Genomic DNA, 72089 nt, shown 5'->3' with positions numbered 1-72089 from the left:
GAGACCTACAGCAACTCTGAAGAAGCTGCAGGAATTTCTGCAAGTACTGGTTGTGTACTGCATGTGACAACAATCTCCTATATTCTCCATATGTCTGGGCTATAGTGTAGGGTTGCAAGACAGAAGCCTTTTCTTGCACAGAAAAACATCCAGGCTCAGCTAAAATTTGCAAAACAATACATCAAGTCTCCCAAAAGCATGTGGGAAATGTGTTATGGTCTAATGAGACCAAGGTTGAACTTTTTGGCCACAATTGCAAAAGGTAAGTTTGGCACAAAAACAACACTTTGCATCACCAAAAGAATACCACCCCCACGGTGAAGCATGGTGGTGGCAGTATCATGCTTTGGGGTTGCTTTTCTTCAGCTGGAACTGGGGCTTTAGTCAAGGTGGAGGGAATTATGAACAGTTTCAAATACCAGTCACTTTTGGCCCAAAACCTTCAGGCATCTGCTAGAAAGATTAAGATGAAGAAGAATTTTACCTTTCAACATGACAATGACCCAAAGCATACATCTAAATCAACAAAAGAATGGCTTCACCAAAAAAAAATAAAGTTTTGAAATGGCCTAGTCAGAGCCCAGACCTAAATCCAAAAAAAATGTGTGGGGTGACCTGAAGAGGGCTGTGCACATGAGATGCCCTCGCAATCTGACAGATTTGGAGTGGGCAAATATTGCCAAGTCAAGATGTGCCATGCTGATAGACTCCTACCCAAGAAGACTGAATGTTGTAATTAAATAAAAAGATGCTTCAACAAAGTATTAGTTTAAGGGTGTGCACACTTATGCAACCAGCTTATTGTACGGGACTAATATAATACCTAACAGGCACTCTAAGAAGTCCCACTGTAGGAAGCACAAGTAAATCTAGCTCTCCTAGCACACCATTCTGGAGTGCCACATTTCACAGTGCCCGAAGGAGCCATGGCCACTCAGTCAGGTCCACACAAGAAGCAAAATAATAGTCTCTTTTGCAATGACACATTTGCATATCATATGACCTATAACATAGCACTACAACAAGGAGCTAACAAAGGCTTGTAGCACAGTGTTGTTGTTACTATAAGTCTACACAGTCTGCATGAATAAGGAGATTGTTCACACACCTCCATAGAGTCCTGCCCACCGTGGATAACAGCAGCTACTCTGGGTAGCCCATTGTATTTCAATGCAGTTCAGAGACACTGGAGAAAAACTGCCTCATCAACCACCATGTGAAGAGGACCTTATAATAGCAATATTAAAAGTGGATATCATTTTCTGCAGAAAGACGTACAGATGTAAAACTGAGGAATAAAAAGTTTACTTAGTAACTCTGTGGACTTGGATATATATATATATATATATATATATATATATATATATATATATATATATGTATATATATTAAAGGAAGAAAACTTGCCTGGAATTCTACCCCAACATTGTAATTAATACTGTGGTAAATTGCATTAACAGTGAGACAAATGCCATGGGATATGTGTGAGTGGGAACATAGCACAATAACTTGCTGCTGTCATGTCCATATATGGTGGTGGACTCACCATGTGCATTGGGCACTTAGAAAAAGATAGGGCATAAGGGGCATGATGACCTTGTACATAGGGGTAGGTATGTCAGTGTACTGTAAGTGAGGTGTAACAGGGCGTGCATATCAATATATGGGACTGAGGCAGATGCTGAAAGGAGTGTAGGGATCCCATGTCTATTACCACAATGTATACATGAGTGGATGTGCAGAACAGTACAGGGGCCTGTAAACCAGTGCAGAAAGGGGGGCAGTGGTAATAAGTAGATGACCTCTACAGTATGCCTGATATACCCGCTCTCTATAAATCCAGGGGTGTAAAGGCTTGCCACTGCCCCCCAAGGGAAAGGCAATGACTGGAAAAGATCACCTCCCAGGAGATAGTAGTGCTGCACACATAGCATGTGCATCCTGAGCAAAGATGCCATGGATAAGATGTACTTGCAGCAAGTGTGTTAAGGAGTGGTGCAGAACATTAATGTTTTCATGGCCACAACAAGTCTATGCAGTAAGTGCTGCAAAGAGTAACTGATATGATTGTCAGTGCAAAACTCCAAGCCATAGGATATTACCAATGACATGTCTACCACAGGGACTGGTTCATCAATATAGAAAAGGCTTTTTAGTTTCTGGCTTTCTTGTCTGTGTATGAGAAGTAGACTCTCCTACCTTGGTTTGGCTTGCATGGTAAGATAGACTGGCAGTTGCCAGTGAAGTGTTAAAAGAGAATGTACCAGGTCAGTACTACCTGCTGCCTGTCTGTATGGTGCAGCAGAGACTGCATGAGTGATGGAACTAATTCACCAGGGATACAGTCCAAATAGTGGCCAAAGCTGTGGATTGTCTCCAAATGCACAAGCAATGGAGTAGAAATCATAAGACAAATCCAGAAAAGAAGGCAATGTGTTGCTCAAACAGTTTTAATAAAGAGTCAGAGGCCAGGACAAAAACATGCAATATACTCAAATTTCAGTTCACGTGACTCAAATGCTTTTGTTTTCAGGAATGACCACACTAGCCCGGTCAATGATTTACACCACAGATTTCAACATACGGTTATAAAAAAACATATTTTAATCATACCCAAGCACAAGTGTCTAACATACCAAGGGATACTTTGGTTTCATATTAGGATCAGAAAAATGGAAGATATAACCAGGAGACACCAGGGTTCATTTTTAGTTATAGTTCCAACATTAACAAAATTAGATCCATCATCCAAGATTGTTGATGTTAAATTCTGTTTTACATGTCAATTGTGCTTTCACATTTAAACAGAGGAAAATTTATCTCAGATTCTTGGAATATGCAGACATGCTGCTACTTCATTTGATACCTTGGTTAGTCTGTCTGTCTTAACTGGCAGTTCCCCATATGGCCAATGTTCTGTTTGAATCCATATACATAAAACCACTATTTTTCTACTAAAATAAATTCTAAATTTTATGATATCAGACATATTATTACTTATAGAACTGATTGTGTGATACACGTAGCTAATTGCATATGCGGTTCATTCTACATAGGCCACACATTAAGTTAATTCAGGCATTGTATAAGTGAACAGCTGAGTGAAATCAGCTGTGGAAAAAAAAATAAAAAAAAAATATTTTGACAAACTGGAAAGGATCTCATTGCAATGGACTGGCATATACATACTACAGCAATGCTCAGAAGACAGGGAACATTTCTAGACTGCCAATACAGGGGCATTATTTACCCCTGTTTTAAATGAAATCTTTTAATCACAGAGGTATTGTATAATGCAAGTATACAGTAATACTGTATCCTGTTCAGTGCTGGAATGTCTTTTTTGATGTAATAAATATATCTCTACAATTTGGTTGATTGATATTTTATACAGGATCATAGAATCATAGGAGATTACTAGGCTATCAACCTGGAGGTCATTTTAAGCCTAGCTGTTTTATCCCAATGTAATTCCATAGAGATGCAAGTCAATACCCACGACTGCATTTACTGATGACTGCCCATGTCCAGGAGGAGTGTAGGTGCTATCCCCAGTAAGAATTTATGGTGCCCCATCCACTCGTCCAGGTTCCTCTTGAACAGTGTCATAGAACTGCTCTGTTTCACAGTTTCTGTCCTATTTAAGTCGCAGGGCATATTTAGGTCCCTGGAATGGGTAGCCCTACTGCTGTTTGATTTATGGATATGCATCAAGCTCGTTATGTTTGGGTCAGTTAATTTTATCCAGTATTTTAATGTGAAGGAAGATTTGTTTATAAGTGTAATCACATTATACACATTCAACATGAACTATTTGTTGACTGGGTGAACTAGTATACTGTATTCCTGCATTCCATTGTTCTGTTTAAAGCTTAGGCTGCCCTACTAGATTTTAGCCACTAGGGGGAAGCATTCAATAACAGTGTATCATATCCACAGCTTCTTAGTCTCCCTTTAATAAAGTAACTGAACATGATTTTAGTGTATCTGACCAAGGATGTAACCTAGACACAAGTCTAATTGTGTTTCCCTTCTAGCATGTGGATGCCAAGTTGCTCTTCACTGTGAATTTGATTGTTATTATCATTCTTATAAAGGTTTAGTGCAGCCATGGCTGACAACATTTACTCACTGTGCCAGTATTATTTTAAATATCAAGGTATAAACATTTCTTCTATTATGCTCCGACCATGCATACTACTGTTATTTTTATTTGGTGTGACTCACCATTCATTATACAAAGGATGATGTTATTTTGAAGTTGGTTAGACTAATGTTCCATTGTTCACTTTTCATAATTGATGAGTAATGTCATGTGATGAGTTATCTTTTATTATTTAAACAATGGGGTCAGGAATTGTTTTAGATTTCTGATGAAGTCTCTGTTTTAGAAGCAAAAACATTTTTTTTCTGTGGTCTCTGAATCTTTATTAAAACAATTTGAGCTACAGACATCTATTTTCCTGTATTTGTTTTGTGATTTCTGCTGATTCTCCAAGGACTTATGCATATCTTTTCTTTCATGTATCTCTAGGCTGCAACTGTAGCAACCCACATGTCGCGGTGTGTATGTCTCTTTATACTATGCACATATCCTGTTGTGTATCACCATATACTGTATGTCATAGTGTGGAGTAAATGGTTATTGATTACTGCCAAAGCTATGTGTTCATGTTTTCTTGGCTTCTACTTGTGGAGGGACCAGAACATTGAGATGGCACATGATTGATGTTGACAAGTTACCTTAGAATAATGATGATGATGCCAATGTGTGCATTGCAGTTTGGTGACAAAGTGGCACTGTTTGCAACACTGCTATGGGAGGGCACACCCATTCCCATATGCTAGAGGCACTTGTAGAGGTACAGACTGACATTACAACCGTATCACTGCATAATGAAAATCCTTAACCCAAACTCCCCATAATTCTCCAGTCCACATAGCACCTGAAATGTTCACTGTCTCTGATATGTGGATATCCATGAAAGAGGTGAGTTTTTTTTTTTTGCCACCCCTAATCTGGGTGCAGCATGTGGCATAAATCAGGCATAAATCAGCAGATGTGCTTATTAGTGATCAAGGCACAGACAGATGCTACCAACACCATTGCAGAGAACATGAGTGTGCTTCATTGTTTGTATAGCAATGGGCAGCACTAGCACAGTGACATGGAGTATGGCTACAAGGAGAAGAAATTACTACTCCAACATGAAGCCAAGCAACTGGTGTAGGATACATGAGGCTGACAGCTATGATATCCCTAATATGTGTTTGATAGCTCACTGGAAGGTCCCTTTAACTAACATGGTTAATGCTACACATACCTTTGTGTCCACTGTGGTGGGCAAACCTTGCAACCCCTTGATTCTGCTTGTGGGTGGCACAGCTCATGTAGGCCATGTAATATCTCCTTGTCCATATGGTAGATGACTACTATCTGCCGGATGGTAAGGTGATGGGTAAGTAAGACACTGATGGTACCTTCTGTGATAGCATGGATTATTGTGTCATGTAGTATCATGGGCATTAGCACCTTAGTGACCACTAACATGTATTGCTTTGCAGTACCTGTTGCTGCTCTTCATGTCTCCATTTTCCTGTAGGCCAAACATTCCCGATGTGTAGAATATGTTTACAACATGGCATTCTGTGCCTATTTTAAGTGTCCTGAATCATTCCACTGTGTGTGAAGTATTCATTTACACATTCCTTATACCTTATTTGTACAGAATTTTCATATTACTATGTAGTCATCTATTATCACATTATTTTCCTCATACAACTATACTGTCTATTTGAATTGCCCACAGCCTGCTTGCTGCTGCTGCTTAAGGTAATTTGCACTGTTACTTTTGATAAATGTCTATAAATCTCACCTATAGTCTAGCTAGCATCTAACAACTATCGACATTTACCTTTTCTCAAATTACTGTTTTTGAAATCAAGCCAGCAACTCACAGATATATTCACTGCAATTATTAAAATAAGCAGATTTTATTTAAATAAGGATATTTTAGTTGGAGCTTTTCAAGTTTAATTGTTTCGTACTTCAGGTGTTCATGAAAAGACTGAGAATTGCTCTGTATTTATTATTTAATAATAATTAGCGGTAGTTATTTCTCATATTATTTTACGTTATTATTACTGAAATTCAAATTTTGCAGATTAATTGTTTTGACCTATTTAGGTATTGGTGGTTTTCAAGGCCTTTACTCTATGGAATATTAATTTAATAATATTACTGTTACATAAACAGCATTCAAATTTTTAAAAAAGTTAAACATTTATGGCTGTTCAGAATGTGATAAATTATCTATCTTTCTGTATATCACCTAGGTATAAGTTAACCACTTCCAACGAAAGATATTTTGCTCACACAATAGGATGCACTCAGTTTAGGCACTGTTTTCCCTTTTATAAGTTTTTCTAGTCATTATATAATATTTTGCAATAGGGCGGCCATGGTGGTGCAGTGGTTAGCATTGCCACCTCACAGCAAGAGGTTCTCCGGTTCGATCCTCGGCTGGGGTGCCTTCTGTGCGGAGTCTGCATGTCCTCCCTGTGGTCGCGTGGGTTTCCTCCGGGTGCTCCGGTTTCCTCCCACATCCCAAAGACATGCTGCAGGTGGATTGGACACTCTAAATTGGCCCTAGGTGTGCGTGTGAGTGTGCCTTCTGTGGAAGGTTGGGCTGGAAACTCGACACCGTAAAACTCCACTGCCATTCAATGTGCAGACAAGGTGATCCGCTGTGGTGACCCCTAACCGGGAAAAAGCCGAACGAAGATATAATATTTTGCAATCTTGTAACATTAGTGCCATCTTTCCAAAATTCACATAGACTTTTGCAGAGAAAGAGGATGAAAAGTCAGAACAATGGAGTAAATATCCTAAAACTATCAGGAGGTAATACTACCAACAATCTTCCTACAACAAGGAGTTGGCAGGCAGATAAGCTTCAGTGAGACAAGTTTGTTGGGTTCTCTAATGTTAAAAATGCAGATTTTGTGGCACATAATTTTCATATGCAATCTCTTGAATACATTTCAAGAAATGCATCTATAGCATCATTTTCAGGAATGGTTATAATACAACCCCAAAGAATGACAACTTTGAAATGCTAGCTTTCCAAACATGGTGCAATGTGTACTAGTAGTCTTAATTTGCTACTATGTGTCTACTGCCTAGAAATGATTTCACCTTTACTTTGTAACCATCTGCTTGTTATAACTGAAAATAACATGACTCTTTCCTTGTGGGCACTTGTAAGGGGTAGATGTAGCTTGGGCAAAACAGTGTATACTGCCTACATTGACTGGCTAAATTATTTGACACAGTACTCCACTCAAGGATTGTATACTGACTCACAAAATTAGGAATAAACCCCTATATTACCAATTAGATAGCCAGCTGACTCAAATATAGCACCCTTGAAGTTAGGAGAGGAAAGTCCACCTCTACAAAAAGGACAGTTAGCAAGGAGGCATTTACTTCTTTGAAGTGAAGGCTAACATCAAGGGCCTCTGGGTGATCAGGTTTGCAGATGATGCCAAACTAAGTGCAGTCACAGAATCCCCCAAAGACACAAATATCCTCCAAGAAGGCCTGATACAGACCAATAACTCATGCCAAACCGTGGTCTAAAACCCAATGCCAAGAAATGCATAATAATATCCTTCGAGAAGATGGCTACCCCAGGAAATGACCACATTGATTATACACCCATAAGAGTGGACTCAATGGTCAGGAATTTGGGAAAACATGTAGACAGTAACCTGGTCTTTGACCATCATGTATCTATAGCAGTAAGGAAATCATTCTGTGTTGCACAACCTATAAGCAAGGGTATGGTATGTAGTTCCAAAGATGTCATTGTTTTGCTGTACTCAACCCCCATCAGACCAGTCATTGAGTACAACGCCCCCTTCAGTATGTATCTGACCAGGTGTATGTAACTACTGGAGTATTCACAGAGGTTCCTTAGAAAAAAAATACATGGTATAAACATGTCCAAAAGACCAAGCCCTATCCATGTATTCAGTCTCCTACAACTGCTGAAAAGCTAATTATGCCTGGCCTACAAAGCATTCTCTGATTCCACTCTGATGGACCTGTTGCACAATCGCAAAACAAATAGCATTAGTATTACCAGATCTAGGGACTTAAACCTCATCTGCTACATAAATAGAAAATGTTGGAGGGACAGGTATGTCTTAATGACTAGCCCTTCACTGGAACAGGCATCCAATCCATGTGAAGCAGAGCTCTTCTTTAACCCAATTCAAGTGTAAATTGGACCAGTGGCTAGAGAAATGGATATGTACCCCATTGTCTGGCACCTATGTTTCTATTAGACAGACTCAACCTGTAAATGCATGACCACTCATGCCCAAGCCTACTTATACCCCTTAAAATAATCATAGGATATCAAAACTTGTCAGATACATTTGGGAAACATGGGTAGGATAAATAAGCCCCCACCCCTGGGTTGTTAGCCTAATAATTATCTATGAACCTATATGGACACAGTGGCATTTATTATAAATCAGTGGTAGAAAATGCTGTAGTAGAACCTCACTGAGACAACACATTTCTTTATTTGAAGCCCAACATCTTAGCCTAAATGTTACAAAGAGGTTTGTAAATGTTATTGACAGTAACTGGCTTTGTTCAAAAATCCTTACTAAAATCAGACACGTTTTGGGTCTGTACAATGAAAAATGTTCTGATAACAGAATTGTTCATGAAATTTTTGCCCTGTCGTGTAGAATGTATCCTCTTTCAAAAACCATGGGTTATTTACTGACAAAGTTAATCATTCTCATCTCATGTTCCATGGCTTACACCAGTTTTCTGGTTTATTGTTTTGTTTGTTATCCGGGTGATCCCATTTGGCACAAACACCTGTTTTTATTGCTGATCCAAGAGCACTGTAATTTTCTCAGAGTTGCACAGTTTACATGTAGAGACTAACAAATTCAAACTCAGGAATACGGGGTGATGCAAAGTGCAACCTTAACCCACTGTGCTAAACTGCCAGGCATGGATCACCCATCAGAGTTCATGTTTAACCTTTAAAATGTTACATAAATGCAATGACATCTTGTGTGTTGAACATGGGGAAAATGCCTTTAAATGTGTCTTGGATATTTAAATTCTTACAAGCATCAGTTAAGTTTCAGATAGAATAATTATACACTAATTTCCCAATTGCAATATATGAAGAGCTGTGGCCCAGAAACAACATATGAACAAGCTGGTTCCTCAACTGGGAGGATTAACATGGATTAGACCAAAGGCTCTGCCCAAAGGTTCATTGTTCCTGGAGTTTGATGGTCCATTGGGGACCTTTTGTTGATGTGGCCTGAAGGAAGAAGATGGGAAGAGCTTTCATAGAGCTGGAATAAAGACCTAGCTCAGGCCTACATCACTTACCTCCAATAAACAGCCTGGTTGCTTGAAGGGCTGTGAGAGACTGAGCCTGACTGTGGAATTACTTCTAAGGACTGTGAATCTTCCAGTATTAGAGACTGTAGTTAGGTTACCTTTTCGTTTCATCCATTCAAAGTTCTGCCTCCAGTGTGTTTTAAAAAGTTGATTCCTTGTGGTGTTTGTACTAAGCATTCTCTTTAATTCTGTTATCACTGCTTCTAACCATGATAAGCAAACAAAGCAGCCAAAGTATGCACAATTGCTCTATATGCATTCTGTCACATCTCCTCCAACATTCAGATTAACATTCTGGATTTGGTCTGTTCTCCTTGTAATACTTACTGTCCAGTGACAATATATGATTATGAACACTAGATCATGAAAGATGCCACTTGCAAGCCCCTATCAATTTAATAATCACTTACCTATTATACAGACATGGCTTATTCCATTAAGGATGTTTTGACATATCAAAATGATCCTTCTTCATTTCTATGTGTTGATTTCATTTGTGGGAACTGTCAGTGTTTCTCCAGATACTCTTCTTTAAGGTAAGCTTCTCTAAAACTGATACGGGACATATTCCATCATTAATGAATGATACCTCTCTAGACTTGTAAGACAGCCTTCTCCGAAGTGTGAAATGTGGTGGTGCCAGAGAAGGAATATATCTTAAAATAAAATTGGAGCACTGAAAAAGAGGTACTTTTAGGGTATACAGTGTGTTGTATTGAAATAACTAGATTTTCATATTCAAAAATCATAATTGAGGTGTATGTTGTGAGCATTCCTAAAAGTAATAATTTTTGAACCCAAATTTTCAACAGAACCGTTCATTTATTTATTTTTTAATGAAACAAAACACACCAGTTATGTGGTATGCTTACATTTTTTCAGTTGTGATCAGAAGATTTCAATTGTGAAAACAAGACTTAAAGATCAGCTAGTGCACTCTACTCCAAAATGATGCCATATTATACAGACATCTAACTCTCAAGAAATGATACATCACAAAGACCCTAATATTAGGATGTTCAGCCACCTGCAGGATTTCAAGCATTCTAATGTTATACCTCTTGGATCTATTCTCAGGATTATACATTTCCCTCTTAAAATGCTGCACATAAAGAAAGTGACTTTGCTGCTTGTCTGTCCAAGCTATAGATCCTGATATGAAAGCTAGAAGTGTGAGTATAATGACCATTACCACGTTTATTTTCAACTTTTAAGGGTTTTTCTCACAACAGAGTTATTGTTCACAAAAAGACTGTCAGAGGCAAATAACCATTCAAAAATATGATTCAATTTCTGTGGATTCAGCTCCTCCTGAATAAGGGCCTTCTTCAGTGGTGGACTGTGATTATAACCATTATGACCTTTATCCACAAACAGTGACTTTTGCCCATTTCAGAAGTCCATGATTTGAATAAACTTAATTGTGAAATAGATGCTAAGTCAACCATTTCTATCAAAAACGCTCAAAAAATGGCATCAAGAACAATTAGTGATTTGATATGTTTTCTTCTCTTCCAGTAAACCAGTTCTTATATCTTAACTTCTTTTTTTATCTAGCTTTTTGGGATCTCTTTCTGTCACATGTCTTAGGCAGTATTCCAAACACAGCTCTGTCAACTCAAAGATGTTGCTTCTGCTATTGTACATTAAGGCAGGAGTCAGAGGTTACTGAAGCTAGCAAAGGCCCCAATAGCTTTTTTCAGCATTTCATATTCAGCCATTTGGAGTATGATGAAGGACATTACTGAGTTAATTGTCTGGGCATTCTTTGTACTTCTAAGGCGTGGCTTTAGCTACATCTGACTATCATATCTTAGAGGATGATGATCTCCTTGCCTTGTCTCTTTCCAAATAAAACTGTCTTATCCCAGTTTTCACATTAGCAGAATACTGTGTTCATGTTATGTATGTGATCCAAGCAAAGATATGCTTACCCCCTATAGCTTTTGCTAATGTTGCAGGGTGAGAGAGACCAATTAAAGTTAACACTGTTTTGTAACCATACCAAGTTGTAACCAAGTAATTCAAGCCAGAAACAACAGCATCAGTAGCTTTTTTCTCATCATGGGGGGAAGGGTATCTAGATCAGATTCAGGTGTAAGATTACCCCAGCAAACAGGGCTCTTAAATCAGCACTGCCATACTCCAATGTATAACAATAAGCAGAAGGACTGCTACCATAATGTTTGGAGACTGTTTTACAAGCTTATGGCCAGTTTGTTGTTTTACAGCTCAGCACAGTAGAACATACACTAGAGCATCAGCGTCCACAAACACAGCAAGTTTAAAGTAGACCACAAGTGCACACAGGCAATTTTTAAAGGTAATACTACTATATAAACATAAGTGATTTAAGCCACAAACAACAGCAGCAGCAGTAGACCTTTTTCTTACCAGGAGAGAACCTCTTACACTAGTTTCAGATGCAACATTACTACAGCAAAAAAGGTGACTCTTAAATTAGCACTAGCACATTTTAATGTATGAAATAAGTAAAAAGTATAAATCCAAAAGGAGTGCAGTCCCAGGAATGAAGATCTCCGAACAATTAAAACCAGCTTTATTGTCACAAATAAGTAAAAAGGTTATTTTTCAGATGCCATGGGACTTTTTTGAATCATTTTCAGTGGCAGAGTTCAAGGCAGCTTGCTGTATTGTAGCTTGCCACAAGAGATTGGCAACATCTTCAAATGCACCAAGTTTAAAACAGATCACAGTGGCACACAGGCTAGTTAACACTGCTATATAACCACTAGTAATTCAATCTAATAAAAAAAAAAAAAAAACAGCACCAGTAACTCCATTGTTCACTGGGTGTAACAATTTAGACCAGTTTCTGATGCAAAATTGTCAAAGCAAAAACCAGGACACTTAACTCAGAACTAGCATTCCCATATGTGCAAAAAAGTAAAATGTCTGCTTCCTACGTGTTATGAGAGGGTTCATAGGTTCATAGGTAGGTACTAGGCTATCAGCCCTAGGGCCCATACAAGCCTAGCCAAAAAATGTACCCTGGCTTTCGCCACCCAAGAAAATTATTTTCCTGTGCCCCTGTAGAACAGAGCCACAGAAGTGATCCCCGGGGTGAATTTCCCATTTCCCATCCAATCATCAAGATTTTTCTTGAAGAGTGCTAATGAGGAGCTCTGTTTGACATAGATAGGTAGTCTGTTCCAGAGTATGGGAAGTCCTTGGGACAGGAATCTATCCTTCCAGCATGCTCTGTTTATTGTGGTGACAAGGTTTAGGTCCCTAGTGCGTGTAGCTCTGAGGGATTGGGATTTCTTTAAGTGGAGCATGTCCAACAGCTCTGGGTTTGACATAGCTTTGTATGTTAGGCAGAGATCGCCCCTGAGTAGGTGATATGTGATGGAGTAAAGCTGTAGTTTTTTGAGACAGTCTGCGTAGGGCATCTGTTTGAGGCCAGTAATCCTCTTTGTGAGGTATTTCTAAGGGCTTTCCAGTTGTTGTAGATGTCTTGTGAGGTACATACCAAAAGGGGCGTTGTACTCTATAATGGGTCTAATGAGTGATGAGTAGAGGGGAACAATGACCTCTTTTTTTCTGGATGAGAATCCTTTTGTGATGAGATGAGCCACGTAGAAGGATTTCCTGACCACTGTGGCGATGTGATTATCAAAGGAGAGACTACTGTCCACCTGTGTCCCAAGGTCTCTTATCACATTTTCGGCATTAAGTAGACTACCAGCTATGTGGTAGTTCATGGGTACAGAGTTTTTACCAAAGGGGATGACAATACACTTTTTGGCATTGAGCTTCAGGCCATGGCTTTGACACCAGGTATCTGTCTCAGTGAGGCCCTTTTGTAGTTTGTCCACATTGTTAGGAGTTTTGATTATGGCTCCTAGTTTGCAATCATCTGCAAACTTTGTTAGCCAAAGACCTTCTGTGTTGACCTGCACTTCAGAGAAGTAGATACCAAACAGGAGAGGACCCAGGACTGAACCCTGTGGTACTCCACTTGTCACTGGTCTGATGTCGGATTTGGAATCCGCTACTTTCACAGTGTGGATTCTGTCCGTGAGCCAGTTGGCAACCCATCTTGTGACATAGGGATTTATACCTAGTTTAGTGAGCTTATCTATAATTCCAGACTGGGGGGTGGTATCGAAAGCCTTGGCGAGATCTAGATAAGCTGTGTGAACCATTTTACCCTCATCTATGGCTTTGGTGACTGCTTCAAAGAAGTCAATCAGGTTTAGGAGACATGATCTGCCTTTTACAAATCCAAACTGGGTAGGATCCAGAGTTTGGAGATTACCAATGTCTTTGTTTATGAGTTCCATGATGATACGTTCCATGGCATTGCAGACCAGGCTTGTCAGGCTAATGGGGCGGTAGTTCCCGGGGGTCCGTCGTGGCTCCCCCTTTGTGGAGTGGGATAACCGTCGCGGTGTGCCATTCAGTGGGTACAAAGCCTGAGGTGAGGCTATGATTGAACATGGTACTTAGGTAGGGTGCCAGGTCATTCTGTAGTTCATGTAGAATGTAGTCTGGGATATTGTCAGGTCCCATTAATGCTGTATTCTTGGCTTTGGAGAGTGTGTTTTTTACCTGTGCAGCCGTGATTATAGGAACTTTGCATTCTTCCAGTGTAGAGATGGGCCCTCTAGGGGGTGAGAGGGGGGTAAAGTTAGCACTGAACCTATCTGCTAGGATGTTGGCAATATCAGTTGGTTCTGTATATTTAGTACCATTGTGCTGCAACTCAGAGCAGATCTGAGTGTTCCCATTTAGATTCTTGACATAGCTATAGAATGCTTTGTGGTTGTCTTTAGAGTCAGTGGCAATTTTGTTTTCGTAACTAGCTTTGGAGGATTTTATGAGGGATCTCAGCTTCTTACTGAGGTTGACCAGGGAGTTCCTGCAGTCATGGAATTTTACTCTTTTTTGCAACAGTTTATTTCTTCTGTTGTAGAGTTTGTTTATGGCAGAGGACCACCAGATTGGCTTCCTTTTTTTGAGGATAACATCTTGGTTGTATTAGGGATAGCATGATCCATGCACTCGTGTAAGTGCTTATAAAGTACATTTGTGTAGGATTCGGCAGTCATATCTCTATTGTCCGTCTGCATGGGTGTCACGAAGTTTGCCACTTCTGTCTTAAGAAGTGTGAAGTTGGCTTTGGAGAAGTTTTTTACGATGGTTTCCCTAACTGGAGGTGGGGGTGGGATGTGGATGTCTAGGCTGATTAGCTTGTGTTCGGATCTGACCAACGAGGAATTGACCTCTGGTGTGGAACACCGGTTTCCCATGTTGGTAATGACCAGGTCTAGGATATTGCTGCCCCTGGTGGGGGTGTGAATAAGTTGATCCAAGGCGTTGGAATTTATGAATTCTAGAAAACGTTGAGCAAAAGAGTTGGTACATGAGTAGTTTTCCCAGTTAATGGTGGAGTAGTTGAAATCGCCCATTATTAGGGTGTTGGGTTGTACCCTAATACTTTCCAGTGTATCAAGAAATGAGGAGTGTGAATCCTGGGGCATGGTGGGGGGTCTGTAGCAAGCTACAATTTGGATTTCAGTCTTGCTCAGAGTTAGTTGCACTTGGATAACCTCGGATGCATTATGCTGTGCAACTAGCCTGGAGGTGTGGATATCCTTAATGAATATGGACACGCCTCCGCTTTTAGTGCTTCATTCTGGGTTAGGTGGCTGAAAGGTGTGGTATGAATTGTAGCCTGGTAATGCAGGGGTGCTCTCTGGAGCTTTGAACCAGGTCTCTGTCACTGCACAGATGTCAATGTTCTCAGGGCCGGCCTTAGCTGAAACGGCGCCCCAGGCGAAGTAGTGCTCTGGCGCCCCTTAATCCCCACCCACACCAAACTCAAGGAAGTTGAGCCACACCCACAGATGGGCCACTCCCACAAAACACTCCAGTTTTTTCAGTGTTTAAATGCATGAAAATCTAAGTCATACTGTAAGACACCTTGTAGTGTAGTTGACTGCAGTTGAAGGCTGAATTCTCCTTAACAAACCTGGTTGATCTTTAGCTAGTGTAGCGTTCATCTACAGTCATGAGACAGTATTAACTTTTTTGCAAGGTGCATTGATGTTTACATGTAGAAGTTATCATTTGGTCTAGTGTAGCAGCAACTCTACATTAACATTACTATATACCTTGATGTTTTTCATGCTCTTCACAGGGTCAGCCATCAAGTCCACATACTTCAGACATTCACACATTGTGATGTGGTGGTGCTGCAGCTGTATGCTAAAAGGAAAGCAGTGTTACTGCTACAGTGACTGACTTCTTGAACTTTGCATACAACTTACCAACATCAAGCGGATTTCTCAAAATTGTATTGGCAAAGTTTCTTATCCATTATGGGTTACAGATGGATGTGGTACCTTTAAATTCAGTTTTACAGAACAGCAGTGTACTATTTTCAGCTATCAGGTCCGCAGCACCCGAGCCCAGACCTAAATCCAATAGAAAATCAGTGGGGTGACCTGAAGTGGGCTGTGAGCAAGAGATGCCCTTACAATCTGACAGATTTTGAGCACTTTTGCAAGGAAGAGTGGGCAAATATTGCCAAGTCAAGATGTGCCATGCACACACATAATACATATATACATGTATACATATGCATATATGTGTGTGTGTGTGTGTGTGTGTATGTGTGTGTGTGTGTGTGTGTATACATATATATATATATATATATATATATATAAAATATATATAAGATGGCTTATAGATTTCTGCTTCACAGTTCCCTGGTCTGAGACCCATTCCCAGTCACTGAAGGTGTGTGTGCGTGTGTGTGTGTGTGTGTGTGTGTGTGTGTGTGTGTGTGTGTGTGTGTGTGTGTGTGTGTGTGTGTGTGTGGTTCTGAATTTACCCTTACTGATAGCCATTATGGCACAGATTGTGACTGAAAAGGGACTGACAAGTACCTGCTCACTTACCTGGTTAGCAAACAATAAATACAACAACAAATGCATCTGTAAACTTAAGTTAATGCTAATCACCACTTCAGAAATGGACTAACTGCTTTCTAAATGCTTTTTTGTATTACTCTAAGACGTGTGGCTCAGCAAGACCCATGATGAAAATTAAATTTTCAACATTTTTTCTTAAAATAAATATATAAATAAAATAAGTATTTGAACTACCATTTGTTCATAGTACAATACAGGCTACAGAAATATTTGAGACAAATAATTAGTGAACACGTCAGTATTTATACAGTAAAACACCACTGCTGATAACTCAACAAAGTGCACAGTGATTATTATTGCTGTATGCAACACAACAAGTGAAGCCATGTGCTGACAAAATTGGATAAGAGATGCAATATACAACAGACACAATGTTGTACTTTCATCATCTCAAACTTGTAGCTAGTACACAGTACCATCAGTGTTCAGGAAATAGGTTTGGGGAACAGTTTTATCAACATCCATGTTCTATGGTCCAGGCTAAATTCTATCACTTCTACTAAGCACAAAAAATGTACCAATAAGCAGGAAACACCAGGACACAAAAATATGTACCAATATGCAACAAACACCAGAATGTCCACACAATCTCCTAGTACATATATCTACATTGAATGTTGTGCATTTAGCCTTTTATTAAAAACACTTCTGTCACAAAACAACACCCCTCCAGGAGAGATATACAGCATCCAAAAATAATTAACTCCTTCCTTCCTTAGTTCTTTGAAATACCTGCACTTGTCCTCAACAGGGTCCCATGCTAGCCTCTACTTTACCTATACAAATGGGGTAGACACTTTCACTGCAAAACACAAGAATGCTATAAATAAACTGACAAGCATCATGTCTAAAGCATACAAAGTTCATACAAAGATCAACAATTAATACAATGCAATTATTGTCATGCAGAGCACTGCTCTCAACGTTAGAGCAAGAAATCTGGGTTAAGCCTAAAGTAATTGGGGAACAAAGGCCCAGAAATAAGGATAGATTTTAAATATTGCCCTTATAAACTTAGAAAGTTGATAGAATAACAGGAGGTGGAGTAGAACGTGCATTTTCTGAAAGAAAAGTCTGAAGCTCCATTATTTGGAAACATCAGTCCTGAAGTATTTTGCCAGTAAACCAGAAATTTTATGAGGAACAGACCAAAAATGAGGCAAAAATCTGGACAGCTGAGACGTATACTGCATAGCATGTATTCACCCTAACTGGATAAAAGTGGAGAGACACACACAAACACATGAAGTAATACAATGTGGATACATTTAAAAGCACCACACATATATAAAATTAAAAAGTTGCCAAAGTACCGTAAGAAGAGAATAGGGCACAGTTTAAAACTAACAGTTAAATGACAGCACACTTCACTCACAATGTCCGGAATAAAACGAACCAAAACAATTCAGTGTAAATAAAATGCATATTATTTTTTCTTTTTCTTGTAATGTGGCTGATTATCATTATCTCACTATCAACATATACATTAAATAACGAATCCGTCCTAAATAAAGCGATTACAACTGCAAGGTATTATTCTTCGAAACAATTCATTGGCAGCTGGTATACTAACCGCAGCAGTAGTAGCCTACAAAAACATGATGTTACACTGTCGATAATCTAATCGGATACAAACTGTAGGTTTTTCCATTTTTTTTCAACATGCTGGAACAATTGATTCTAACGTCTTAATGAGCAATTAACATAGGACTGGACTACTACAGTGCTCATCTAACAAGCATTTAAAATTTTACTGACTGGCTTTAAATACACCCCACTAAAGGAACATGATTTTGTGAGTGCGTGTGTTTTTGGGAGGGGGGTGCATTACAGAACAGCATTATTTATAAACATCTGTTGAAGTCAAATGCATTGTACATGTGTGCGTTTTGGGGAGGGGGGCTGCTGTGCAATACAGAACAACATTATTTACAAACATCTGTTGAAGACGATTGCGTTGTATACACCATAAACCACCATTTAATAACATGTTTAGCACTTAGATTAGTAGTACATCAGATGAACCAGCCAGGGATGTCATGGTACCAAAGCATCATTGATTGGATGCTTTAAATAATGCCAACCAAGAGCAGCCACTGAAAACTCGTCGGGGGAGAGGGCGGGAATGGAATAGCTAACACTGTAGGTTATTCTATGTGCTGTGAAACCTAATGAATGAATTACGGAAGTGGGGGAGGGTGCAATGCTGGAAAGAGAGATTTAACACAAAATTGCGCCCTTTACGATGCCGGCCTTTACGGCGCCCTAGGCGGCCGCCTAGTTCGCCTATGCCTAAGGCCGGCCCTGAATGTTCTCCATTTTAAGGAGTGCCTCGAGTGAGTGCATTTTGAGGTTTAGACTTCTAGCATTGAGTAGCATTACCCTCAGATTTTGCTTGCTTGTACCTGTTACAGTGGTGAATTTGTCATTTGAACCTTGCCTAAAAAAGGCACTATAGGGGTGGCAAGAGCCTTAGCCAGTATCCAGAATCCTAAGGCGACAGGTGCAGGCCATCTCTGGAAAAGCATCGTGGTCTGTCGTCCCAGGCAGACAAATACTTTTTCAATTAAAATCCAGCAGCAGAGTTCAAGGCAAGTTTGCTGCATTATAGCCCAGCATGATGGTGGTGCCCACAAATGCACCAAGTTTAAACTAGGCCAGAGGAGAACACAGGTCTGTTAGTGTTAGCACTGCTCCGTGATTATCCTTATCACTGCTGTGTGGAAAGTGTGAAGTGGGCTTGGAAGCGATGCTGGGAGACAACTTGGATGTGATAAGTATGAGCGTGCATATAGCTTGGAGTGCATGTAGTGCATATGTGTGTGTGTGTGTGTGTGTGTGTGTGTGTGTGTGTGTGTGTAGCGGGTCACCTTTTCTGAGCACTGCACATATTTTCATGAAGAGAATGTATTTACATTTGTGTAGCTATACATGTATTTGAAAATAATGGTTTTATATATTTTGTTGGGAGGCTCACCTTCTGGTTGATTCACTGATGGCCCTTTCAGCTGTCAGCAGTTTGCTTTTCTGCCCTCTCATATGCACTGTGTCATTAATAAGGTGATTCAGTGCCATTACTTGCCAAATCAATATTGACCAAATCCAAACAAATGAAAAAAAAGTTTAGACAAATCACAGTTATTAAAGGTACAATCAACAGAGTGCACACATGCTGTTTTTTATGTAGGGTAAACTCTCCTGCACCCTTGTGTTGAGGCTATGCTACCACAGTCCCTGCTATTTTATTATAATTCCAAGACTACCACTGCCACTGAAAAAAGAACATGGATAGTTCTGAAAAATTATGCCAGCAGTATTTTCCCAGGCACTGAAGCCTGCACTCAGTGGACTGATTGTAATAAAATGTCAGTATGTGGCTTTGTCCTGCATATCTGTGTTGTACACTTTAACTACCTTTTTACCTTGGGTAATGCATCTGATGACTGTTATGCAAGAGTAACACAAGCTGAGAAATCTACATTTTGTTTTCTTTCTTAATGGATCAGATATGACCAGGACATCCACTTTTGACTTCAGATGCCCCTTGCTTGTCCCATAAATCCATTTTCCCTGAGAACCACTATATACTGAAACAAGTCCCAGACACATCCCTTCATTAGACAGGCCACATCTTTATAGATAAGTATGACCTTCTCAGTCTTTATAGATAGAGTAAATGCCCCATAATGAAGGACAGGACAGAAGATGAGAAATGGCTGTCATATTGTAGCCAGCTGTGAGTTTTGATGGGTGCAATCCTAATTTCCCTCTGCATGCTCAGTATGTCACTTAGTAGAGGAATACAAATGGTCACTCCTGTCAGCAATCCCCAAATGGGCATATTATAAGAGGACATGCCCTACCTCCTTTTGTGGCTATGGTCAGTCCTATCAGAAATCCCTGGTCTCATATTGGAGTTGTGATATACCGGGAATGTCTCAGCACACTTCCACACCTCTTCTCCCCTAACATCATGGGGACAACCAGGCATATGCCATATACACCACAATACACATGCGTTAAAATAACATTTAAAATAACATTTATCTTGTGCAGTAATGTGCTAAATTTTATTTTTTCTTTCTAAAGTGCCTTACTTATCACAGTTAATTGTTATATCATTTGTTAAATTTCTTTTTTCCCCAGAATATATGGTTAGCTACATTATTTTTACTTAACTTTGCTTGTCATTTCAGTTAGTAAAAAATATACTTTTAGGAAGCTTGCATTGTCTGTGGTTGAGAGAATACAGTTTTTGGAAAGGGGGCTATATTCTAGGAATTGGAGTACAGTTCCAAAAAGTCTAGCTATAACCCTACCTGGCAGCAAATCTTCCCAAGTCCATAGTGCTGATTGAACCCTGATTTTCTAGGTTGCAATCGGGATTTCATCCCTATACATCACATGCTGACTGAGGAAATCAGTTAGTTGATTGATGGAGCTTTTCTTCATGTGTAATTTTTAGCCTTTCTCAAAAAAAATCTCTATTCAGCCATATGTACTTTATGCACTGTAAATCCATACATGCAGCCCAAAACATAAAAAAAATATGTTGAAACAATTCCACGTGGTAGAAATTCATTTAGAAATGATGCAAAATCCTCCAACATTATATATGCTACTATAAAACAAAATATAATGTACATTATGCATTCTGATGTATTCCACACCAAGTAATTTGACATTCAGGCACCAGATAAAGTAGTAGCTTAGCTGTAAGAACTCTTCAAGCAACTCCAGAGTTCAGTCCTGTCTTCCAGTCAATGCTTGGAATTTGGATGTTCTCTTTGGTGTCTATGTGAGTTTTCTTTGAATACTCCAGTTTGCTGTCATATCCCAAAAACATGTTGGTTAAATGGATATGCTAAAGTTCCATATGTACATACATTGCATTTACCCTTGCCATTATGGCCTGTATTTTGGGTGAAAAGGTTAGAGAAAGACCAATTCAGTTACCCACTTAACAATAAACAAAACAATTTAAATGAATCACAAAATATAGAGAAACATTGTAAAATTAAAGTATTTATTCTCAGAATGTTTTTTGTTTGATACCTTCTCAGAGACTGTGTTGTAATATGTGAGACGTTTATACTCCAGTAAGCTGGAAGTCTTGTTTCACCTCTGAGGAACTACTGAAATATGAGAAAGAGATTGTATGTTTTTCAATAGCTCTAGTTGCTTTGTAAAGCTTGCTGTGACTGGTTGTCTCAAACAGACTACATTGTATCAAGGTTGATGTGACTACATTGTTGTCAACCTGTTCTTCCCAGCCACCCTGAGTATGGTCCTTTACAGACTTGTTGGGCATTTTAAAATAATGTTTTGATTTGTGTTAATATGTAGGTTTACATCATCACTTGATCTGGATTACTACAACTACTAATCATAAGATACTCCATAAAAGAGGGCATTTTATTTTTGTGACACAAGAGGGAATAGGTGTATTAAATAAAATAAAAGATCTGGTCAGCATATATTTATCATTAAAACAGACTGTAAGAGAGAATTCCTATTATCCCAATATGTGGTAACTTTTATACAGTCATAAAACATATGCTGCCAGTCAGCTTTAACATTTAGTTTACATCTCCTGCATCCTATGTCTTTATTGTACATCATTTCAACTTCATGTGGTGTGATAAAGGTTCTATGTAAGAGCTTCCAAGAGATTGTCCTCCACCTTTGTGATGAAGTAGTTTGTTTTGAAGACTGGACTATTAGTTTTTTATCATCTTCACTTGGGGAGTTATTATTAACAAGTCTAAAATAGTCCCAATAGCTTTTTCTGTGATATACTGTTGATTTCTTAAGTACCTTATATATTTTAGATAGAAGTCCCTTTCCAATTATATTCTGGTGTATTAGAATAATGAGTAAATCAATGAATGTGGGGAAAGAATTTCTAACCATTGGTAGCATTAGATTAATTTTATGTTCAACTAATTGTCTCCAGTTTTGAATTTCTAACCACATGTCTTTGCTTAATTCAAAATTATTAATGATAAGGTCAACATTTTGTAACTTCCCATTGTCTAGCAATTGATACCAGTGATGGTTATTTGAACATGAAGCTCTAATACAGCATACTGCTTTATCAGCCTTGATATTAGTCACTTTTGATTGAAGATTAAGACATCGCCACCATTTTTCCCTCTTGTGCAGTAGCTGATCAACACATGTACAGGGTGTTACAGCCTTGCACAGCTGGAGTGCTCTCCACCACTTTAAACCATGTCTCAGTCACTACATAAGACATCTACATCATCCAGTATGAGAAGGGCTTGTAGGGAGTGGAGTTTCTTGATTCATCTGCTAGCATCAGTCAGTAGCACCTTCATATTTTCCTTTGCTTGCTTCATAATGTTGGTAGGTTTATTGGGTTGGCATTTCCTAAAAAAGCACTATGTGGTGGGCAATGTCTTTGCCAATAATCAAAACCCTAGAGGGGACAGATGTAGGTCATCCTGGTAAAGCAGTATAGTCTGTCGGTCATATCCTCCCAGGCTGACAGATATTGTATCCCCTTCAAATTACACCAAAAGCTAAGGCAATTATTAAAGTCATTTATTTTTTGTTCTTCTTGTGGTATCATCCTTGTAGAAGAACGAATGATGCTCACTGCTAGGCTCATACCTACCTAGGTCACATAGTCCAAGAGCTCTGTTATATCTCACTTCATACAGTCTAGAGATGTACATCTCAAGTCGTTAACACCCAAACTTCTATGATAGAGTCATACTGGTACTTGTCATTGAAGGACTTGAGTGCATGCATGATCTGATGGATCCTGGTACCGAACAAGCAACTGACCATCACTCTTTCCTTGCTCAGCATGGTAAGAGGCACAAGTATATGTCTTACTCTAGAGTCACTTATAACTAAAATGTTTGATTGGGTAGATACCAGCCTTACAGGATGTGAGGAGGTGGGATTAACCTGCTGAGTGCGCTTTGTGCCTGTTTGTGTTTTGGAGGTGTTTAAGGTTTAGGCAGGTTAATATTAAGAACCTCAGCATATAAATGATGAAGTGTATTGTGAATGCCTTGGTGAGGTGCAGTGTGTGGTGTACCACTGATGATTTTGGCATCTGAGTTTGCACTGTGTGAGATTTTATATGTACATCTCTTATACATTGTGTTATGCTGTATGAGTAGTAGATGACTGTCAGACAGCATGAGGCAATTCTTATGTTGTCATCTCTATCACGGTGGCTACAGAAGTTGTGGGAAGTGCTGAACCAAAGTTTTGACAGGAATGACTCAGGGAAGGGGGGAGGGCAACTATAACTGCTTAGAAATTGGTTTGTTAAAGATATTCTTTGGATAGATGTACTACTAAGGCATGGGGAATTGCCTAGTTATTTGATCAGGGGTGTATAGCAGTTCAAGGTGTGTTTATTTGTACTTTGAGCAGGTTATCTGAGTCTCAGGCATGGATTTATAATGTGCAGATTTTGCAGGTCTTTTACAGGGACAAATGCTGTTGAGTAGACAACCCACTATAGAGCAAGTCCAACAGTGGAGGTGGTGCTCACCACATCTTTTCATCATCCCTTTTGATGAAAAGACAAAGTAGCCATTGTCAAGAGTTCTGCTTTCTCATCTTGAATATGGCCTCCCAATTTTTGTTTTTACCTCTAAGAAAAACATTGCCATAATCCAGACTATATCAACAGCATCTGCTGTGTCATTACAAACTCACCTCTCTTTGAGCATCACTGTATCACCGTAGAAAAAGTTAAATAACTACCCATAAAACAAAAATGTAACCTAGTTTTAGGATCCCAACTCTACAAACTATTGCAGCTTTGCACATTTATTGCCCTTGCTGCTAAACTTCACAAAAAAAACCTCTCCTCAATACCACCCGAGACACTGCTCACAAGCCACACCGACTCTCTTTTCCCCTTGCACCAAAATCCACAGCACTGCACATGGTTTCTCTTCTTGGGCACCTACGTTTTGGCACACTCTACCTATTGACATTAAGGAAATCAACACTTTTTCCAAATTTAGAATGAAACTCAAAAAACAATTCTACACAAGCCAAATGCTCCTGCTTCAACATCAGACACATCACCTAACCTATCTCCTTTCTGAGTCTGCTTCAACATCAGACACATCACCTAACCTATCTCCTTTCTGAGTCTCTTCTTCAACATCAGACACATCACCTAAACTATCTCCTTTCTGAGTCTCTTCTTCAGCATCAGACATATCACCTAACCTATCTCCTTTCTGAGTCTCTTCTTCAACATCAGACATATCACCTAACCTTTCTCCTTTCTGAGTCTCTTCTTCAACATCAGACACATCACCTAACCTATCTCCTTTCTGAGTCTCTTCTTCAACATCAGACATATCACCTAACCTAACTCCTTTCTGAGTCTCTTCTTCAACATCAGACACATCACCTAACCTATCTCCTTTCTGAGTATCTTCTTCAGCATCAGACATATCACCTAACCTATCTCCTTTCTGAGTCTCTGCTTCAACATCAGACATATCACCTAACCTATCTCCTTTCTGAGTCTCTTCTTCAACATCAGACACATCACCTAACCTATCTCCTTTCTGAGTATCTTATTCAACATCAGACATATCACCTAACCTATCTCCTTTCTGAGTCTTTTCTTCAACATCAGACATATCACTTAACCTATCTCCTTTCTGAGTCTCTTCTTCAACATCAGACATATCACCTAACCTATCTCCTTTCTGAGTCTCTTCTTCAACATCAGACATATCACCTAACCTATCTCCTTTCTGAGTATCTTATTCAACATCAGACATATCACCTAACCTATCTCCTTTCTGAGTCTTTTCTTCAACATCAGACATATCACTTAACCTATCTCCTTTCTGAGTCTCTTCTTCAACATCAGACATATCACCTAACCTATCTCCTTTCTGAGTCTCTTCTTCAACATCAGACATATCACCTAACCTATCTCCTTTCTGAGTCTCTTCTTCAACATCAGACATATCACCTAACCTAACTCCTTTCTGAGTCTCTTCTTCAACATCAGACACATCACCTAACCTATCTCCTTTCTGAGTATCTTCTTCAGCATCAGACATATCACCTAACCTATCTCCTTTCTGAGTCTCTGCTTCAACATCAGACATATCACCTAACCTATCTCCTTTCTGAGTCTCTTCTTCAACATCAGACACATCACCTAACCTATCTCCTTTCTGAGTATCTTATTCAACATCAGACATATCACCTAACCTATCTCCTTTCTGAGTCTTTTCTTCAACATCAGACATATCACTTAACCTATCTCCTTTCTGAGTCTCTTCTTCAACATCAGACATATCACCTAACCTATCTCCTTTCTGAGTCTCTTCTTCAACATCAGACATATCACCTAACCTATCTCCTTTCTGAGTCTCTTCTTCAACATCAGCCACATCACCTAACCTATCTCCTTTCTGAGTATCTTATTCAACATCAGACATATCACCTAACCTATCTCCTTTCTGAGTCTTTTCTTCAACATCAGACATATCACTTAACCTATCTCCTTTCTGAGTCTCTTCTTCAACATCAGACATATCACCTAACCTATCTCCTTTCTGAGTCTCTTCTTCAACATCAGACATATCACCTAACCTATTCCCTTTCTGAGTCTCTTCTTCAGCATCAGACATATCACCTAACCTATCTCCTTTCTGAGTCTCTTCTTCAACATCAGACACATCACCTAACCTATCTCCTTTCTGAGTCTCTTCTTCAACATCAGACATATCACCTAACCTATCTCCTTTCTTAGTGTCTTCTTCAACATCAGACACATCACCTAACCTATCTCCTTTCTGAGTCTCTTCTTCTCTCTCAAGATTCACTAAAGATTAACCCAATTTAGAAACCAATGTATATTTTGTACATTACACGCTGCTTGACTGTACATTGCACTGCGCTTGTTCACTGGAATATATAGACAGTTTTTTTCTAGGTAATTAGTCTGAACTACTCTGTTATTGCTTACATTTGTGTATTTTTTGTTTGTGAAATGTTTTGTATTTCACCTGGGTTGAGCCTGAAATTGGTCAATATTGATCAGTGCTCTACCCAGGTAAACAGATATAAATATATACATGCATAAATAAATAAAGTGCATTTCTAATACTTCAGGCCTTTCTACCCTTCTCAGAGTCTTGAATAAAAGATCCTGGGTAGGCACATCACTGTGTTGGTGATACCCTAAAGAAAACCCATTGGTTAGTCTAGAACACAATACCTTCTGCATTATCGTCTAACACTCTACAAGCTAACTCATGATTTGGAAAGCATGTAGGAAGCAAGCACTGTAAAAAATTTAGCTTTATGATTCATTGAATCTCAATATTTCAAGACATTTTTTTCTCAATTTCCTTTCTTTCAATGAAGTATTACTTGAAAGACACGAGACAAAACTAAAATAGCCCTTTTTGGTGGTGGCAAACCCTCCTGTATGCTCATATGAAGGCTTTAGCACAGCACCTCCCTTAATTATATATACTAACTCTGCAGATGCACAAATTGCAGAGGTTCACTATTACAGTGTGCTCTCTTCTTCCACAGTGGTGATCCCACTGTGCCTAAGAAATTCAGTTGCACAAAATCCTAATTCAAAATTGATCAGAAGAATTTCACTAAACCCACCACTGATCTAAAGCAAACACAAGTCCCACTACAGTCAAAAACGTTACATTTGTAATTGCAAAGACAGAAATTCAGTCAAACAGTCCCTTCAAACGAATATCTGAAATAGTAAACTTTTTAATGAACTAAAAAATGTCACATAGCCTATCTTGTGGCATAGAGGCCTAAGGTCCTGAATGTGGGCTGGTTGACTATAGTTCAGTAACTGGACCTGGCATTGAAGTGCAGGACAGAGGAAGATGATAGAGACTAGCTGTTGCTGCTTGTCCATCCTGGGGAAGCGACGTGGCTATGGCTCACCACTTGGTTGACACCTATAGGGAACATTAGGTGTTACTCCCACAGAGTCTGGGCCTATTGAACACATATTCCCATGGTGCATGTGCACAAGCCAAGCAAGACAGCATTCAGAGGCACAGTTATCATGGCAGGCAGCATGCCACAGAGCTCAGTGATATGCAGCAGGAGAGAGGGAGCAGCAGAGTTGAAGCAAAGGCTGCCCCTCCCACCTGACTGAAACTACAAGGGAATGGATTGTTTAATTAGGCTACTCAGACAGGAATAAATGGGCCACAAGGCTCTCACCTAGCCAGGAGATGCCTGCCTTCTGCCATGCAGAACAAATTGGCTGGCTAATAACGCAGAACAAATAAAAAAAAAAAAATATATATATATATATATATATATATATATATATAAATGAAGCAACAAAATGGCACATGAGTAAAAGGGGTTTACTTCATCAAAACTCCAGTTCCACGAATACATATTCATCAACCCCTATTCAGTGAATGTCTTTTTATCGAACGTTCAGATTAGCAAACTTTTTTGCCCAGGGCACTGAATTACTTATCCAACATGTGGAAATTTGCCCTTTTTCACACTGTAGTACAATCTTGGAGTTGGTATATATGAGTCAGGGGGTTGTGGGGGGTGCAGCCCCCCACATTTCAGGGTGGGAGGGTGTAGCCCCCACATTGGTGGGTTTTTATACTGCAGTGTGTATCACTTGGTATGTTGGTCTATTAAATTCATTACCTAGGAAACCACTCACTGATTTATGCATTCGATACAAGGGTAGTTTGCTGAGTAGGGGATTGATGAATAGGTATTTGTGGAATTGGAGTTTCAATGAAGTAACATACACATGAGTAAAAGACACTTTTACCAAGAGAAGGGTAAATATAAACATGAACATGAGTTTGAACTTTATCCAGATATGGAGAACACTTAGTTTTCATTACTCAGTATTCAGCTATAACTTTATAAGTTACTGTAGTCTGTAGAAAACAAGATTTCAATTAAGTATGTGCAGCTTATAATGGAAACTGCTGATATACCATTCAGTATGATAACTTTGTGCAAACAAAAATTGCATGATGACTCATCATATTGCTAATAAAAGGCATAAAAATTAAAGACCAAATATTTTCACCACAAACACGGGTATTTCCAAAGTAGCAACATGTTCCATTGATAACATTGATAACAAATACCAAAACTTGGTCTAAATACAGGGTTGACTTTTCAGTCATCTTGCTTGATAACACAAGTCCTTTTCAGCTAGTTTTGTGCAGCCAGAGGACCACTACTCATACAAATGTTTTTAATACAATTTGCTGCTGATTTTCTTTTGCATACTGTTGTTGTCCTACATGAATTTGTTATTGCAAAACAAAAACTCTTTTGATTCTGTCACCTAGCAAGATATTAGTAGCTCCTATAGTACAAAGTGTCCAGTCCCATTAGTTGGTGGTAAAGATAAATGTTGGTATATGGTGCAGTTATGAGAGCTGTCACTAATGTACTTTTTTATTTTAATATGTATTTTTGTAATGTGTATTTTTCAATAAATTTATTATCTTTGGTAGGGATAAAATTTGGGAAAATTGTGTAGGTATGATACAATGGGGGGGGGGGGTTGATAAAAGAATGAAAGCAATATATCATATATGGAAGAAATGTAGATTAGCATTCAACAAAAACGTTTATCGGGTGAAGTCTGTTTTAATGGGAAAAATAGCATATATGTCAGATGTTTATATGATCCCAGACAAATATTAAAAATAAATTGGGCAATTAGTGTTTTCTTTCATATGGGGGTCAAGATTAAAGCCAGTGAAAAGAGGTGTGTTGTAGACGAGTGAAGATGAAGGAGGATTGGGGTTATTAAGTACAGTTGCTTATGCTGCTTTTTTAAACTTGTACAGAGTATTACAGTGAGGAAATGAAGAGAATGAAAAATTAGTAGTGCAAATGTTTAAATATAATTACAAACAAATTGGAGATGATGAGAATGAGAAGGAGAAAAACTATATAAATGTTCAAATCAAAATTATCAACAGAAAATACTAATATGGAACATGAAAATCAATGTTATAGTGAAGAATAGAAGGATGTGGTATAATAATGTAATGAAGCAATATTAGTATGTAAATCCATGGGAATATTTAACAGAAGAAGGGATAAAAACCAATAAACTAAAGAAAAAAAATGGTGTACTACGATTGTAGAGTGTCAGGATTTCTTATGGAGCCTGGTAACAAATAAGGTAAAAGAGAATAGACTATATAAAAAGAAAGTTAAGAACAGAGACAAGAACATGCTTTTAAATATAAAAGAGTGGTTAAGCTTTGGAAAAAAAGTTGAAGAAAAGCGGTTTGAGAATATTTATGATGTGAACAATATAGATATGACTATGATTACGTATGGATTTAAAAACAAGAAGAAATAATATGTGAGGAAGGGTAGATAAGAACTTAATTCATATAATATGGGTTATTTAGAGTGAAAGACTGAATGAAAATTTTGTTTAAAGGAAAATGGATTTTGGCTGTGAAAAATTAGATTAAGGTTGTGGAAGAAGGAGTGGGGGTCAGTTATGGAAGAAGAAGAATAATGATGATGACGGGCTTCAGAAATGTTCAGATAATGTACTTGTAAATATGTATAATTTTTAAATATGTAAATACTGTTTTATTAATTAAAAGACCCCTACTCTTTTTGATATTTACCATGAAATCTTTTATATCTATCTGAGTATACCAGCTCAGGCCTCAGTTTAACACCGCATCCAAAGGACTACACATTCAGGCATGTAGGATCCCCCTTAAGCTACCCCACAGTGCCAGCAATCAGTCTAGCTGGTGTGGGAATAGAACCTAGAGCCTCCTGCATCAAAGGCAAGTATGCTACCTGTTGTGCCACTGATAACAGTAATCTGTTGCTGATGGATTACTTAAATATGCCTTATGAAGGGTAAGATTCAGTGACATAGTTTCCATTACAGATGGCTGGTGGTAAACAAGTGTAAGACATTCTCATAATACAGAAACAGGTTTTGTACAGCATACATAGACTGTTATGATATGGAACACCACTATTCGACCACCTACTTTGTATAACTGCCAACTAAACAAAAAACATGTATGACTGGTGAACAATTCAAGGCTGATAGCGATGCTGACAATACCTGGTTTAGTACTTAACCATAATGGGTTGCCATCCATAAGTAAGCTCCTGATCTGAGCAGTAAATCTGCAAGCCACATCCTCTTCCATTACCAAATAAACAATAACAACATTACATGACATAATGTACCCATGTTCTTGGGGCACAGCATTGCGTGTAATAACACAAGCATGTGCACAACTGAAATACTGCACATGCTGATGCCTGATATCATATGTATACAAATGCACATACGATATCCCATAAAAAGTGAAGATGTACACAATGACATAACCATTATCAGCAGTTACTGCAACAGGTCCCCCACCCCTGACATGGTACATCACAAAACACAATCCCTGTTGTCAAAGAGCTTCCTACCCATTCTTACATTTGAAATGTATCCCTGTGCTGATATCAGCACTGGGTAACGGCAAACTAATAAGATGGTAAGGTGAGTGCACAAGCATGCAGACTGAGGTATGAAGCGAGGCAGTGTTCCTGCACTGTGTACTGAAACAAGGGTACTGAGTATTGGCTGCACATACTGGTGGTACACAGCAATGCAGGGCTTTGGGGCCATAGCCAGACTCCAATAACCCACTGAATGGCTGGTAACAAATGTCATACATCCATGTAATGTTTGTTGTAAATGAAGGTGTATCAGTGTCTATATGCTGTTGCAATTTTCATGACTGTTGTATGCTCTGCACATAATCCAATGCCCCAGAGGTATCCCAATACAAGACAGACAAAAAGAGTACAAAGATATATGTAGATTAGGAAGTGACACAGAACACGTGGTGCCACAAGGGACTACTGCTATATTGCATATCATTGGATGAAAGGAATACTTGACAAGACTGGCTCATGCAGTTATTGGAGTCCAGGATCACATTGTAATATTCTGGTAGTTAGAAATCACATAAGCATCATGCAATATGGTTAATTCATTTTTGTTGCTCTGAGTTTCTTTGAGCAGTCCCAACAATCCATTCCTGATATAATTTAACAACATACATAAATAAAATGACTGTCCCTTAGATTCAGTAATGCCTACACTAAGTGTACACCATTCTGAGTGAACAAACAACACAGGCATAACTCACACCTTCTTCATCCTAATTTTAATTTTCCTACTGATATTCTTGCAGCTTTAAATATTGACAGGGATTCATAAAGTTACCACAAACTGTAGACATGTACACTCAGTGTACTCTTTCTGAGTGACCAGAAAGCACACAAAAACGTGGTAGGGATGTTCTTGAATATATATTGTGTACACTTAGTGAAGGTTTTATTAAATCTGGCCCTATGTATTTCAAGCTATTGTCTGAGCTTTTATCTCTGATTATACACAACAAGCACATATATTCCAGACTTAATGAATATCCTTACTATGCTTATTGTCTACTACAGAAGAGAAATAGTGACCACAGCTAATGCCTTCACAGTGGTAGTTATTTTGTTATGCAGATGCTTTTGTAGGATATTACATTTTTGTTTGTTTTGGGTATCCCCAGTTACACACATTTTGATGTAAATGTAGAATTTTTACTCCCCATAAATGACTCCACACATCTGGTCTTTTTTTTGCTCAGTTTCTTTCTCTTAAACAGAGGTTTTAAAGTATATGTGATTTTTTGAGGAATGAGGATTACAGCAGTCCTATAGTGGTGATTACAAGGTCCTGCAGATATTTATATGCATGTTGCTGGAATTGTACAAAGAGGCCAGCCTTGTATTTTAAGGTTTAGTGTCTATTTCTCCCCAGCCAGAGTTGATCACTTTGCCTCTTCTTGTTTCCCCTGCAATTATGTCTTTAGCTAAGGGTCTTGTCTGCTTGTCCCTTATGCTAGTGATATTTTTCTGCTAACAAAACTTAATGATTGACAGTTGGAAGACATTTGGCAAATTAGCATCACCTCCCTTCCAGTATTCAAGATACAAAATAAACCATATTCATTCTAAGATGATCCATCTCCAGTTTTGTCCTATGGAAGGCAGGCTCCCTTGACATTTCAGTGAAACAGAAGGAGTCATCCCTGAGCGGGATCAAGAAAAAGTATGCTTTAAATCTCCTAGTGAAACCCCTTAATCATCTACATGGTATCGTTACAGTCAGAAAATACTTTATATGGCTGTCATAGCATATTAAGGTATTAAAAATTATGTTTTAGTATATGGATGGAATCTTAAAAGAGATGGCTACCTGGGAACATACTTTCTAAGAATTTAGGCCTATGAAATCAGGAATTAATTGAGGAAGATCTGGTTGTCAACATCAAGGCTCTTATCATAGTTTTTTTTGCTGAAGTGAGTAATTTTCACACCTACACCTGTTCCTAAACAGAATTATTGCTTTCTGTGGGCTTTTCTGGCAATATTGTAAAAACAAGTTATTTAGAGATAGGTGTCAAATAACCCCCATTATTTCTGGATTGATTAAATATGTCTTTGAACTCAAAGTAGTCAAAAACTGACACTAAAATTGAATTCTTTTTTAAATGGGTCTCCTTTACTGATGCAGTACATCTGTAATGTATATTACACTGTGTATATCTAGATGTTATTTGAACATATTTTGAACTGAATATTTGATTACCGTTTCACCCTTTTTGTTATTTTGGGCATTGTATAAGTGTATATAGTTTTGATTGTAGTTAGTTCTTGTATGTTTAGTCTGTTGTCATTTACTGTTAGTGTCTGTATAAAACAATAAAAAGAATTAAAAAAAAAAAAAGAATTATGATCTGATGGTCTTCCATTGTTGCAAATAAATTTACCACTTAGATTACCACTACCTACACATTGATTTGGTTTAAATGTTCTAATCATTGCTAGAGTGGACTATTTGCTAGAGTTTGTCAAAATGTGGTCAATGTTTAGATAATTTTGCTTTCCGTCTTTTGAATGTGTCTGTTGTAGCATAATATGCTCCAGATTAACACTGAATTTTTATTTCAGCTATGAGAGGTATAATAAAATGTATTTTTTTATCTGACACATGCACACAGGCCTGGATTAATAAATGCCTGTCTTGTCACACTAAGTACATTTTCTTGAACAGCAGTGACCGTCCGTGTGTATGTGATTCAGAAAACACTATAATATGATGTCGTTAGCCTGAAAAGAGGACTCAACAGGCATAGGTTCATAGGTTCACAGGTAGGTACTAGGCTATTGGGACCTAGGGCCTATATAAGCCTAGCCAAAGGTACCCCGGCGTTCGCCACCCAAGAAAATTATCTTCCTGTGCCACTGTCGAGCAGAGCCACAGAAGTGATCCCCGGGGTGAATTTCCTATCTCCCATCCAATCATCAAGATTTTTCTTGAACAGTGCTAATGAGGAGCTTTGTTTGATATAGATAGGTAGTTTGTTCCAGAGTATGGGAAGTCTATGGGACAGGAATCTATCCCTCCAGCATGTTCTGTTTATTGTGGTGATGAGGTTTAGGTCCCCAGAGCATGTAGCTCATAGGGATTGGGATTTCTTTAAGTGGAGCATGTCTAAAAGCTCTGGGTTTGACATAGCTTTTTGTGTTAGGCAGAGATCGCCTCTGAGTAGGCGATATGCAATGGAGTAAAGCTGCAGTTTTTTGAGACGGTCTGCATAGGGCATCTCTTAGAGGCCAGTAATCCTCTTTGTGAGGTATTTCTGTGGCCTTTCCAGTTGTTGTAGATGTCTTGTGAGGTACATACCAAAAGGGGCATTGTACTCTATAATGGGTCTAATGAGTGACGAGTAGAGGGGAATAATGACCTCTTTTTTCCTGGATGAGAAACCTTTTGTGATGAGGTGTGCCACATAGAAGGATTTCCTGACTACTGTGGCAATGTGATTATCAAAGGAGAGACTACTGTCCACCTGTGACCCAAGGTCTCTTATCACACTTTCGGTGTTAAGTAGACTACCACCTATGTGGTAGTTCATGGGTACTGAGTTTTTACCAAAAGGAATGACAATGCACTATTTGGCATTGAGCTTGAGGCCATGGCTTTGACACCAGGCATCTGTCTCAGCAAGGCCCTTTTGTAGGATGTCCACATCTTTTGGAGTTTTGATTATGGCTCCTAGTTTGCAGTCATCTGCGAACTTCATTAGCCAAAGACCTTCTGTGTTGGCCTGTACTTCAGAGAAGTAGATACCAAACAGGAGAGGACCCAGGACTGAACCCTGTGGTGCTCCATGTGTCACTGGTCTGAAGCTGGATTTGGAGTCTGCTACTTTCACGGTGTGGGTTCTGTCAGTGAGCCAGTTGGCAACCCATCTTGTGACATAGGGATTTATACCTAGTTTAGTGAGTTTATCTATAATTCCAGAGTGGGGGATGGTGTCAAAAGCCTTGGCGAGATCTAGATAGGCTGCGTGAACCACCTTACCCTCATCTACGGCTTTGGTGACTGCTTCAAAGAAGTCTATCAGGTTTAGGAGACATGATCTGCCTTTTACAAACCCAAACTGGGTGGAGTCCTGAGTTTGGAGATTACCAATATCATTCTTTATAAGTTCTATGATGATACGCTCCATAGCCTTGCAGACCATGCTCGTTAGGCTAATTGGGCGGTAGTTTCCGGGGTCTGTGGTGGCTCCCCCTTTGTGGAGTGGGATAACTGTCACTGTGCGCCATTCAGTGAGCACATAGCCTGAGGTGAGGCTATGATTGAATATGCTACTTAGGTGGGTTGTCAGTTTGTTCTGTAGTTCATGTAGAACACAGCCTGGGATGTCATCAGGTCCCATGGATGCTGTGTTCTTGGCTTTGGATAGTGTGTTTTTTACCTGTGCAGCCGTGATTACAGGAACTTTGCATTCTTCTGGTATAGAGATGGGCCCTTTACGGGATGACATAGGGGTAAAGTTAACACTGAACCTATCTGCCAGGATGTTGGCAATATCCGTTGGTTCTGTATATTTAGTTCCATTGTGCTGTAACTCAGAGCAGATCTGAGTGTTGCCATTGAGATTCTTGACATAGCTATAGAATGCTTTGTGGTTGTCTTTAGAGTCAGTGGTGATTTTGTTTTCATAACTAGCTTTGGAGGATTTTATGAGGGATCTCAGTTTCTTACTGAAGCTGACCAGGGAATTTCTCCAATCATGGGATTTTACTCTTTTTCCAACAGTTTCTTTCTTCTGTTGTAGAGTTTGTTTATGGCAGGGGACCACCAGATTGGCTTCCTTTTTTTGGAGGATAGCATCTTGGTTCTGTTAGGGATTGCACAATCCATGCACTCATGTAAGTGCTTATAAAGTGCATTTGTGTAGGATTCAGCAGTCATACCTCTATTGTCCATCAGCATGGGTGTCGTGAAGTTTGCCACTTCTGTCTTAAGAAGCGTGAAGTTGGCTTTGGAGAATTTTTTTACTGTGGTTTCCCTAATAAGGGGTGGGGGAGGGATGTGGATATCTAGGGTGATTAGCTTATGGTCAGATCTGACCAACGAGGAACTGACCTCTGGTGTGGAGCACTGGTTGCCCATGTTGGTAATAACCATGTCTAGGATATTGCTGCCTCTGGTGGGGGTGTGGATAATTTAATCCATGGCATTGGAATTTATGAATTCCAGAAAATGTTGAGCACAAGAGTTGGTACATGAGTAATTTTCCCAGTTAATGGTAGAGTATTTGAAATCGCCCATTATTAGGGTGTTAGGTTGTACCCTAATATTTTCTAGTGTATTAAGAAATGAGGAGTGAGAATCCTGGGGCATGGTGGGGGATCTGTAGCAAGCTACAATTTGGATTGTGGTCTTGCCCAGAGTTAGTTGCACTTGGATAATCTCGGATGCATTATGCTGACCAACTAGCCTGGAGGTGTGGATATCCTTAATGAATATGGACACGCCTCCGCCTTTAGTGTTTCGGTCCAGGTTAGGTGGCCGAAAGGTGTGGTATGAATTATAGCCTGGTAATGCAGGGGTACTCTCTGGAGCCTTGAACCAGGTCTCTGTCACTGCACAGATGTCGATGTTCTCCATTTTAAGGAGTGCCTCGAGAGAGTGCATTTTGAGGTTTAGACTTCTAGCATTGAGTAGCAATACCCTCAGATTCTTCTTGCCTGTACCTGTTAGGGTGGTGAATTTGTCATTTGAACCTTGCCTAAAAAAGGCACTATAGGGGTGGCTAGAGCCTTAGACAGTATCCAGAATCCTAGGGGCGACAAGTGCAGGCCATCTCTGGCAAAGCATCGTGGCTTGTCGATCATGTCATCCCAGGCAGAAAGATACTGGATCCCCTTAGAATGACACCAGAAGCTTAGCCAATTGTTGAAGTCAATCATTTTGTCCTTGTACTGTGGTATCATTCTGGGTGATGGCAGGATGCTACTCAGGGCTAGGGTCATACCTGCCTGGGCTACAAGATCGGACAGCTCCTCCATGTCCCTTTTCATGTAGTCCAAGGAGGTATGTCTCAGGTCATTCACACCAATATAGACAATGACAGAGTCATATTTGTACTTGTTGTGGAGTGACCTGAGTGCATGTGTTATGTGGCGGATCCTGGCACCCGACAGGCAGCTGACAGTAACTTTCTCCTTGTTTAGCCTGGTGAGTGGAACATCAGTGTGCCTGACTATAGAGTCACCTATGACTAGAGTGTTGGGTACGTTGTTATGCCTTATGGGCTGTGGTTGAGTGGCACACTGAGTTTGTGGGCTATGTGTCATTTGGGTTGTGTTGGGGGGTGGAGGTTGCTTGCGTTTCTGCTTTGGAGGTCTCTGTTGCTTGGGAAGGTTTTTACTGAGAGCCTCCGCGAATGTAGGTGTGTGTTTTGTGTTTCTATGTGTGTGTTTTGGTGGTGTAGGTTTTGAGGGACTATGTGCTGAGTGTGGTGTGGTGCAAGTGTTTACCTTCTCTTCTTGACTGTCTAGCCCAGTCTTGGGTGAAGAGAGCTTTGCATCCAGTTTGGCTATATAAGTGCATCTCTCACAGGTTGTAGTGTTGGGTTGTAGGAGGAGAGGGTTGTCTGTGTACATGAGGCAATTACTGCATTGCCCCAAGATGCCCAGATTCATCAGGTAGACAGGAGAAAACACCGGGGGCTGACCCTTAGACATGCCTGGATAGGTGCTTATTTGTTAAGTACTAGAAACTGTTTTCCTCTAGCCAGTGAGGAAAGTTGAGTGCTGTAGTAATTTGTAGCTTATTTAGTGCTTACAATAAGTTCAGAACAAGTGCTGAAACAAAAAACTGTCTAGTTCTAAGAAACAAAATTAAGCTAGAAGGCTTCCTTTCAACACAGAAAGGCTTGGGCCCTAGAAGCCTACAAATAGTCCTGGACACAGCAAATCTATATCCAGGCAAGACTACCCACAGGAAGGGCAGGAAACAAGCTTAGAAAAAGTTTTTTTAGTGGAAAGAGAGAAAGGAGTAGCAGAAACTAAGATGATTGGCGTTCTCAAATGTTCTCCCTGTACTGGGTAGAATAAGGTAATGACACTAGACTGGGAGAAGGGTCCCAGATCAAATTTACACTAGGGGTGGGCAACTGCAAAGCCACCAACTATAAAAACACTATACCAACAGGGAGGGAGGCTGGGAAACAAACTGCAGAAATGTTTCTCATAGCTGAAAAGCAGCAGTGAACCTTTAAATGAAAGTTTTAAACAGCTAAAGGAGCCTCTAGAAAAAAGAGTTTAACTGCAACAAGTTATCAGAAACAAACAACCCAACAGATGCTTAATAAAAGTGGACAATTTCCAGTTAATACCTCACACACAGTGAAACTAGCTAGAAAAATACACAGTACACAAAGTGCTATAAATAACAAAGAAGTAAAGAACAAAATAAACAAAAAACTGGATACTTAATGTTATATATTATAGCTCCGAGTTTGCTGAGTGTCCTTCATTCGATTAGCACAGTGTAAAATGGCAGAACACTCACAACTGAGCTTCTTAGGTAGCAGAAAGTTGAAACCTGAGACAGCTTTTAAGAAAGAAATCTCAAAAGAACCAATGAGGTGCTTAGTCTAAGCTGTAGTCCAGGTGACCTCAGTCAGCCAATGACCTCAAACAATTCTCTCTCACTGAAATGCCTGATGGCTTTGGCTAAACTAAGATGTCCCTGAATATGTGCTCAGACACACAGCCTCCACAAACACTAGGCCCAAATACAAGCCTGAATATGGAAATGCTATAAATATCCCCACTACTTAGAAACAAACTGCAGAAATGTTTCTCACAGCTGAAAAGCAGCAGTGAGCCTTTAAATGAAAGTTTTAAACAGCTAAAGAAGCCTCTAGAAAAAAGAGTTTAACTGCAACAAGTTATCAGAAACAAACAACCCAACAGATGCTTAATAAAAGTGGACAATTTCCAGTTAATACCTCACACACAGTGAAACTAGCTAGAAAAATACACAGTACACAAAGTGCTATAAATAACAAAGAAATAAAGAACAAAATAAACAAAAAACAGGATACTTAATGTTATATATTATAGCTCCGAGTTTGCTGAGTGTCCTTCCTTCGATTAGCCCAGTGTAAAATGGCAGAACACTCACAACTGAGCTTCTTAGGTAACAGAAAGTTGAAACCTGAGACAGCTTTTAAGAAAGAAATCTCAAAAGAACCAATGAGGTGCTTAGTCTAAGCTGTAGTCCAGGTGACTTCAGTCAGCCAATGACCTCAAACAATTCTCTCTCACTGAAATGCCTGATGGTTTTGTCTAAACCAAGATGTCCCTGAATATGTGCTCAGACACACAGCCTCCACAAACACTAGGCCCAAATACAAGCCTGAATATGGAAATGCTACAAATATCCCCACTACTTAGAAACAAACTGCAGAAATGTTTCTCACAGCTGAAAAGCAGTAGTGAGCCTTTAAATGAAAGTTTTAAACAGCTACAGGAGCCTCTAGAAAAAAAAGTTTAACTGCAACAAGTTATCAGAAACAAGCAACCCAACAGATGCTTAATAAAAGTGGACAATTTCCAGTTAATACCTCACACACAGTCAAACTAGCTAGAAAAATACACAGTACACAAAGTGCTATAAATAACAAAGAAATAAAGAATAAAATAAACAAAAAACAGGATTCTTAATGTTATATATTATAGCTCCGAGTTTGCTGAGTGTCCTTCTTTTGATTAGCCCAGTGTAAAATGGCAGAACACTCACAACTGAGCTTCTTAGGTAACAGAAAGTTGAAACCAGAGACAGCTTTTAAGAAAGAAATCTCAAAAGAACCAATGAGCTGCTTAGTCTAAGCTGTAGTCCAGGTGACCTCAGTCAGCCAATGAACTCAAACAATTCTCTCTCACTGAAATGCCTGATGGCTTTGGCTAAACCAAGATGTCCCTGAATATGTGCTCAGACACACAGCCACCACAAACACTAGGCCCAAATACAAGTCTGAATATGGAAATGCTACAAATATCCCCACTACTTAGAAACAAACATGTATGTTAATGACAGTATAATGAGTCAAGCTGTATGCTAATGAAGTAAAAAACATGGTGGAGTGATTCAGAAACATATAAATAATGGGAAACCATGCCACATTTGAGTTAGCAATGAATTCAGCCTTATGCCCATATTCAGCCAGAGGAAAATATCTTAGGGGTTGAAACAAACCAGTGTTTATTATTTATTTTATTTAACATTTGTTGACTGGGAAAGTCCGACTAGGACAGAGCCTATTTTCCGTGAAGGCCCAGGAAGAAATGCTCCAGACGCATGTCTTTGGACTGTGGGAGGAAACCAGAATACCCAGAGGAAACCCATGTGAATGCAGAGAGGACATGAAAACTCCACACAGAAGGCACCCCAGCTGAGAATTGAACTGGAGAACCTCTTTCTGTGAGGCAATAATGTTAACCGCTGCACCACTGTGGCTCCCATTGTAAGCCTATACTTGAAAGGGGGTATTATGGTAGCTGCTGCTGAAGTAGCCAGATATTACCCTCAAAGGCATAGGGTCGTCTGACCATTTTTAAATTTTAATTGCCTCAGTGAAATTGATATATGGACCACTACAGAGTGGGCTGGAAAACCATTACAACAGGCAGTGGACATGTGTTGCCCTTGTCTGCAGCCATGTGGGAATCATGGAGATCTGATCCTGGTGGATACCAAGGTATATGTAGGTTTTAATGACCTAATGTGGACAAAGTGGAGGTGTCATAGCTTCTGCCTCCAAAATACTCCACAAGTTCCTCAATGTTATGCTTCAGCATGTGGGGTATCACATGTGGTTTCCAAGAATTCCAAAGAAGAGAGCTTATACTATGTGAAACTTCTATGCTATAGCCTATTTCCCTTAGGCATTGGGGGGGAGCAGAGACTGCATTCACATTGAAATAAAAGCCCCATCTGGTGAGCTGGGAAGTTGATACATGAACTTTAAAGGGTATTAATTCATCAACTGTCAGGTGGTCTGTTATGAGGGTATCATCTGCAAGGCATCTGTTGTCCATCCAGGAAGATTTGACAGCTCACACATTGGCCCACTTGTGAATTGTGCCAAAGGTTTGCAAGGGGTGACTTCGTACAGGGATATCTAATCTGGGATCCTGGAAATGCCCTAGAACCTTGGCTTATGATGCCAATGATAAATCCACAGAACCCCACAGGGCAAGGTTGCAACTATGCCCATTCTAAACTAGCAGCATCAAAGAGCATGTTTGGGCTTATACTACATTCTACTACGTGGATACATTTGGTGGTTCCATGCAGTATGACCCTGTCACCTGTGCCTGAATACTGACAGTGTGCTATGTTGCATAATATAATACTTACAGCAAGGTGGACCATTGCAGGGACTAGGTTCCACAAAAGCACAGGCAGCAGCAGCTGAGACAGATGAGTCAGAGGAGGAGCCAGCAGAAGGGAATGAGCATGCCAGAGAGAGGCGGGCAGTACATGCCATGGCACTAGCTAGGAGGCATTGAATTGCACCTACTCTTACTACATAAGTTATAGAAGAGCTCAGCAGATACAGACAGTAGCAATGATAAAGAGAAACAAACTAGACCATGCTTACCCCTGCATTGACTGGCTACTCTGTGCATTAGACATAGGCAGCTCAAGGTAAGGGTGCCCTTAACATCATTTGCACAGGTAGGTGAGCAGGCATTCCTACACAGCTACTACAGTACTTAGACTAAGCAGACAGTAAAAATTATGATACAGACACAAGAAAACCAGACTTCCTAATTTATATGAGCCCAGCAGATACAGACAATAATGATTCAAAGAAAAAAAGACCATTTTGTACCCGTGCAGTGCCTAGAAACTTGGTGCAACAGACATAAGTGGGCTAAGTCAGACGGTCTTCCAGATGTCAGGGCAAGCTTATTATCATTTGCACAGGTGGGTGAGCAACTGTTCCTAGACAAGAATAACAATACTTAATCAGATTAAGCAGACATTAAAAATGGTGATGCATACACAGGAAAACCAGACATTTGCCTGGCCACTTTGTGCATCAAGTCATAAGCAACCCAAGTCAGGCACTCTTCCAGAGGCTAAGGCACTGTTATCATAATTTGCAGTGTTAGTGAGCAAGCTTTCTTACACAAGTACTACAATTCTTAAACAGATTAAACATACATTTAAAGTGATGATGTATACACTCAAAAACAGGCCACCTGTCCATGCATTGGCTGCCCAATCTGTGCATCAGTATTAGACAGCCAAAATCACAGATTGTGCAAAGGACAGGGGCACAGTTATCATCATCTGCACAGGGGTTATAGAAGCACAGGGAAGTGAAGAAGTGTGAGAGATGATGTGTTACAGAATGATTATGTGCACTTAAGGCCAGTGTGTCCTGGTATGGGGTGTGTGGCCATACCCTTAAACCTCTTAGCTCAAGAAATCTGGCCAAAGTATAAAATAATGGGGGAACAAAAGCCCAAAAATAGGGACAGGTTTTAAATATTGCTTTTATAAACTTAGAAGGTTACTAGGATAACAGGAGTTTTTTTAGCATGCATTTTCTGAAGGATAGTATGTCTGAAACTCAAATGTATACCATTATTTAATGAACTCAGTCTTCAGTGATTTGCTAGAAAACCACAAATTTTATGAGGAACAGATCAAAAATATGAAGCTAAAATCTGGGCATTCTGAGAAAATCTGCACAGCTGAGCGCTATGTGTGTGGCTATGGAAATCCATGATGAACTGTGTGTGTGTGAGGTGTCATGGGCAGTGTGGGTTTGTGTGTGCATCTGTAGGAACTCACAGCCTCAGCATGTGTGCTACCATCATGCTATGGCATAATAGACAGGTCCAAGCCTTGCATGGAAGAGGATCAAGTTTGTCATGCATGCCCCTGCCCATGAGGACTGCCACTACTAGGAGATGCACTGTCTGTTTCATGACCCTGTCTTGAAGTCAGTATGTCATCTGAACATGAATGGTGTCTGCTGGATGAGGTGTCAGCACAACCACATCCAAGGCCATGACCACGTGGGTGGCACCTACTTGTGTACACACATCCACAGCCAATGTAGCAATGTGAGTGCTACTAGTACAGGAGAGGAACTTTGAACATCCATAGCCACATCGGCTAACATCTGAGGATGTACAGGATGACCGGCCTTGTGGATGTTACCCCTCCCCAACAGCTAGCCCAAAGCAGATAATGCACGGTATCTCTCAGTTTAATTTCTCTAAGTCTTTTGGGTTTGTAATACCATGGTGGGAATAAGTGCTCTTCACAGCACGCGCAATGTGCCAAGAATTGACTCCTTCAGTAATTCATGCAGAGTTGCATGTATCAACATATCTAAATATGACTGTAAATAATTTTTTATTAGACCTGTTACTCCTGGTACTATTGGAGCTGTTTGGGTATCCTTCTTCCACATTACTGTCATTTCTGACTGCAAATCCTGGTATGTTATGACTTTGTGTGTCTCTGTATGTAAGATACTGCAATCACTGGGTGGAGCAATTTCAACGATCAATTATATTGTTCTCTTTTTTCCTGGAGCATTATTCCTGGTTTTCTCACATCTAGTCTTTTAACTGTTGTTAATGGGTAATTCCATGTGATATAAACTTTAGTATTCTCTACAATACTTTGTGGTTTATGTTTCCAATGCTTCTCAACTACTTCAATATTGTAGTGATTATACAATTCCCAATGCAAAAGTCTTGCCACATTATTATGCCTTTCAGTATACAGGCCCTCTGCCATTAGTGTATCACTCCCAGTAACAAGATATGCAACTGTTTCCATGTCTTTGTTATAGAACCTGCATTTGTCTGTTTCTCCTACACGTTCAACAGATTTTGTAAACCAGAGTGTATGCAGTCCACTATCCTGGGCTACCATTATTAACCTTTCATCCTTTGGTTTCAGTTCACCTCTCCTTAACCATTCCTGCATCAAATCCTGATCAACATGAAGGTGTTCCAGATCTCTATACTTGCCACAGTATTTATGCCTTTTCCACATTCCTTTCCTTCTCATCTGATCTGTCTCCTTATATTCTTTCTTTTGTTTTTTGGCACATTCAGTTGCTTCCTGATTTTTGTCTACTTCTTGTTTGATTTCTGTTCCCAATTAACACCATATGCTGCTGCTAAACAAAGCAGAGATGCCATCTTAGACTTCTTCTCCTCATGTTTTAAAACATTCACTATGTTTGTATCTTATGAGGTCAGCTGATATGTATACAGTTCTGCAATTATAGATCTGTACATGTAATCAGTTTCACAGTAAGACGCTGTCCGGTTTGATTCTCAGCTAGAGCATCTTCTGCGTGGAGACATGCGTGAATGGGTGTACCTTCGTTGAAGGTTGTGCATCAGGCCTGGCAAGCCGGTACGTAAAAATCAACTGCCAATTATTAGCGGACCGGAGTTCCGCTGTGGCGACTCCTAACCAGGAAAAGCCGAAAGACACAAACAAACATGTAATCAGTTTCAAGGAGGCCCATACCTCCTTCAGACTGAGGAATATATAATCTTGGTATACAATGATTTTTTATAAATCATTAAATAAGCGTGAAACATTTTTCTTGTTTTCCTGTCCAGTTGATCCAATAGTGTTTAGGGCCAGTCAATCATCCCAAAATTGTAACTTAGATCAGGATAACAAATTGGTTTATAGCTTGGACTTTAATCCTAGATGTCAAGGCTGTTTTAGAATTAGTTTTAGTCTTCTGAAGTGTTCCTTACTGAGTGTTATTTGTATTTGTTCATGTTACATTGCTGATCCTTTAACAATTTCTAAATATTAATGTACTCCCTACTATTCAAGTTCCTTCATATCACATTCATGTCATGCCTAGACTGATATTTTCTTAGTAGTGCAACTTTCTTGCTTTAAACATTGCTTTTGGACATTTATCAAGACCAAAATACATTCTTATACAATCTGGAAATGTTTTAGCCACTTGAAGTTGTGCTTAATGGGTTAAGGGCAAGACAAAACTGCAGTGGTGATAAAGAATTACCATGGGATACCCCCTTTTGAATTTTTATCCCTGGGATAATATTTTGCCATTTGTCATGGCTTAACTGCAAAGGGGTTCACCATTGTTTCATGGTCATTGTGTTATAATTGATCAATGTAGGATGCATCTTATACATCTGTAAGCACTCCTTTATCTCTTTTAGCCAAGAATGTGAGATGCTTTCAGTGCTTTTAGGTAATATATCCATTCCACGCTTTCAGAATGCACATGTATGTAATTCTTCTTGAGGTCTAAATTTTTGTATAAAGATATTATTTTAGCAAGAAGTTATGTACTGCATCTGGGCCTGGGGCTTTTCCACTTAGGAGCTTTTTTAATTTTGTTTCAGTCTGTGGTCATTACCTTATCCCATATTATATCCTCTACATTTGAACTCTGTAATGTTTCTTTTAATTTTCTATCAATTCAGCATCTTTGTTATGTTCAACAGGGTCTTCATAAATATTTCTCCAAAATGTATCTAGTTCTTTTTTTCTTGATGGTGTTTCTGTTCATTTTACTTTGTTTCTCAATTCTCTATAAAACTTGTTTGGGTCATCAATAAATTAAGCACTGCAGAGGTGTAGGACAAGATGAAATCAGCCCAGGAATCGAAAAAGTTATTTACTGAACAACAATGAAAAAACAGACATTCCAAACCACAAAAAAAAAAAGCTTAACTTTTTCGAGTTTTCAGCACTGGTTCTTTTTTTGGTTTGGTGTCATCAATGAATTGCTTATTTTGTACTTTTCCTTTGTATTTATATCCACATCTTCTAGGGTTTTGGGGCATGTGCTGATATCTTTAGTTTATTATTTGCAATTGTGGATGATAGTTCCTGGTCTGCTTTGATGCTGTGTGTTGCTTTTAACACATCTAAGTATTTTTATTGATCTGCTCCCGGTTCTATATTTTTTTAATAGTGACACTTTAATGAAGTTATACATGGTCCAGTGTGCAGCTCATCCTGTCCAAGGAGTCACACCCATGGTTCATGTACATCAGCATGCACAATCTGCAGTAGTTTCACAACCTCTTCCAAGGTCCTGGTGGAAGTTGTCTGTCCCGTGCCTCTTAACTGTCCAGGTTTTCACAGAATGTCTAGATTTTTGCCTCATATTTTTGGTCTGTTTCTCATAAAGTTTGTGTTTTTACAGGCAAATCACTGAGGACTAATGTCACTAAATAATGACACACATTTCAGTTTTAGACGATATCATTAAAAAAATGCATGCTAGCACAAGATGTGTTACTGTAGCAACCTTCTAAGTTTATATGAAAACATTTAAAATCTGTCACTGTTTTGGGGCCTTTGTACCCCCCCCCATTATTTTAGGCTTTGTCTAGATTATTTGCACTAAGAGGTTGAGAGGTTTGGTATCTCCACAACAGCCCCGCACATAGTTGGGTGGTGGCTACTTACAGAAGAACCTCAGGGTGAGGGTGGTAAACATAACCTCCGGTGAGCACCTCTACTGACCTCTACCCCCATGTGGTGCTTCCTACTCACAATGGCTAAAGGAAGATTCAAACATGTCTGCACCTGGGGTCACAACAGTCTGACCAATAAAGTCCCAATGAACCTGTCCACAAACAGATGCAGACAGAGTGTGTCTCCAATGTGTGGGAAGGGGATGTCGGGAGGAAGCACACTTTCTGTGTCTGATAATTCCCTCCTGCAGCCCCAGACTGTGCATAGTTATCCCCAGCATTATCATCAGAGGCTAAGGATTCACCAACATCAGACTGAGGTAGTTTCACAGTGCTGCTGCCAGACAATGGTTTACCTATGAAGAAAAAAAAAAAAAAACAAACTAAAACAAAATGAAAAAAAAAATACCCAGGGTAAGTATCTTCAGACACCACAACTACACATGCAAGCGCTATAACTTCAAATAATAATAAAGATGATGGTGGTAGGTGATATAGGTATTATAAGCAGTCCTATGACTAACAATTGCAAATGGGGGGTTTAGTAAAAGTAGAACTACATACCTGGGATATCATTACTGGAAATCCTCTGGGTCCTGTTCATCCATGCCTCAACAACTAGCACCACACTGTGAAACTCTGAGAAGGTATTAGCACCCCTAAGTGATTCCAGGAACTTCTCTGTTTTAGTATGTTGTGATATAGTAAACAGCCCACCACCTGTAACCCTCTGCTCCCATGCCATGGCCTCTGCTCTAATGATGGCCAGATGTATCATATCAGTGGGCTTATGTCTGACAGTTTCATAGTTATGGCCATAGCCATCCATCATTGCAACTGATGGCCTGTAATACCAGCTCATTCTCAACATCTTAGAACTGAGCCTTCTGTAAGGGTCTGCTTTTAGTAGGCTTTTTCTTAGGAGGCATATCCCTGTTGTTATGGAATAAAATATATATTATATATATATATATATATATATATATATATATATATTATATATATATATATAAAAGCCAGGTGACTACAACAATAGTACACAAAATGCAACAATTATGAAATATATGCTAATACACCCCCATATAATTGCTTACTAGAACCTAACACAAACATAGCTATATCTTAAAAAATACAACCAACGAGTCCAAGTGCATGTACCCAAACGTTCCTGTATAGGAAAAATCATTAATAGGTGCAAGAGTGTTTAGTTATCAGGCACACAACTTCCTTAGCATAGCAACAATATAAAATAGAATACACATAACCTAACCTTGCATTGACAACAGTTGTTCAAAAATTTTGATTTGCCCATCATCGCAGTGGCACATGCAAATAGGTATTCCTGTCTACAAAGTTCTAAACTATTTTGCTGGCAGGCTACTTAAGACTTTAGATGTTTATTGCACTGCACCCATCAGATATTTCTTAAGACTGTTATGTGTGTTGTTAAGTAATGCAAGTAGACAATACAAAGGAAATAAAGTGTAGCATTGTACAGAGTAGTTGTACGAGTAAAAACATACCTTGAAATATTTGTGAAAGACATCTTTGGTTGCGAAGCAATTGTCAAAACAATCTTTCTGCAGCACAAAGGGAAGAAAACTGTCTTTTGTAGTGCGATGGAAATTCCTGCTCCACATAGATAACCCCCTTTGGGTACATCGAGTATGCTAGTTAGCACTCAGCTCATTATGCTTTCTAAATCATTCAATTTGCACTATGTGCAAAGAAGGCAGCCATCATACTGGGGTCGACACAATGCCACATGTGCCTCATTAGGAGTAACAGTCAGACAATGATTTGTTAAAGAGCCATGCTCATAAAAGCCACACTTTGAAAGGGTACATCACACAGGTGCAGCTACAAATATGTTAAAGTTATACAAACTGGGAAATATGACTGAAGTTTGATCCACATATTGGCCATGTCACCTACAATGTATGTGAGGTGGTTGTTCAGACATTCCAAACCTGAAGTTTCCTAATAAGGAACATGATACGTCCAATCACCTGAATTTGGATTCACTGCAGGAAACAGTAAAAATAAGGTATACAATGCTTTAACCCAGTGATTCTGAAACTGGTTTGCAGACCCCTGGGATCTATATGATAAATTCTGGGAGTTTGTGAGTTCGGGATTTGTACCCACCTGGATTTCTGACTTCTACAGCATCCGTGAGTTCAGGGCTTGCACCAACTAGGACATTTTGCACTTCTGCAGCATCCGACTTTACTTGTGTATAAAAAAAGAAAAGAAAAGCTGCACAACTCACCCTCAATTAACAAAAAAGAAAACAAAGAAACTTCCATGTCTGCAGCTGAGCAGCTTAATTTCCACATTTGTGGACAAGCAGCTGCTTGCCCTAAGTTTTTAGAAGAAGAATTAACCAACTTCTGCATTTGCAACTGAGGCTGTGCAACAGCTTCCTTGCCCTGTGTTTTCTGCTTGGCAGTTAGAGGGAAATTTAAATGAACTGTTCTGTTCTCTCCTTGTAAGTCAGTTAAAGTCATAGCTTTATGCTGGTTGCTTTATGTTCCGCATCTCTCCCTTTTACCAACTACTGCAGAGCTGATCTTGACAATCTTGAGAGATCCTGTTCAGAGATCCTGAAGGTAATTTTTTTAAACAAGTCTTGCTCTCAACTGCCCAGATTTTTCCTCATATTTTTGGTCTGTTTCTCATAAAATTGTGTTTTTCTGGTAAATCCCTGGCAAATCATTGAGGACTAAAGTCAGAAAATAATGTCAGACATTTAAGCTTAAGACTTCATATCCTTCAGAAAATTCATACTACTGCAAAATGTGTTGTTATATAAACTTTCTAAGTTTGCAAGAGCATTATTTAAAAGATGCCCCTATTTTTGGGCCTCTGTCCCCCATTATTTGTAGCTATGTCCAGATTTCTTGCTCAGTCTAAGTCTAAGAGGTTGAGAGGTATGGGGGGGGGGGTTAAGAGGAAGGTGAAGGTAGGGGGGTATATGTGTGTACCTCTCAGTTGTACAGATTTTCACAGAATGACCAGATTTTTGCCTCATATTTTTGGTCTGTTCCTCATAAAATTTGTCTTTTAAGTTTAGAAGAGCAATATTTAAAAGTTGTCGCTAGTTTTGGGCCTTTGCCCCCCCCCCCCCATTATGACAGGCTTTGTTCAGATTTCTTGCTAAGAGGTTGAGAGGTATGGTGTGTGTGTGTGTGTGTGTGTGTGTGTGTGTGTGTGTGTGTGTGTGTGTGTGTGTGTGTGTGTGCATTGTGTGTATGAGTGTTAACAGGTTGAGAGATGTGTGTGTGTGTGTGTGTGTGTGTGCGTGTGTGTGTGTGTGTGTGTGTGTGTGTGTGTGTAAGAGGTAGGTAGAATACCCCTCAACTGTCCAGTTTTTTTCAGAATGTCTAGATTTTTGTGCCATATTTTTGTCTGTATAAAAAGGATTGAAGTTGCTAAATAATGACAGACATTTCAGTTTTAGACATCATATCCTTTAGATTAGAAAAATGCATACTAATACACATCCTGATATTCTAGCAATTTTCTAAGTTCGTGAGAACAATATTTATAATATGTCCCTATTTATTTTAGGCTTTGTCCAGATTTCTTGCACCAAGAGGTTGAGGAGTGTATGTGAGAGAGTGTGAAATGTTCTAGTTAGGGTTAGCAGGTGGTTAGTAATTTGCTTAAGCTCAAACCCTGTACCTTAGCTACAGGAAACAAGACCCTGAATCCCTTCTACCCCAACTATCAAGTTTCATGTTTTAAGGAACTTAGTTTCAGGTGCATTTTTCAAGGCATTTAGCTATAAGTGCATTTTGAAGGAACTGTGAGCTTCAAGGGAAGAGAAGTTTACTGTCGCTCATGCTAAATCTGTGTACAATGTGCAACCGTTTTGTTTAGTAAATGGTATCCCTATTGTGGTATAGATTTTTAAAGCAGTGTTAGTAGCACAACAGGTAACATTCTTGCATCTTGATGCAGAAGTCTGTGGGTTCTGCTCCCACACCATATAGATTGCTGATACTGTGTTGTATTTTAAGGGTGTGGGCTGCTGAAGTCCTGACTATGTTTTCTTTTGGATGAGATGCCTAGTAAGTATGAACCTGTTTTCAGTTGTCCATCCATTCCTGGTCTATACAATATTACCAGCTTACCATTTTTTAATGTAATATAGTAGGCATTTTTTTTCCTTCAATGGCTGCAGGCACTGAATTTGTAGATGAAACATTGAAATATAAAGTTGTTTGCTAGCAGCAACCTTTTCATTAATTACAGATCTCTTTAAGGTGATATTATTCAGATGACTTTTACTTCTGCAGAGATTGTGCATATTGACTGATATTGGTGGATTGTAATGACAGAAGTTTGAGTGGCCTTTTATGGTTGAAATGTTCTGAACTGGGCAGTTCTGTCATTATTTGTTCATATGTTTTGTTTCATTGCTTACTGGAAAAATGTCAAAAGTATAAATTTAAGACACACTCTAACAAGTGGTACTATATTATACAAGGGATATAATTTAATTATTATATATTATACTTTAATTATTGAGTCAGGAAGGTGAATCAAAGAACTTTTGCATGGTCCTAAAAATGTGTGCAAGGGGCCTATGATCTGAAACAGTCCAAAGGTAAACTTAATCCACCACTGGCCAGATACATTTTCTTTGAATGTGGGTTTCAATGCTGTTTCAGTGAATGTGGGTTTCAAAGGCAAAGAAGTGTTAATGCTAGATATGTTTTCATTGTGAGACTGTATTGCTTTGTTTAGCAAATGTCTATTAGTGTTTGTGCTATAAAATCTGAAATAAAAGTTTTAAATTAAATCCAAATATCTGCAACAATTGCAGAAGCAAAACAGAAAGCAGTATGCACACTGAGAGTTTTCAGCAGTGTTTATGGCAACTGGGGAGAAATAGCCAAGTAATGGAACACTGGAATGGCTGCGAGGGGGAGGGTTATTTATATTAATTATTAATTAATATCAGTCTAAAAACACAAACAAAAACATAGGGATCTGCCAAAATATTTCCTTTATAAAAGGGGTCCTCCAGCTTGCAAAATTTCAGAACCAATGTTTTAACATATTCACTGGATATTGATTAATACGTTACATAAATGTTATGAGTATGCAGTCTAAAACTAGTTTGCATCCTCACCCTGATTTTCATTCTCATATCTGTCCTTTCCTCCATTATCACACTTTAATCTGTCACATTAGTAATAATACATCCATGCCTGAATAGTTATTACAACATAAATTTCCATTGGATAAGTAAAAATAATTTTAAGTGCAATTGCCTCTGCTCACAAGAAGTGGTTATTTGACACAACATGTTAATGGTTTGAAGTGCAAATGGTGCAGGGTTTGAATTCTGGAAAGGTTTATTTATTTATTTTTTAATTGTGTACCTGTGTAGTCACTTTTAATGAATAACCCATCACTGTTAAAAATGTTTTACACATATCAATTGGGCTTCATAGGTCCTTTGTAATGTGGTTCGTTAAGTGCCTAAGCTAGCCGTACAATGGTAAAGCCTCGATATTAACAACATTCTTACATACATAGGCATTGATACATGTCCTTGAAACTATAATCCCATCATCATGCATATCACAAAAACTTATTCATAGTTGCAACCTTTATCCACTTGCAAATGTTACAGAAGCAGATTATATATGTAGCCCCAATGGAATTCTGGAAAACAAAACAAAACAAAAATATGTGCATTCATGTTCAAACAATGCATGATGGTTGGCATAGAGCATCATCACTGGTCATCAGTGCCCCTCAGGAAATGATAGTTCTCATGCAATTGTAAAAACTGAGAAAAGTCCTACACATGCGCAAAGACTTGGCCATCATGCCAGTAATTGAGTATGGTGTTAGTGTACCTCATTTAGCATCATGGGAATAGACAATAGTGATGTCAGAAGATTTGTTTCCCTGAAACTACCTTAAAGACTCAATATATTGATGTGTGTACTCCATTACAATGCAATAGGTGCAGGGTGTGAATCCAATACTGGAATACTACCATTTTAATGTTTTCTTTTGCTGTTATACATTTTACCTTACTGCTAAGCAATGCCATCAAGAAAATATGGCATTCTTTGTTTATCTGTAATACTTTCCATGGCTCATAGTTTCAGAGGTTCATAGGATCATAGGTGCATATTAGGCTAACAACCACTAGGGCCTTTTTAAGCCTAACCATGCATCCCAAATCTCTGACATGTTCTGGTACCCTTGATAAGTGCAAGCAGGGCCATGGGAGATGAAACATTTTCAAGCAGGGGCCTTGAAGATGAACTACTTATAGGCTGCCTGTATCTATTAGAGATAAAGTGCCAAGCCAGGGATGAATTTCCTGTTCCCCATCCAACTGTCCAAGTGACACTTGAACTGGGTTAGGCAGGAACTCTGCTTCGTATCAATGAGAAGCCTGTGCCAGAGAAGCAGTAGTCTTTGCGATACATACCTGTCTTGTCAGTAGTCTCTATTTATATAACAGTCAAGGTTTAAGTCTTTAAAATGGGTAATTATGGTGCTGTTTGCTTTGTGGATATGTAGGAGGTCCAGCAGAATGGGGTTTAACAATGCCTTGTCTGCCAGACATAGATCTCTCCTCAATAGCCTGTAGGAGACAGAATACAGGGATAGGGCTTTGAGGTGGTCTGCACAGGACATGTTACTTATGTATGCCCTGTATTCTTTTTGTGAGGAACCTCTGTGGACATTTCAATTGTTGGATGTGTCTGGTTAGGTACATGCCAAAAGGGGAATTGTACTCAGTGGTAGGTATGAAAAATGAATACTATAGAACAATGATCTCCTTAAACCTAGATGCCATACCTTTGTTTATAAGTTGCACAACACAGAATGATTTCCTCACTACTGTAGACATGAGATAGTCAAAGGCTAGATTACTGTCTATGTGTGTCCCCAAGTCCTTGATTATTAGAGGTGTGTCATTAAAATGATAGTTACCAGGAGGTGGATGACTTTCCTAAGGATACTACTATGCATTTCTTGGCATTTAGTTTTAGTCCTTAGCTCTGAAACAAGTTATTTGTTTGTGTCAACCCTTATTATTGTTGTTGGAGGATTCTGTGATTACTCCTAATTTGCAATAATCTGTGAATTTAGTCAACCAGAGGCCTTGATGTTGGCCTTGACTTCAGGGGAGTAAATGCCAAAAAGGAGTGAACCCAGGACCAATCCCTAAAGGACTCCACTTGTGAATTGCCTCTTTATAGAGGTGGAGTCCCCAGTTCTATCTTCCTGGTTCTGCCTGTGAGCCAGCTGGCTATCCAATGGCTGACATAAGTGTTTATACCTTACCTCTTGAGTTTGTCAACAATGCCCGAGTGGGGTATTTATACCTTGGCTAGGTCAAGGTAGGCAGTGTGAACTGTTTTGCCCTTATCCATTGCTTTGGTGACTTTCTCAAAGAAGTCCACCAGGTTGAATAGGAATAACCTGCCCTTGATAAAACCAAACTGGGATGGGTCCAGTCTGAAGGTTTCCTTTGCTATTATTGATCATTGCCACAATAATTCTTTCCATGGCATTAGATATGAGACTAGTGAGACTTATGGATCAGTAGTTTTCAGGGTCTATTGATGACCCACCTTTGTGCAGAGGGATGACTGTTGCTGTTCTCCAGTCATTAGAAGGCCTAATAGATCATGTTTCATGTTATTTAGAAGGCATCCTGGGATATTGTGAGGACCCATCAATGTAGTGTTCTTTGTATCTTGTTATCACTTTTTTTTGGATCTCCTTATTGCTATATTACTTTTTATATATTTCTATTTCCATTTTTACACACTCATCCAGCCATCAGTTCACATAAGTGCTCAATGACAGCTGTTACACGAGGTCATCTCTAGCATCACAAGAACATACACATATTAAAAAGGTTGCATTTGATTTGCAGTGGTTCAAGTCCAACTTACATTACGCACCCCTCTACAAAAATATTTCCTCTATAAGCAATGATAGAGTATGGATACTGTATTCTGTTATACTTTTGAATACAGTGACATTTGTATTAACAATGAAGAAAGTGTTGTGTCCACATTGACATTGGTTCACATTAGCAAAACTAGTTAGTGGACAATATAAAAATCTGACTTCAAAATGTAACAGCTTGTGTTCTTATAGTCAGTCATTATGGGGTGTTAAACTTTCAATTAATTTCTGTGACAGAACCCATGATATTTTTACCCAAGGATATGTCACAGTGCTAACCTCAGTTATTTGAAAATACATCTTTGTTTGCCCATTGTGGAGTATAAAGCACTTTAGAAGACTTAAATGAATCCTGAAAACAGCATTGACATCTCGGAACAAAATCCAGACTATAAACCGATTTGCTCTTCCTGTCCTAACGTACAGTTTTGGAGTGATTGACTGGTCCCAAAACATGTTGGATAGATTCAATAGGAAAACAAGAAGGATGCTTCATGCTCACCAAATGATTTATAAAAGTGAGTTACTGCATACCAAGATTATATATTCCCATTCCAAAGGAGGGATAGGCCTCCTTGAAATTTATTACATGTACAAATCTGCAATCGTGGGACTCCACATATATCTGCTGACCAAGGGAGCCCGCAGGATTTTTTGCAGGGGGGTGCAAACCCAGAGCCCCACCCACATAGCTCACCCCGCCCCCTGCCAACACAGCCCCGCCCAAGTCCACCCACCCCAAGTCCCGCCCACACCGCCATTCCAGTGTCCCATTACTTGGCTATTTCTCCCCATTTACTGTAGACACTGTTCAAATCTGTGTGCATACTGTGTTATGCTTTAGTTCTACAATGATAACAGGCAGTTGGATTTAATTTACAACTTTTATTTCAAACATTATAGCCCAAACACTGAGACATTTACTAAACCTAAACATAGCAATAGTCTTACAATGAAAACAGACTTGGCATTAAAGCTTCTCTACTTTTGAAACTCACATTCAATGAAACGGCATTGAAACCCACATTCAGAGAAAATGCATCTGGCCAGTGGCAGGTTATTTACCTTTGAACTGTTTAAGCAATAGGCTCCTTGCACACCGTTAGGGCCATGCAAAAGTTATTTGATTTAGCTGATTGTATTAATTATAATATATAATTGAATTATATCCCTTGTATTATACAGCAACACTTGTTTGAGTGTCGCCAAGTAAAAGTAATCTGAATAATTCCACATTAAAGATATCTGAAACTAATGAAGATGTTGTTGCTAGAAAACTGTATATTTCAGTGTTTCATCTACAAATTCAGTGCCTGCTGCCATCAAAGAATAAATTGCCTATGTTAAATTAAAAATGGTAAGCTGGTATATTGCAATAGAAAATGGATGGAGCTGAAAACAGGTTCATAGTTATTAGGCATCTCATCCAAAGGAGGACATCCTGAGGACTGCAGCATACAAATGTATATGCTGTAGGAATAGAACCACAAGCCTTTACATTAAGATGCAAGTATTCTACTTGTGGTGCTACTAACAGCTTTAAAACTTTATACCACAATAGAGATACCATTTGCTAAACAAAATGGTTGCACATTGTAAATAGACTTGGCATGAGCAGCAGTGAACTTCGCTTCCTTAAAACTCACAGTTCCTTGAAAATGCACTTGAAAATTCCACCTGCTAACTCTAACTTGGGCATTTCACTTTCTCTCTCTTACAAAGATACCACACCCCTCAAGGCCTCACCCTTAGTGCAAGAAATCTTGACAAAGCCTAAAATAAATAGGGACAGATTATAAATATGGCTCTCAAACTTAGAAAAATACAAGAGTAACAGGATTTGTGTTAGTATGCATTTTCTAAATGACATCTAAAACTGAAATGTCTCATTATTTAGCAACTTCAATCCTTTTAAGAGGAATATGGGGCAAAAATCTGACAGCTGAGGGGTATGCTACCTCCCTCTTATACACACACCAAATAATTCTGGTCAGACTTGAATTAGTTCTGGGAAGGTTGCACTGACGGCACCGTGCTTGATCTGAAGTGGGTGAAATCCTGGTAGCTAGTGATTGCAGCTCAGCAATGTGGAGCATTAAAGCATTTTAGCAGAGCATTGTTTCATCACTACCTATTGTGTTTGAACATAAGCTGTAGTTATTTCAAACATTAGCCTTTTTTTGATTACTACAGAGTACATTTACCCACCAGAGCTATTATGTTTTGACTTCAGTGTAGAGCTAGTTGTTGCAGGGCTTGGCTTTTAAGTAAGGTAGCAATGCTTATTTACCATATACCATTAAAGCCACCCAACTACAAGTGTACTAACACACAAACACTGCTATAAGACACTGGTCTCCAATAAAATGTAATGAGCTTCTGAAAATACTGTAATCCTGTCCTTTTATTACAAATACTGTCATATGCATTTCAATACCCAAGGCTTATACATTATCTAGTTATGTAAATATTCTCTGCATGGCAACAACGAAAAGGCTTTCAATGCTGGTAATTCTTTAACAATATGCTTACTAAAGCTTACTTGCATCTTACAATGTCTGACAAGCTTACTAAAGCTTACTTGCATCTTACAATCTCCAACAAGCTTACCTGATGTTTATTAAACCATGGCTACTTAAACAGAGCAACAGGACACTGTGATAGCATGCAGTTCCTGAATAATAAGAAGCATAAATCAATATAAAAATCTGATAGAAAACCAGAACATTTTGCAAAATCAAGGACAGATGAACAGCCACAGTCGCATTTGTGATCTACCTTGGATGGGGGAATACTCTGCACACTTACTGCATAACTGCTTCTTGTCTTCCTTGGACACATCCCGAGCCACTACAATGGGGGCTGGGGTGCAATAAGTATGTCATAATTTGAAATGTCTCTGGCTGACAGTGATGGCTCTGACACTCCTACCTCTCAACTTCAGAGCAAGAAATCTGGACAAAGCCATACATAGAACTAGAAGTGGGACACAGGCCCAAAAATAAGGCCAATTTTAAATATTGCTCTTAACTTAATAGAACAGGTAGATCTTGCATTAGTACAAATTTTCCGAAGGGTATAAAATCTGAAACTCAAATGTCTGCCATTATTTTCTAACTTCAATCTTTAATGACTTGCCACTAATTTGCCAGAAACCACAATTTTATGAAAACAGACCAAAATGTGATGCAAAATACCTAGCAAAAAGGGACACCTTTTAATATTAACAGTTAACTTGAAGCAGCTAACAAAATAAGAGCATCCACATGCATTTCTGAAATAAAGGTAATCTATAACTGATCATTACAGTTATAATTGTAAACTCTCCACATTTTCTTCCAAAATTGCCATTTTGGAGGAGGGATTATTACGTGTGAGCAACATTTTGAGCCAGAATTGGGGACAATTGAGATGTTTGGATATTCATAATCTACAAAGTGATTTGCACGTACCTCTCAACCTCTTAATGCAGGAAATCTGAACAAGGCCAAATATATTGGGGAACATACAAACACTACTAAACATTGCTCTTGTATAAACTTAGACAGTCTTGCATTAGCATGCATTTTTCTGAAGGTTATGACATCTGAAACTCAGTGTCTGTCATTTAATGGCTTCATTCCTAAATGATTTGCTAGAAAACCACACATTTTATGAGGAACAAACCAAAATAAGCAGCAAATACCTATTAATTCTGCAAAGATATGGACAACTGAGAGGTATAGTTCAACCGGGCTGTCTGAGTTTGATACCCCCCCTCACAAAATCATGGACAAATGGAGCCTCCCCCCCCCCTGCAGCCATTCCAATGTCCCATTCCTTGGTTATTTTGCCCCATTTACCATAAACACTAATGTGCATACTGCTTTACTTCATGATGATTTAGGATTTCATTTGAAAGTTTTATTTTGCATTTTACAGCACAAACCCTAATACATATCTGTTAAAGCAATGCATTCTCAATGAAAATAGACCAACATTAAAACTTCTCTGCACTTGAAACTCACATGCATTGAAACAGCACTGAAACCCACTTTCAGAGAAAATACATTTTGCCAATTGCAAATAATAACTCTGGGCTGTCTTCAAAATCATAGGCCCCTCGAACATAACATACATATGCTCTTTGATACACCTTCCTGACTGTATTACATTATATTCCTTGTACAATACAGTACAGTTGTTAAAGGGCATTTTAAATTTATTGTTTTGAAAATTTTTCCAGTAAACAAAGAAACAAAAGCATCCACCAATGACAAAATTGCCCAATTCAGAACATTTCCATCATAAAAAGTCTACTCAAGTCCACCGGTATCAGTAAAAAATATACACAATCTCTGTAGTAAAATCCACATTGAAGAAATTTCTAACTAATAGAGGTTGCTGCTAGATCAGTTAGTCTCTACCCAAACAGGAGTGATAAAATCCTGGACTTGGTCCTTAACAATATGGGACAACTTTGGTGTCCACCAACTGCCACTTCCTCCCTAGTTAAACTGGACCACAAATCAGTCACATCCATTAGAAGACTGAAGCCAAAACATATTCCAGTACCTCTGTTTTCAGAGATTATGCTAAGGTTAATTTACTAAAACTAAGCGATGGCCTGAATTATGTGGAATCCTATACTGTCAAATCCTATGCACATGTAAATAGCTGCATAGACATATCTATCCCTCTGAAGTAAATAGAAAGCCACATTTAAGAATAATTCCATTTAGTCAAACCCACATATAAACAGGTTCTGTAATAAAAGAAAACATTTTGCCTACAAAAATAAATTAAACTCTCAAGATGCTAAGGACACTCTTGCTAAACTTAATAGGAGCTTGTTACCCTGATCAAATCAATCAAAGCCAGATATGAGGTAAAAAATAACCAGCTAGGTGCAGGGTAACCAGAAAGCCTTCTTTAACTATGTTAGAAATCTCAGAAACAATTTGCAGCACTGCACAGAAATAATAGTAAATGATTTTAAATTCCTGGTCATAGGCAATTTACAGTACTTTACTACTTAGACAAAGGAGGTAGATGGGTGCCAGAAGTCACAATCTGAAAATTAATTAGCAAACATTGCTTTAAATCAATTTCTCTGCAGTTTAAACAACCTAATGTACAGGTAGTTATAGGGAATAAAACAGCACCACATTCAGTTTCTGAAGCAGGTAGGACAAGGGAACTGTAACAATGTCATTAGAGCAACTGAGAAGACATACAGGAACACATCTCAGGCTGACCTAGGAACTTAGCAACAGCATAATGCACACCAGCAAATCTATTGAGATACTGAGACTTCTTTTATTAAAATGCTGTCACTAAAGTCAATGAATGAGTGTGCTGCCTGCAGTAGTTAACAGTCAAAGCACAACCAATTAAGATGTGCTCCATTAATATAGAGTTAGCTATTTGGGCAAATGGCAAAAGTGGTCACCTGTATTTGCTCAACAATTCCAGATTATCTCAGAAGGCTGAAGTATGTAGTAAAAAAAAGGACTGCATTACATATCATTTAATGCTGTTCAGAAATAGAGCAGATGAACCCAATTTCTTCCAGTACAGGAAACAAAAAAATTGGACCGCAAATTTTTGAAAAGAAATAAAATGAAGGAACTGTTATCATTTGTTAAAGTAATAGAGACATAACCATCAAATTAGTGATAAAATTACCTCTATAATGGTTTAATTCTCATCAGTTTATGGGGACTGCATTACATATCATTTAATGCTGTTCAGAAATAGAGCAGATGAACCCAATTTCTTCCAGTACAGGAAACAAAAAAACTGGACCTAAATTTTTGAAAAGAAATAAAATGAAGGAACTATGTTATCATTTGTTAAAGTAATAGAGACATAACCATCAAATTAGTGATAAAATTACCTCTATAATGGTTTAATTCTCATCAGTTTATGGCTTATAGTGAATGTCTGAGAACACAGTTAGATTAAATAATACATCTGCAGCAATGGAAAACACAAGTATGAATGCAAAAGGAAAAAGAACAGATAACGATACAAGGATAAAGTATTCAACATAGATACAATACAACTCACTCTAGATTATCACTTCAAAATAAGGAGGGATGTTCCAACAGTTCCCATTTTAAGGAGTTCCAAATCTTGTTAAAGGGTTGCATATTAGGTCATCAACCATCTAGTTCAAACCCAGAATTCTCTGCAGCACATAATATACAACAATCATATTACATGCTTGCTACCAGACTGATAAAGCATGAGACAGCTCTAATATGATCCTTACAGGGCACTAAAAGGTCCCTATAGCTAATAATTTTAATATTACACATTTTTGTGTCCACAGAAATAAACCTACCTTACATTCACCTGGATTCCACATGTTGATTAGTTTCCTTTCAATACCCCTTTTTCACTTCCAAATGGCCCACTATCTGTCCACTATCTATTGTTCTATCAGGTAATGGTAAACACTGCCTGCACCTTCTGCAATGGTGTAGACAGCTGTGAAGCACAAATTGCGAGCACTGGCTCTGACAGAGACTTCAGCACATGCTGTTGCCATTCCTTACATATCTTCCGCTACGTAAAGTACAAATCTTGGCACTGAAATGGGCAAGCATAACAGCATACTGCCAATGCTTTTATAATTGTCAGTATACATACACAAATACATAGACTATAATGAGTGCATAGACACCCAATATATAGACTAAAGTGAGTACATAGATACACAAATGTGTGTCTGTATGTGCATGTACTGTGGCCCCTAGTGACCGGTATGGGGTGGTATGGATGAGGAAGAACCCATGCATTTATCCTGAATGAGACCACCACCCACACTATTCCTATAAAAGGAAGGGCTATGTAGAAAAAGTTACTGTAGGGAGGTCTACTGAAGAGACAGTAGCTAATGTAAAAGATAAGGAGACTCATTGTGAGAGATGGTAACCACAGAGCTTCCTTCTATTGTCATGCAAAATCAGGAACTATTGCAGTATATTAGAAATTTATTGGAAACAATCTGATTGGGAAATATCTGTAGATATACTTGGAGAATTAGCAGAACTGCATTTATGGCACTTACAAGGGTGTATCTATGCTTGCAGCACTAGAAAACTCATGTTGATTCAAGTTGGGGAGGGGGAACAAGAACTTTAAAACATTTTTGAATGACTATGAAGTAGAGCTATGTTAGTTTTCATAAGGTGTCAACTCATTGCAAATAAACCACACAAACTAAATATTTTCCAGTGTGCATTAAATAATACCCTTTTTTAGTAGGCAAAGATTGGTCTAAAATATACCAGACTAAAATCTTTTGAGCTCCTGCAATTCTGCTTGTAGTGTTAATTTTAAGTGAATTGGTTCCTTATTGTAAAACTGCTGCTGTGTTACCATGTCCACCTGCAAAGACCAAGAAATTAATGTGTCCTGCTACCTTTTCATTAAATATTATTTCTGCCATCAATAACAATTAAATAGTATATTTCTAAGTTACTGTACCAACAAAACGACACGTAGGTCTGCTTCCGCATACTACTCGGCGGCTTACTGTAAGTAACTCAACTAAAAACCATTTAAGTTGCATGGTGAGCAAAGAATCTCTGTAAACATACAATAATATTACTGAAAAGTACTTATTATGTTGCCACACACCTACCTGTCATTTGTACATTGGTCCGTGAAATCCAGTCCAAACGTCTTCTTTTTTAATTCAAACTTCAATTTGGCGCGGAAAATGAAGACGAAACATCAAGTCGCACAGATGCAAAAGCGTCTGTGTGACTAAGGGCGTTCTTAAAGGAGAACGCCCTAAAAAAAAAAATATTTTTTTTAAATTAAAATAAGATTAATCTACCATTACCAGCTAGTCGATTCCAGGGGGGTGCAAGTGCACCCCCTTGCTGCTGACCTCACTAGTCCTAAATGTAGTGAAAGTTTTGAAACATGAGGAGAATAAATCTAAGATGACTTCCCTGCTTAGGCTAGCAGAAGCATATCGGGGTCAAGCAGGAATGAAAATCAAACCACAAGTGGATAAAAACCAGGCAGCAACTGAATGTGCCAAAAAAAAAAAAAAAGAATATAAGGTGAAGGACCAGATTAGAAGGCAAGAAATGTGGAAAAAGCATAAATATAGTCGCAAAGTATAGAAAACTTCTGGAAGAACCTCATGTTGATCAGGAACGAATGCAGGAATGGTTAAGGAGATGGCAAATTCAAATCAACAGATGAAAGGTTAATATTGGTGGCACACGATAGTGGACTACATACACATTGGTTTACAAAGTCCATTGAACATGTGGGAGAAACAGACAAATGTAGGTTTTGTAATACAGAATTGGAAACAGTCGCACACCTCATTGCTGGTTGTGACATACTAATGGCAGAAGGACTGTATACTGAAAGGTATAATAATGTGGCGAGACTGTTGCACTGGGAATTGTGCAAACATTATGGTACTGAAGTAACTGCAAAACACTGGAAACATGGGCCACAAAGCATCATAGAAAATGAGAAACATCACATGGGATCATCCAATTCCAACAGTTCAAAAGACAGATGCTAGAAAACTGGATGGAGTGGTCCAAGAATAGAATTCAAAAGTAGCATTGATCATTGAAAACACCACACCCAGTGACTACAGTGTCCTGCATACAAAGAGACACAAAGTCATAATAAGTCAAGCAGAAACAAAAGCAATATGGAAGGAAGATACCCAGATAGTTCCAGTAGTAGTAGGGGCAACAGGTCTTATAAAAAGGAGTCTACAATTATATTTAGATATGCTACCAATACATGTAACTCCATACGAATTCCAGAAGGAGTCATTACTGGGCACATTGTAGGTGCTGAGAAGAGCAGTTTTGTCTGACATCCATTTCATTCAAATCATATTAGCTGTATGTATGTTCAACCAGTGCCCTTTAATGAGTATGTAATGTCAGTTTCTGGTGATTTGATATACATACACTCACACATGCACATGCATATATGTATATGTATATACAACACTTACACTGCTTAAACCCAGGAATGTCATTAAGTGATGGTTTTATATTATCCTTATCAATTTAGTGCTCTGTTATGATAACTTGTTCTATAAATCTCTTTATATACACTGTATTACTGTAGCTCTCTATCAGTATATCTCCTGCTAACCTACTTTCAGCTTATGTTCATAAACTTTTTTACCATTTTTATTGCTATACTTTCCCCTTATTCTCTTGCTCTAACTGTGGTCCTTCCTCCATCTCCTTTTATAATAATTATTAGCTTTATTGCTGCAATATAATATGACAGTTTAGTAGATTTTTTCTCTTTTCTTTCCTTTCAGAGCCAGTGGTCTCTATATTTGGCCCAGATACTGCTGAAGCTCTGCCACAAGGGCTAACGCCCAAGCATTTTCACTGAGAATGTTGTATTTTTACAGTGTAAGCATATTTAACTTGTAGAACCTTAACTTCATCTAGTAAAATACATGCCTGCCTGTGCTGGAAATTAGTTTTAACATCCTCCCTGATAGAGTTGTCCTTGATCTGTAAGGACCACTTACTAAGTTGGCCACTGTCATTTCTCTTGACCAACAGATTACACTGTATATGCCAGTAACTTAGTCTTCCTAGCTGACAGGTTTCTGCATTCAGAAAATGAAAGAAAGTCCTGTTCTATTTTGTACCTCTCTGCTAACTGCTTTGTATTGGCTATAAACTGATTACACTCTCTCATAATTTGAACTGAGGGTGGATTATACTTCCTACATACACATTCCACGTGTTGACTCCCAAACAACCTCACTACTATCATGTAAATACTCTTGTTTCTTTTTACCTAATTCCCACTTTAGCACCTTTCTCAACTTCCTTTCTCCCTCCATACTTCTTTGCTCTATATACATTCGTAGCCACATCCTCCCTAACAGAACCTATCAGTTCTACATTGTATTTTCTACTTTTCCCAAATAAACTTTCACTTCTTCCTATTTTACTGCATTCTCAAACTCTAACCTTTTAAACCCCATTTTCCTTGCCTTCCAGAGAAGATACTAGGGCAACCTAACTATCTTCCTTCACAGAAAATACTTCTTTCTCCCTCCACTAAATATCCTTCTATCCTGCAACTTCTTTTTCATTCATGACAACTACTACCCCACTACTTGCTAACTATAACATACAAATCTCTTTACTTAATCATCCTGTTACTCAGCTTAGCCTCTATTCCTTCATCTTATCATGACTCTATAAAAGCTCTCAACATAACTCCAACTCTGACCCAGTCACCTACTCTTACTTCCTCCCTAAACAGTCCATGCATCACAACAAACTAATTTAATGATGCCTCTCACCTTTACTCCAAATATAGACTGACTGACTCCATTTCAACTCAAATCACAGCAAAATTAGGTGGAAAAATGCTCTCCAAAATGCAAGTATCAGTGATTACCCAATATACGCAAATCCTTCCAGGAGACATTCACTCTAATCCTGGCCCCTCCTATCAAAATGAGTATCAAAACAGTTCTCTTCCACTACTACTCTAACCCAACAATGATCGATCCCCAACTGCAGTAATCTAACTTTTGCTGTCATAAAATGTTAGAAGCATAAGAATTAAAATTGTTGAACTACATGTCTGGATTACCCAACATAACACTGATATTCTCTCTGCAACTGAAATTTGGCTTAAACCTAGCATAAATTACTCAAAAATTATAAATCTGAGCTATAATATCATTCATTATGACTGTATAAAGAGGAAAGGTAATGATATTGCTTTAACAATTCCACAACTATCACATTCCCCCACAACAAACCAATATCAAAATTCAGTTCAGCAGAGCTTCTCATTACTTTCCTGAAAATAAATAACTATAAACAAATATGTATTGCTGTCCTTTAAATCCCTCATGTCAACAATACATCTATAATTTAAGATGCCTATATTTGATATCTATATCAGTTCCACAAGAAAAAATACTACTAGGTGATGTGAATGTCAGTTGGTTGGACATAAACTCTAAATCTCCTACATCTAGATTGAACTTATTTGAGTTCACACAACTAATTAATAACCCCACACATTATAGCAAAATATCAAATTCCCTATTAGACTGGATCCTAGTATTGGACTGTAGCAAATACACTTCCTCAGGTACAATGCCTGACTGTTTCATTGATCATCTCCCACTCTGTACAACCAGACATTTCACATATCCCCTTAAACAGCATGTTTATAAAACAACATGGAATGGAGAGATGGTAAAACAGCAGGTAAATGAGAGTAGCATTGCTATAATTGAATTCATCCTCAAGTCTTAGTGAGTACCTTCACGAGGTGGACCCTGTTTTTCACAAAATCTCATCAAGACAACACTGATATATAGACTGTATTTTATATAGCATATACCATGGGCATATGTAGAAAAAAATAAAAAAAGATAGTTGGGTGCACATGACCCAGGATACAAAAGTGTTTAATCCTGGTAGGCACATTGGTGTCAGGATTAGAAAAAAATGACAGTGTAGAATCCTCAAGACACAGAAATATTCCTACAATGAAGCTAGACCGGGCCCAGGAGGAGGATGGTCCCCCTGTTGTAGTCCACAAAAATCACAAAAACTGATAGGCCAAAAAACAGCATAAAGATGATAGAGAGGACTATTGAGGTTAAGAAATAAAATATGTATTGTTACTATTATGCAAGAAATCCAGAATTTACAGACAGATGTACAAAAAGATTATGACAGAAATTAGAGGGAAAAAAATACCTGCACATGAAAAATTGTTAAAAGCTTCAAATAAAATAAAAATCTGTGTTCATTATTACAACGGATTTATGAAAAACATTATATAGATCAAAAAACCTTGGCTATTTTGAAAAAGAAGTGACTGAGGAAGTATGAAAATATAAAGTACAAAATCTAGAGATTTTTGAAAGGTATAAAAAAGAAATGTGGACATGGGAAAGAAAGAGAGATCTGATATGGTGCAATATTTATGCAAAGGAGAAAGCCAAATTAATCACTAAAAAAAACATAGCCCCAAAGATATTCGAAGAGAAACACAGGCAGAAGCATCCAGATATGGAAAATTTCACAATACAAAAAATAAGATCACAAAGAAGGAATGTTGAACAGAAGATTTGTAAAGTAGAAGTTAAAGAAAATAGAAGCTGTGGTTATGGAATACCTGCAGAGTGAAGGATTTAGTATTGAAAGTGTAACCCAGGTTATACCACAGAATGATGGAATAACGAGTCCCCCAAGTAAGGAAAAACAGGAGGAACAGGAGACATATGAAGAAGAAATATGGACATGGGAAAGTAAAAGAGATTTAATATGGTACAATATTTATGCAAAGGAGAAAGTAAAACTAATCAATGCAAAAAGAGCAGCACCAAAGATATTTGAAGATAAATACAGGCAAGGCCATCTGACTATGGGAAATTTTGCAATACAAAAAATAAAACAAAGAGGAAAAGCAGAAAAGAGCATTAGTAATGGAGAAGTTAAAGAAATAGAAACTGAGGTTATGGAGTACCTGTGAAGTGAAGGATTCAGTGTAGTAAATCTAACTCTGATAACATGACAGCAGGATAGAGCCATGGATCCCCAAATTAAGGAGAAACCAGTGGAGCTGGAAACATCTGATCAGTTGCCATATGAAAATACTTTGGAGCCTTCTTTAGGAAACCAGTACAAAAGTTCAGTTGGAGTTGCACAGCAAGGAAGGGAACAGGAAACTGGGGCAACTCTGATGCAGTCAGAGCTGTGGAGTGATACTCCAGTGCGTTCCCATATGAAAGAGTAACAGATGACACAGGATGAAACTGAAGAGAATGCAGCACAGGGAGATGCTCTGGAACTTTCTGTATAATGCCCACGGGGAATGCAAAACAAAAAATGTGCCCTCAGTTTAGAAGTAAGTGATTTAAGAAAATAGTTCCTTGAATTAATAGAGATGGACAGATATATTAAGATCAATGAATGACATAGACTTCAGAAAGTCAACAAAACCCCAAAAGTTGGAAGACTGATAAAACAAATGAACACAGTAATTAGGACTGTTCATAGAAATTCATGAGATGTAACATAAGTAAATACCATATATTACTGTATAGCTAAATGAATTACAGATAAAGTCTTACCACAAAAACACACGGCAGTAAGGGAAAGGAAGAGGAGAAATCAAATGCCATCATGGAAACATCGAATAGAGAAAACTATAAAGCAATTAAGATAAGAAGTGTAACTGTTAGAAGAGTATAGAAGAGGGAACAGATCAGCAAAAAAATACTCAGAAAGATAGATGTGATAAAAGCAATGTGCAGTATCAGAACAGATCAGGATCTATCGTGCACTATCACAAACAATAAACTAAAAATATCAGCACAGCAGAATAAAATTGAAGAAATACAGATAAATATAAAGGAAAAGTACAAAATAAGCAATTTATTGATGACCCCAGAATGTTTTATAGAGAATTAGGAAACAAGGCAAATGAAATTGAAACACCAACAAAAAAAGAAGAAATAGATATATTTTGGATGAATATCTAAGAAGATCCTGTGGAACGTAACAAAGATGCTAAATAGATAGAAGAAGTAAAAGAAAGATACAGGATATGAAATGGGACAATAACTCCCAGAGAGATTGAAACAAACTTAAGAAAAGCCTCTAATTGGAAAACCCTAGGCCCAGATACAGTACCTAACATCTGACTAAAAGTATTAACATATCTAACATGGAGATTTAGCTAGGAGTAATAACTACTATTTATATGCACATCATGAACAGACACCAACCTGGTTAACAACAGGAAAAACAATACTCCTACTTAAGAGTGAAGCTGCAAGCTATCCTAAAAACTATAGACCAATAACTTGCCTTCCGGCGACTGTGGTGCAGCGGTTATAGTTATAGTTATAGTCTCACAACAAGAAGTTCTCTGGTTCGATTCTTGGCTGAGGTGCCTTCTGTTAGAAGTCTGCATGTCCTTCCTCCAGTCACATGGGTTTCCTCTGCGTGATCCGGTTTCCTCCCACATTCCAAAGACATGCAGTAGGTAGATTGGACACTCTAAATTGGCTGTGTGTGTGTGTGTGTGTGTGTGTGTGTGAGGGGTATGAATGAACTACCATGGCAGGGCTAGCCACATGATGGTGTAAACCTTGGCTCAAGATGATTGTCACTGTTGAGGTGACACCCCGACCCCATGCGCAAAATGGCAAAAAGGGGTGGAGGGTGGATAAACTATACACTGGAATTGATGCTGACAGAGTTTAGTCATTTTGAAGAAAACTTATTTATGGCAGTAGAACAAAAGGGTAACAAAAGAAAGTCATAGGGAACAAAGGATCATTTGTTTTTAAATAAAGTCATAATGGAGAATTGTAAAAAGGGGAAGAATCTAAGTATGGCATGGATAGACTACAAAAAAGCATCTGACAGTATTCCACATTCATGGATAAAAGTGTACTTAGAATATATATAAGATACACCCTACACTGATTGATTACATTGCAGCCACCACGAAACAGTGGCAGACCACTTTGCAGTTAAGCCATGATGAAGGAAAAAATATTATTCCAGGGATAAAAATTCAAAGTGGGATTTTCCAGGGTGACTTTCTGACACCACTGTTCTTTTGTCTTGCCCTTAACCCATAAAGCTGTCTACTTAACAGATTAGGTCATGGCTACAATTTGGCTCCCAGAAAACAACAAAGTGGAAAGATTTCTCATCTTTTTATGGACAATTTAAAATTGTATAGTTCATCAGATGAGGAACTGAAAGCACAACTGCAAGTGGTCAAAACTTTAGATGAAACAGGAATGTCATTTGGTCTTGATAAATGTGCAAAGGCAACCTTTAAAGCAGGAAAGCTGAAGCATCAAGAATACAACAGCCTGGGACAGGAATGTGATATAAAAGAATTTGAGCAAGAGGGAGTGTATAAATATTTGGGAACTGATAAAGATCAACAATAAAACATAAACAAATGTAAACAAAACTTAGTAATAAACATTTTAGAAGGCTAAAATTAATACTGAAAACAGCAATGACATCTAGGAACAAAGTCCAAGCTATAAACCAATTTGCTCTTCCTGTCCTAACTTACAGTTTTGGAGTGAGTGACTGGCCCCAAAAGGTGTTGGATCAGTTGGACAGGAAAACAGAAGGATACATCATGCTTATCAAATGATTTATGAATATAAAAATCAATGTATGCCAAGACTACATATTCCCCATTCAGAAGGAGGTATGGGTCTCATTGAAACTGATTACATGTATAGATCTGCAGTTATAGGACTGCATACATATTGGCTGACTTCATAACATCAAAACATAGTGAAAATTTTAAAACATGAGAAGAATAAGTCTAAGATGACTTCCCTACTTAGTTTAGCAGAATTATATCGATGTCAAGCGGGAATGGAAATCAAACCAAAAGAAGATAAAAATCGGGTAGCAACTAAATGTGCCAGAAAGCAAAAGAAATAATATAAGGTGAAGAATCAGATGAGAAGGCAAGAATTGTGGAAAATGCATAAATATAGCTACAGGAACAGAAAACTCTTGGAACAACCTCATGCTGATCAGGATCGAATGCAGGAATGGTTAAGGAGAGGCAAATTTAAACCAAAAGACAATAGGTTAATATTGGTGGCCCAAGATAGTGGACTACATACACACTGGTTTACAAACTCCATTGACCATATGGGAGAAGCAGACAAATGTAGGTTTTGTAAAACAGAAACAGTCACACATCTTGCCATTGGTTGTGATACATTAATGGCAGAAGGATTCTATACCGAATTGCATAATAATGTGGCAAGACTGTTGCATTGGAGATTGTGTAAACATTATAATACTGAATGTAGAATAGAGAGCTGTGTTGTACCTTTAAGAATATTTCCAAGGACTGAACATGCATATAAATAGCAAGCACTTGCTAGCTTCGGCGCCATGTTGAGAATGCAGCCAGAGAATAAGCATGTATGAGTGTAATACCTAGTTTGTTTATAAGTTTATCTAAGTTAAAGTTATTAAGCCTCAATCCTGATGTGTTTGTACATAATAAAGCTGATTGAACAGAACCCACGAAGGCTCGTCTATTTCATCCTGAGTGGACGAGCAACGCTGAAGTAGCTGAAAAACAATGGAAAATGATGAAGTTTATATCACATGGGATCACCCATTACTAACAGTTCGAAAAATAGATGCAAAGATGCGAGAAAACCAGATATAGTAGTCCATGAAAAGAAGGCAAAAGTTGCATTGATCATTGAAATTGTTATGCCCAGTGACTACAGTGTCTTATGTACAGAGAGACACAAAGTCATAAAGTACCAGGATTTGCAGACAGAAATTAGGGCAATGTGGAAGAAGGACACTCACGCAGTTCCAATAATAGTAGGAGTAATAAGTCTTATAAAAAAGAATTTACAATCACACTTAGAAATGTTACAGATACATCTAACTCCTTATGAATTGCAGGAGTCATTATTGGGCACAATGCAGGTGCTGTGAAGAGCATTTCTGGCTAACATCAAAGAGTGAAACAAAACTAATTTCATGAACTTTAGTCACACTTTGACCTAGGAATGGGGTCCATTCTCATCATGGTATTAGAAACCCAAAAAACTTGGAGGAATTCAAAAAACAGATATCTCACACATCCACTTAAACAGCATGTTTATAAAACAACATGCAACCTTTCCAAGTTTAACCCAGAAATGCTCATTGCTAGCCTTCATCCTCATCCATCCATCCATGGATGGGGATGGAATAGATGATGCTGTAAATGAATTCAATACAACTTTCCTGAATATACTGAATAGCCTTGCACCACCTAGAAGGAAGAGACTAAAGACAAATAATGTAATTTGGCTCTCCAGAAAGAGTCAAATGCTAATGCAGTACAGAGAAAAAGCATGGAAAGAATGGCAAAATATAAAAGAACACAATAACTTGAAAATTTCAGATTGCTTTGCAATTGTACTAAAAAACAAATTAATGAAGTTAAAAAACTATACTATAATAATTTTCAGAATAATAGTAAACACAATCCTAAAAAATCTGGACAGGCATTAAAGAAATCTTGCATCTCAGCCATAGATTCTACCCTAACCCCTCTCTCAATGTCTCATCACTCAAAGCCACAATACAATTCGACTCTTACTTCATAGATACTATATATGCCATCTCAACGTTGCCCAGCAGCCATGTATCACCACATCCATTTTCACCTTTAAACCTGTGCCCGCATCCTATATAAAACTACAGAAACAAACTGAAACCATGCTGTACTTCAGCTGATGACCTTCCATGTGGATACCATAAAATAGCATCTGATAGCTTTGCCTACCCTGTCTTCTTAATCCTTATAAATAGGTCAATCCAGAAATCCCACATTCCTTCTCTCTGGAAAAAGTCACATATTATCTCCCTGCACAAAGGAAGAAATTCAACAAAAATTATTAAATTTAGACGTAGAGCAGTCGATCCCCCCCACCCCAAAAAAAAAAAATACTTGAAAAATGTTTTCAAAAGCAATCGCTAAACTAGCTGTTGTAGGAAGAACTTCTATTCCCCCACAACATGGCTTCTGTCCTCCCCATGGTACTAACACTGCACTTCTAACCTCTATAGATACTATCAATAAAACTAGAGATAATGGCAAACTAATCTCCTCCTTCTTTCTAAACCTGCCTAAAGCCTTTGACACAGTTCACCACAGCAAACTTCTACTTCAAATGTCCTCATTAGGTCTGCCTCAGCCCACCTTTC

The sequence above is a fragment of the Protopterus annectens genome, chromosome 1.part0, assembly GCF_019279795.1.
Source record: "Protopterus annectens isolate FY-2018-M chromosome 1.part0, PAN1.0, whole genome shotgun sequence".
Classification (NCBI taxonomy): Eukaryota; Metazoa; Chordata; order Ceratodontiformes; family Protopteridae; genus Protopterus; species Protopterus annectens.
Note: the sequence above shows the minus strand (reverse complement) of the source record.